The 72,089-nt window shown below is 46.0% G+C and overlaps 3 protein-coding genes across 5 annotated transcripts; all 3 read right to left on the bottom strand.

Moving 5' to 3' along the window:
• Nucleotides 1-10,086: 10,086 nt before the first annotated feature.
• LOC125551147 lies at nt 10,087-12,488 on the bottom strand. Of its 2 annotated transcripts, none has more exons than XM_048714381.1 (3): nt 12,327-12,488; nt 10,557-12,239; nt 10,087-10,444 (listed from the first exon to the last, which is right to left on the bottom strand). In XM_048714381.1, exon 2 carries the CDS (start codon nt 12,227-12,229, stop codon nt 10,595-10,597), a length of 1,635 nt encoding a protein of 544 aa, XP_048570338.1. In that variant the 5' UTR covers nt 12,230-12,239; nt 12,327-12,488; the 3' UTR covers nt 10,087-10,444; nt 10,557-10,594. The 2 variants fall into 2 exon arrangements, with proteins under 2 accessions (XP_048570338.1, XP_048570291.1); XM_048714334.1 differs by having other exon boundaries at nt 10,576-12,239.
• Nucleotides 12,489-34,590: 22,102 nt separating this feature from the next.
• LOC125545623 (keratin, type I cytoskeletal 9-like) lies at nt 34,591-38,593 on the bottom strand. 2 transcript variants are annotated; one of them, XM_048709644.1, is made up of 5 exons: nt 38,292-38,593; nt 37,968-38,075; nt 37,774-37,913; nt 37,623-37,679; nt 34,591-35,237 (listed from the first exon to the last, which is right to left on the bottom strand). In XM_048709644.1, exons 1-5 carry the CDS (start codon nt 38,473-38,475, stop codon nt 34,932-34,934), a joined length of 795 nt encoding a protein of 264 aa, XP_048565601.1. In that variant the 5' UTR covers nt 38,476-38,593; the 3' UTR covers nt 34,591-34,931. The 2 variants fall into 2 exon arrangements, with proteins under 2 accessions (XP_048565601.1, XP_048565595.1); XM_048709638.1 differs by having other exon boundaries at nt 37,774-38,075.
• An 18,051-nt stretch (nt 38,594-56,644) lies between these two features.
• Nucleotides 56,645-58,054, bottom strand: LOC125551060. Its single transcript, XM_048714240.1, has 3 exons — nt 57,794-58,054; nt 57,132-57,343; nt 56,645-57,040 (listed from the first exon to the last, which is right to left on the bottom strand). Exons 1-3 carry the CDS (start codon nt 57,938-57,940, stop codon nt 56,908-56,910), a joined length of 492 nt encoding a protein of 163 aa, XP_048570197.1. The 5' UTR covers nt 57,941-58,054; the 3' UTR covers nt 56,645-56,907.
• Nucleotides 58,055-72,089: the final 14,035 nt, after the last annotated feature.

Here is a 72,089-nt window from a genome sequence, read left to right as displayed (position 1 = left end):
CTTTGTGCCATCATGAAACTCTATAGAGGGCTTGGTTTGTTTGGAACCATTCTCTCTTTTTGGAGTTTGACATCTTTCTTTTTGAGTGTATCAATGGATATCTCATTCCTTGATGTATCTTTTATGGATATCCTCCAAGTGATGATTTATTCATTTGGTAACTTTTCTTCGCTTGGTATTTCTTTGTCTTTTGGTCTCGGTTCTTGAAAGTATTGAGCATGCATATTTACTTCTTGTAGTTTCTTTGGCTTGTTTTCTTTCTTTGACCCAATATATAGGGGGAACTCCACCAAGTCTCAAATTGGATGAGATGTGCATGAAATTCATTTTCATATCTATATGCACATATTTATGTGGAGTTTGTCCTATGTGTTGTTGGTTCTCTAACTCTTTGGTCCCAATGAGTTTGGGTACCATTTTGTTTGTGTTGTTGTTCTAGGAACAAGTGGAGATGCATTGGATGCTCGGCTCACTCACAAGGAAGGTGGTGTCACCATGTGCTTATTGGAGTCAAGCTAGGATGATTAATGAACTACTATCTACCTTTAATTGGCATCTACTACATCCATCCAATGGTATCTCGGTAACAAGTATCATCATCTACTTCATGCACACATTTCTTGCATCAACCTTTCGTAGGTTGTATCATGGCATGTTATCCATTCTCTCTTGTTATACTTGTTTCCTTTCTCAAAGCATCCCAACAATGATGTCTTGTTGCTAGTTGTGATGTCTTTGATGTTCGTGTGGTTGGAATTCATTTATATGCAATAAGACCATATCTAGCCTTGCGCTATGCTCTCAAGCAAATATCTTATTGGTATATGTATGACTTCCGTTTGGATATCTTGTTCCTTCATGTTGTAACTATTTCGGGTGTACATCCTTCTTTGTAGATATATATCATCATGATTTCGTCTACCTAGAACCTTATACACTTGAGAGAAATTACATCTTTAGATGATATCCTTTCTTTCACGCCCACCTTGCCTTTCTTATGTTATTTCTTTGGTGGCTCCGTGAAAGCTTTTTCCTTGAGTGCGTATTGTATCTCGTTGCATCTTGATGCACTCTTGTGTGGTGAAGATTATTTTCCTCATACTTATCTCTACAAGGCTTTTTCCATCTTAATTGGTATCCCTCGTCTTGATGAGGCTTTCATCTTCTATCTTCGCCACGGGTTGTCACAAGCATAGGTTCTCTATATGCTTATTAGTAAGCTTGTGAACCCATTTGCTTGTTGTGTGTGGGAATGATAGGCCTTGCACTGTGTTGCATCATTCTTTCAAGACTCTATTGATGCTTAATGCTCATCCATACATTAGTCTTCTCAAGTGCATTGCCTTGACTCACACACATCATTTTGGTTGATCCCATGCTTAAGTTGCCTCTTTCACCTATTGCTCTACCATGTGTTTGTTACATGTACTAGGCTTAGTTTCCTATATGCTCACTTGCACTTGTTGTAAGTTTCTATTGATTTTGGGGGAGCTATGATCCTATTTTGTGCACTTTGTTTCCAAATTCAAATATTCTTATGTGTGCACAATGTTGGAAATATGCCCTAGAAGCAATAATAAATTGGTTATTATTATATTTCCTTGTTCATGATAATCGTTTATTATCCATGCTAGAATTGTATTGATAGGAAACTCAGATACATGTGTGGATACATAGACAACACCATGTCCCTAGTAAGCCTCTAGTTGACTAGCTCGTTGATCAATAGATGGTTACGGTTTCCTGACCATGGACATTGGATGTCGTTGATAACGGGATCACATCATTGGGAGAATGATGTGATGGACAAGACCCAATCCTAAGCCTAGCACAAAGATCGTGTAGTTCGTATGCTAAAGCTTTTCTAATGTCAAGTATCATTTCCTTAGACCATGAGATTGTGCAACTCCCAGATACCGTAGGAATACTTTGGGTGTGCCAAACGTCACAACGTAACTGGGTGGCTATAAAGGTACACTACAGGTATCTCCGAAAGTGTCTGTTGGGTTGGCACGAATCGAGACTGGGATTTGTCACTCCGTGTAAACGGAGAGGTATCTCTGGGCCCACTCGGTAGGACATCATCATAATGTGCACAATGTGATCAAGGAGTTGATCATGGGATGATGTGTTACGGAACGAGTAAAAGAGACTTGCCGGTAACGAGATTGAACAAGGTATCGGGATACCGACGATCGAATCTCGGGCAAGTATCGTACCGCTAGACAAAGGGAATTGTATACGGGATTGATTAAGTCCTTGACATCGTGGTTCATCCGATGAGATCATCGTGGAACATGTGGGAGCCAACATGGGTATCCAGATCCCGCTGTTGGTTATTGACCGGAGAGTCATCTCGGTCATGTCTGCATGGTTCCCGAACCCGTAGGGTCTACACACTTAAGGTTCGATGACGCTAGGGTTATAGAGATATTAGTATGCGGTAACACGAAAGTTGTTCGGAGTCCCGGATGAGATCCCGGACGTCACGAGGAGTTGCGGAATGGTCCGGAGGTCAAGATTTATATATGGGAAGTCTTGTTTTGGTCACCGGAAAAGTTTCGCGCATTATCGGTATTGTACCGGGAGTGCCGAAAGGGGTCCGGGGGTCCACCAAGCCACCTCGGGGGGCCACATGGGCTGTAGGGGTGTGCGCCTTGACCTATATGGGCCAAGGGCACCAGCCCCAAGAGGCCCATGCGCCAAGAGATAAGGGAAAGGAAGAGTCCTAAAGGGGGAAGGCACCTCCTAGGTGCCTTGGGGAGGATGGACTCCTCCCTAGCCGCACCCTTCCTTGGAGGAAGGGCCAAGGCTGCGCCCCCCCCTCTCCCTTGGCCCTATATATAGTGGGGGGAAGGGAGGGCAGCCATACCTAAGCCCTGGCGCCTCCCTCTCCCTCCCGTGACACATCTCCCTCCTCCCGCAGCGCTTGGCGAAGCCCTGTTGGAATCCCGCTACTTCCACCACCACGCCGCCGTGCTGCTGGATCTCCATCAATCTCTCCTCCCCCTTGCTGGATCAAGAAGGAGGAGACGTCGCTGCTCCGTACGTGTGTTGAACGCGGAGGTGCCGTCCGTTCGGCGCTAGGATCATCGGTGATTTGGATCACGACGAGTACGACTCCATCAACCCCGTTCTCTTGAACGCTTCCGCGCGCGATCTACAAGGGTATGTAGATCCACTCCTCCCTCGTTGCTAGATGACTCCATAGATTGATCTTGGTGACACGTAGGAAAATTTTGAATTATTGCTACGTTCCCCAACACACAAATCATGGGGAGCCTCTCTAGTTTCTTTAGAACACTCCTTTGCTCATATCATAATATCTTTTATTCATGTAGCTCGTAGGATCTTTGGCCTAGTTGGTTCAATTGGTATCTTTTGAGCTTGCTTCAATTGGTATCTTTTGATTGCTTGATTGCTTGTTTCTCTCTTTGTTATGTCCTTGTGGCATATCATTCCTTTAGCAATCTTGGTGCCTCAATATAGTTGGTCTTCCTCCAAGTATTACCGTTGGATATGTGTATTGCATTCCACTCTCTTGTTGAGAAATACACAATTTATGGAGGAACACAATTTATATTGGCCTTCTATGCTTTTCGCCCATTTTGGCAATCGATGCCAATGGGGGAGAAGTTTCAGAGAGTTTTGTGGAGAAGTCTTCAGAGTTTTCTCCTTGCTTTGGTTCTGTTCCTAAGCATTTGCATCTCATACACATGCATTATTGGTTGTTGCATTGCTTGGTGATGCATAATTCCTTGTATAAACTCTCGTGAAAGTGATTGTCATCAATTACCAAAATGGGGGAGATTGAAAGAACATGCGGTGCCCCCATGTTTGGTTTTGGTAATTGATGACAATCTCTATGGACTAATGGTTTCCTTGAGTTATATTTGAAGGTTTTGTCCATAGGCTTTTCTTGGAGTACATGTGTTGGTTTCATTGAGAGTTTGTGTCGACCAAGGTGCTATTCAAGGAATTATCCAAAGATTGGTCATTTGAGAGTTGAGCTTATTGCAAGCATGTCTTGAAGAAGAAGATTGTGTGATCATTCATGTTTACCTTCAAGACATCATCCAAACGAAAAGAGTTGGAAAGATTCAAGGTTGATCAAGACTAAGTCAAGATTGAATCAAGTTGATCAACTCACAAAGAGTAGAAGATGTACCGAGAGGGATCAAGTGATCCCATGGTATGATAAGCATTGTCCATTGCACTTTGTGTACTAACCCATGGTCTATGTGAGAGTCTATGTGGGGTTAGGTACGTGTCCATGGGCTTACGTTAAGAGGATGATATCATACAACCCATGGGAAGGATGACATCAAGTGGTGATCGTCATCAAGATTGCCGTGTGCAATTTCAAGTGGAGAATCACGAAGAGATCAAGTGCTTGAAGCTTGCCATCCATTGTGGTGTCAATGGACTCGTGAAGATGTGCCGAAGAGTGGCTCACCCATAGTGGAGTATGGGGGAGCAATCATCTAGTCTTCATCGACCCAACGCAATAAAGAAAGGTGGTCCATCTTGAGGAGGACAAGATCGTCATAATCTAACTCAAGTGGATCATGTGCAAGGCAAAGGTTTGCCCTTGATAGGTTTTCTATTTTACCGGTCTCATGGTGGTAGTTGGGAGACCGGGTTATAGGATCGATAGCCGTACTATCAAGGGGGGCTCTCAAGTGAGTAGCTTGATCGTATCGTTCATCGAGAGCTCAAACCATTGCATCCTTGCATCATGTTTCTTGGTTCTTGTTTGATTCTCTTTGTGAGTCTTAGAGCTTATGGTCATATTGATGACAAGCTTGAGTTCATCGAAAACGGAGTTCGCATGCGTCTTCTATGATGTTTTCGGTGCTGCAGCGGTACTACCGCGAATTGGAGCGGATGTAATTTTTTACTACCGCTCCAGAGCAGTACTACCGCGGCTCCTACAGCGGTAGTACCGCTCCGGACCAAAAACTCGTCCCAAGTCTTGCGGTGGTAGGCCCGGATGTATTTTTTTAGTACCGCTCGCAAGCAGTAGTACCGCTACCATTTGCGGTAGTACCGTGAGGTCGAGCGGTAGTACCGTGAGGACGAGCGGTAGTACCGCTCCGGCGGTTCTTGTGGCCTTTTGCCTCCTCGTTGTTGTTTTTCAAAGGGGTACTTCCGCCCTAGCGGTAGTACCGCTCCTTGGAGCGGTAGTACCGCTCTGTGCGGGCTGTGAGCATAACGGTTGGATTTTTCCCCACCTATAAAAGGGGGTCTTCTTCCCCAATGAACTTTATCCTTTGAGCTCGTGTTCTTCCCCCATTGTTGACCTTCTTAGAGATTTCTAACTCTCAATCCCTCCAATGATTCTTGCTAGTTCTTAAGGGAAAAGAGAGAAGAGATCTAGATCCACGTTTCCACCAATCACTTTCTCCTCTTTGTGAGGGGAACCCCTTGGATCTAGATCTTGGAGTTCTTGGTGTTCTCCTTCTTGTTCTTCCTCTCATTTTCCTCCCTAGCATTAGTTGCTTCGGTGGGATTTGAGAGAGAAGGACTTGGGCATTCTGTGTGCCCTTGCCATTGCATTTGGTGCATCGGTTTGAGTTCTCCACGGTGATACGTGGAAGTGAAGTTTGAGAAGCTTATTACTCTTGGGTGTTTGGGCACCCTAGAGCTTGTTCCTCTTGGGTGCCTTGGCGCCCTAAACGGTTGGTGTTTTTCGGAGCTCAATCATTGTGGTGTAAAGCTCCGGGCAAGCGTCGGGGTCTCCAATTAGGTTGTGGAGATCGCCCCGAGCAATTTGACGGGTACCGGTGACCGCCCCCAAGGGTTGCCAAAGTGTACGGGTTCGGTGACCGCCCCCAAGGGTTGCCATTTGTACGGGTTCGGTGACCGCCCTCAATGGTCCCTTAGTGGAATCACGGCATCTTACATTGTGCGAGGGCGTGAGGAGATTACGGTGGCCCTAGTGGCTTCTTGGGGAGCATTGTGCCTCCACACCGCTCCAAACGGAGATTAGCATCCGCAAGGGTGTGAACTTCGGGATACATCGTCGTCTCCGCGTGCCTCGGTTATCTCTTACCCGAACTCTTTACTTATGCACTTTACTTTGTGATAGCCATATTGTTTCTTATCATATATCTTGCTATCACCTAGTAGTTTATCTTGCTTAGCATAAGTTATTGGTGCACATAGGTGAGCCTAGTTGTTGTAGGTTTTGTGCTTGACAAATTAACCGCTAGGTTTATTCCGCATTTGTTCTAGCCTAAACCGTAATTAGTTTAAAGCGCCTATTCACCCCCCCCCTCTAGGCGACATCCACGATCTTTCAGTATGGGCTTCCTTATCCTTTCATGTAGCTTTCTTCTTCCTCTTTGTTCCTGGGGGACGCTGAGCAGTCTCAGTTGGTATTGGTGCTGACCTCATTGTTCCATCCCCTTCTGTGTATACATGAATCTTCCACTTTTGGATGTCTTTCACAGCTTCGCACCAATGCACATACATGAACTGGTGTGTCCATTGCGGCTGTGGTGCAGGTCTACAACTTGTTGCATAAATTGTTTATCACAGTGGCCACTCGCATAGGTGTTTCCCGTCTTGTTATAGCAGCCATTGAAAGAGGTTACCTTCTTTGTTGTTTTGTATCAATGGTTCTTGAGGTGCTTCACGTCCCTATGTCGATCACTCTCGGTTGTGTTGTTGTATGTATCAGCAACCTCCTTCAAGTAGTATTCTCCCTTCTTTGCATTCCCATCGACTGGATTCACAGAGTTGCACAACCAAGCACTCACCTGCACAAAAGGAAGTAAGCATAATGTTAAATTTGACTAAACAAAAGACAAGATGCATGTCCAAGAGTATAAAACTAGGAGAACTAGCCAAGATAAATTCTTAGGTAGCAAAACATGAGTTATGTTTGATGTCTACTTGACAAGAATAAGAGGATTTGGGGGGCTTACCAATCTGATATCCTCATGTTTTGTATAGTACAACCTCAGCCTATTTTCATCATATGCTTCCACATCGACTGTGACTCGTTTTCGCTTGTTCGATGGAGTTGAGGTCCTGGGATCAGACATTGATGGAAGAGGGTGGTACCTGGATGATGGCGGCGGCTGCTATGTGCAGAACATCAGATATTGAAAACCAAGTTGTTGAGGGGCTGGAAGGTGATGTTGGGATGATTTTGGACCTGAAGGAAGCTCATGAAACCATTAGGAGGACGGTATTCCATTGCAACTGAAGAAAAAAAGAATGTTTGATGAAGATAGAGCATGACAAGATTATATGATTTTGTAGGGATAACTTTCTTCAGCCATGATATTTTGAGAATACATGATTGCTTTATTAGTACGCTTGAAGTATTATTGTTTTATGTCAATATTAAATTATTTTTTTGAATCTTATGGATATGAATTTTCATGCCATAATAAGAAAAATTACATTGAATTATATGTTAGGTAGCATTCCAAATATAAAATTCTGTTTTTGCCATTTACCTACCCGAGGACGAGCATGAATTAAGCTTGGGATGCTTCATACGTCTCCAACATATCTATAATTTTTTATTGTTCCATGCTATTATATTATCTATCTTGGATGTTGTATATGCATTAATATGATATTTTATATCATTTTCTGGGACTAACCTATTAACCTAGTGCCCAGTGCCCAGTGCCAGTTGCTGTTTTTTCCTTGTTTTTGTCTTCTACAGAAATCAATACCAAACGGAGTTCAAACAGAACGAAACTTTTTGAGGATTTTTCTTGGACCAGAAGACAACCATGAAGCTTCGGGAAGAGACCAGAAGACCCACGAGGGAGCCACAAGCCCTCAGGGCGTGCCCCGGGGGCGCCCTAGGCTTGTGGGGCCCTCGCACACCTCCTAACCCTAATCCCGGCTCTATAAATACCCAAATATTCCCCTTACATCAGAGGGCACACCAAAAATACTTTGTCGCCGCCGTAAGATTCTGTTCTCGTGAGATCCCATCTTGGGGCCTTTTCTGGCACTCTGCCAGAGGGGGATTCGATCACGGAGGGCCTCTACACCAACCTTGTTGCCCTTCCGATGATGTGTGAGTAGTTTACCACAGATCTACGGGTCCACAGCTAGTAGCTAGATGGCTTCTTCTCTCTCTCTCTTTGATCTTCAATACAATGTTCTCCTCGTTTTTGGAGATTTATTCGAGGTAATCTTCTTTTGCGGTGCGTTTGTTGAGATTCGATGAATTGTGGATTGATGGTCAGATTATTTATGAATATTATTTGAGTCTTCTCTGAACTCTTTTATACATGATTAAGATAGCTTTGCATCTCTCTCTGATCTATCGATTTGGTTTGGCCAACTAGATTGCTTTTTCTTGCAATGGGAGAGGTGCTTTGTGATGGGTTCAACCTTGCGGTGTCCTCACCCAGTGACAGTAGGGGTAGCGAGGCACGCATTTGTATTGTTGCCATTAAGGATAAAAAGATGTTTTTTACCATATTAATTGGATCTATCCCTCTAGTGAAAACTATGGCCCCCGGGGTCTATTTCTTATCATATATTTTCAGATCTATAAAACCAAAAACCCAAAACACCTTACTGCAATTTATCTATATTTACTTTATTTTGCCTTTTATCTCCATCAGATCTCACTCTTGCTAGTGACCGTGAAGGGATTGACAACCCCTTTTTCGCGTTGTGTGCAAGTGTTTGCTAGTTTGTGGAGGTGCATCTATCGGGGACTTGCTTGTACCTCCTACTGGATTGATACATTGGTTCTTAACTGAGGGAGATAGTTATCTCTACTTTGTTGCATCACCCTTTCCTCTTCAAGGGGAAAATGAACGCAAGCTCAAGAAGTGGCATCAGTGCCTACGATGCTTACTTCAAGCTAAAGAGGATGTCATCGGACACATTGAGTTCTCTGGTCTCCAGAAGTGCACGGCTGTTACTAGGATGCTTCTGTGCCCTAGACTAGTGGGATGAGTACCTTCAGGTATCTGTGAGCACATGCCTCAAGGCCATGGTTTGATTTGCTACTGCAACGGTCAAGGTGTTTGTAACGTGATACCTTGACAACCCCAACACTGGAAATATGTTAATGATGTTTGATAATCAAAGGTTATTGAAATGACAATGTGTGACTCCGAACATGTTGATGTTTTAGTAGTTCTTTTTTACGTAGGGTAATACATTAATATCAAGATGGTACCAATTGCCGTGGGCCCTCTTCCTTCGTGCCGGAGCCATCTCCCTAGATTCATGCGGTACAGGACGCAAGTCCGCCGGTTTTCTGCAATGGACCAACCGACCGTTCACTGGTCTGGCCCGGTTCGGTCCTCCTTTTTATGTTCTGGGAGTCTCTCGCAGCACGCATAACTTGTGATGAATTGAATTAAGTTGTGTAATTTGACATTTATTTATGCCAAAAGTAAAAGCATGGAGAACAATGATTCGAAGAAGAGTCTCATCTACACATGTCCATGAACAGTAAATTCAAAAATAATAGTAGAAAAAACAAAACAACTGAGGCCTAGTTTGGCAACAAAACTAAAATCGAAGTATTCAGATACTGAAGTATTTACATGCCCGGGCAACAAATACTTCAGTTTAAAAAAAAGAGGTCCGGACCTCTTTTTTACATACTTCAAAATTAGTGCAGTTTCTAGCAATACCGAAGTATATAAAACTGCATTTTTTGTTGGGGCCAAACAGCCTGAAGTATTTAATACTTTAGTATTTTTAGAAACTGAAGTATTCTCAAAGTACTTCGAAAAAACTGAGCTCCCAAACGGACCCTGAATTTTTTAATCAACCAAGACGCTCAGGTGCATGCAAATTTTCACGGTAAAATGACATCCGAGGAGCTCGTGGCAAAGAAAAAAGAACGGCCACGAACCCAAGCATCTTGGATGCCTAAATTTTTTTAATAAAAAATTGAATTCGTTTTTGAATTTGCTGTTCACCGAGAGCAGATAAGCCTGGGTTCTTCTCTGGATTACCGCTGATGCACCAATTACCAAGGTTTCTAATATGGATAACAAGTATCTAAACGCGTTGACTGGTATAATCATTCATTTCAGACAAAAATTGAACACAGCATGGAAACAAATTTTCATCGCCAAAAAAGAAACATGGAAACAAATTTCTGCTACAAATTTTAGATCGAAATGACCCAGCTTATAATGCAGGCAATACAGCAACAGTCCAAATTCCAAATGGATAGATAGGATATAAATCATCATCGACTTAGATGTCTTTGCACCACAGATAACTCACTAGCATGTAGTAGAAGACAGGCCAAAAAGATGTAACTGATGTGTGATGATTCTACTTCACCACTCCACATGGATGCAACACAACTGACTACTTCCTGAACTATTTTTCCTGCTAGAGGTTATCATCGCCTAAGATTCAAAAACTTTCTTGCTTGATTTGAACATGTAGACTCTTCCATTGTCTTCTCATATCCAAAATAACTAACCTGCAAGAGAAAAACAGCATCGACATTGAGTAACACAAGAACAGGAAATGCTACAATGTGTCATGATGCAGACAAGAAAGGGAGTACATTGTCAGGGATGAGCAGAAGAGACCAGAGTGATTCTGCAAAACCTGAGTCTGAGTGAGGCAGCTAGTGAAGAGCTTCGACTGCGAGGAGGTCGAGGAGATCCATGCCCTCCGCCTCATCAAGCAGGTGATCCATCTCATCGGCGTTCATGGGGCTCTGCGGAGAATCATCGGCCTGCGCGGCGGGAGCGGACAGCGAGTAGGCGAGGCGGAAGCTGATGAGGTTGGGGCTGAGGGCGCCGATCTTGGCCGTGCCCGCGAACGCCGCCGCGGCGTCCAGGCTGCTCTCGAAGATCACCACGGCGACGGAGAAGCCTTCCGGCCTGGCCTCCACCACGGGCCCGAACCGGCTGAAGATGTCGACGAGGTCGGTCGCCGGAGGGACGGCGGTCGGGCCGGTGAAGTTCAGCAGCAGCCCGGTCAGCCGAGGCTGCTCGTCCTTGTGCTGCGGCTTCGCCGGAGGAGGAGCAGCGGTGGTGACGGTGACGTCATGCAGCTGAGCGGCATGATCGGCAGCAGCGCTTGTGCACCGTGTCACCACAGCAGCGTTCGCCGGAGGAGTGGGCGTGGCGCGGTCGGCTCTGCGGGTCACCGGCGGCGACAGCGACATCCGGCGTGCGGCCCTGCGCATGAGCTTCCCCATCTTTGTGGTCGGCTCGTAGTTCTCCACCTCCTGGGCGTCTTCCACGCTCTCCCTTGCTCTGCCGCTGGTGATGCACCTTGAGTCCTTCCATATGCCATCGGCACTGTCGCCCCTCGGCCGTCCCCTCTTGGCGGTGCCACTGGCGCGGCCACGGCGTGCCGGCGTGGCCCCCATGGCGCCATCGGCAACGTCGCGGATGCCGTACCAAACCGTGTACACGGGGAGGCCTCCGGTGCCCCTCCACCGGGTGAAGGCCCTGAGCTGCGCGGTGGCGACGGTGAGCTCGAGCCGGTCAGCTCCGGCGAGCGGCGCGACGGCGAGCGCGGAGAGGTACTCGACGAACGCCTCGCCGCGGAACGCGTCCCGGGCGAAGGCGGTGTCCACCACGGCCCCGTGCGCGCCCTCCCGGACGCCGGCGTTGTCGACCACCTGCCGCTTGGCGACGCCGCGGCTGATGGCGCAGTCGCAGGACAGGCCCAAGTCGACGCGGCGCGCGACCTCGCCGAGCGCGGCGTCCACGGCGGAGGCGAACGGGGACATGGTCCTGCGGGCGCCCCAGCGCGGGACGTGGGCGCGGTCCACCGCGGCGAAGCGCGGGAACCCCTCGCGGAACGGGCGGAGCGCGGCCGGGTCGTCCTCCCACGCGAACGTCCGCTCCCAGAAGTTGGCGACCAGGGCGGCGCCGCGCCGCCGGCGCTCCCCGAGCGCGAGCGCCGACGCGTCCGCCGGGTCGAACACCTGCGCCGGCCACCAGTGGTAGCCCCGCACCTTGGCCCACACCAGCCGAGGCGGCGCCGGGAGCCCCACCTCGTCCTCGTCCTCGCGCTCGAACACGTAGTCGTACCGAGCGCGCCCCACCTCCCCGCCCTTGGCCACGCGCGCCGTCGGCGAGGCCTTCTTCCTGGTCCGCCGGTGACTGGATCGCTGGAGCAACTCCGCCACGTCCGGGTGCAAGGACCGTGCCCTCCGTGCCGGAGTTCCCGCGGTGCTCCCGTGGCCCCCGTCGACGTTCCTGGCGACGGCTCCTTCCTCCGGCGACAGAGTAGCAGGCGCCATGGTCACCACCCTGCAAACAAGCAGCGGCAACAAACGATCAGCGCGTCCTCGACTCTTCTGTTCTCGAAAGGGGGGAGGGGGAAGGGCTTGCCCTTACCGGAGAGCGAGCAGCAGGCGGCCGTGGACGGGGACGAAGGAGCTCTGTGGAGACGGACGGCGACGGAGAGGGAGGGGTTTGGTTGGGGTTTAGGGGTGAGGCGATGGGAAGAACAGAGAGGCCATATGCCAAAATGCAGTCTTGTGGGGTGAGACGGAGGGAAGGGCTACGTGAGCAAAAGGAAGGTGGTTGTTTTCTTTTCCCGAAAGAAAGAGGAAAAGGTTTCTGTCTTTTTTGCATTGGTAGTACAATGCCATGCAGATGCCTCTTTTACTGCCTCTGATTTTGTCAGTTGGGGCCTTGTACTATGATGAACAGTACTCCTACATGCCATTCACTTTGAGGTCGGAAACAGAGGATTGGTAGTACTTTGAGTTTGGAAACAGTACTCCTATTCATGTTTCCCCATCAGATCAAATTTTTTTTTTAGTTTGCACTTTTTTTAGCATCGTATTTGTCGCATGAAACTGATGCCAGTCGACTGAAATCCACTGTCAAAATGCACACCCATGTCATCACATTCCTACTGTTTTTCACCAAGAAAGATATCGTTGTTGCGTGGTGGTGTATGCGGCCGTACTTGCTGGGGATTGACATGAAGTAAAATTCCATCAGGGAACTGTTGCGGAACCGATCACAGCAGAGGCAGCCGGGCTACCCCATGAGCAAAAGACGGCAAGGGGCAATCCGTTTCATCAGAAAGCAAAAACGTGGTACAAACTGCCACAGCTCTCATCTGCTGTCTCTGCACCTGCTGCAGCAGCAGCCGGTCCGCTGGCTGGCTGGCTGGCTGGCTCGTGTGATCGACCTCCATCTCAAGCACCAGGCGGGCTCATGGCTCCTGCGCCAGCGGTGAAATACTGGTGGTGCTTCGGTTAGATTTTATTTAAACGGTGAAAAAATGGCAATCAACAGTAAATGGTGATGATTTAGGGAGATTTCAAACGTTTTTCCGACAACCTAACGGTGAAATAGTGTCATGTAAACAACGCCTGAAAAGAATCTTGTCTCTTTCAAGCAAACCCTTCAAAAGAATTGTGATCTTCTTCATTACAAAACCAATGTATATTTCTTTTTTTTTTTGAACTGAAAACCAACGTATCTTTGGTTCAATGAACTTCACTGTGTTTTTTTTAGAAAAGGAGGAGGACCCCAACCAGGACGCTGATAGTCTGGGCCTAATACCAAACAGACCTCGCATCCAAACCTAACATCTAAGACCTGGAATCCCAATCAGGACGCCTGCCGGGTATGGGGCACCCACTAGTCCGGCGCACTCCTCAACCAGGACGTCTGTCGGGTATGAGGCCGCTGCCGCCACCTGCCACCAATCCATCTTCAGTGTTGTACTGCTGCATCTACCTTGCCCGGTCACGCTGCCATCGACGCCACCATGGCGCCAGACAGCTCCACCGCCCTGCGCTCGTCCATCCAGCCGCATCCGTCGTCGATATGCAGTTGCACCATGCCGCCAAAACTCGTCGTCATCTATGTGGTGGATACAACGCCGCACCACCTGGCAACCTCCACACCGTCGCCACTGCTGGAGGTACTCGGAGCCCACCATCCACATCATCTGTCCCCCGAGCAGCAGGTCCTCCCAAGACAGCGCCTTCATTGAGGATACGACGCGCAGGACGCCGCCGCCGCCCAATCCAGACTGAATTTTGGACTTTCGTCCGGGAGGTGTTCGGAGGTGGATAGGAGAGACCTCGGCTTCGCCTCCACGGAGAGTAACAGCGTCGAGTAACGTCACCGATGCCGGGCCGGCCTAGCCGACCAAAGTTTCCTCCGGTCCCCATCCTATGCCACCAAACCTCCATCTGCTCCGGATCCGGCAACGGGCCACGATCCAAAACCTGCGAAGATGCAGGAGCCATGGGGCTCGACCCGCCAGAAAGGAGGATCGAGAAGAACCCATTGTAGATCTCCAGACGCCGAAACCAGCGGTCCGACGTGGCCAGTGACGACCATCACCACCCCGCGGCGGCCGACGGAGTCCGAAGACGGGATCCAGATGGATCCTCGCGACCACCGGGCATTCCCAACGCAGCCACCACCTCGCGACACGCAGGGCGCCACCACCGCGCCGCGCACGACGCCGCCTGTAGACCCGCCCAACGCGTCGGCGAACCCCACGTTCGCCCGGCGCTCCTCTCGACCCCGCTGTCCCGCACCAGCCAAAGACGAAAAGGATGGGGAGAAGCCCCGCCACCGCCCAGCCCGCCAGGCTTCGCCCGGCGGCACTGCGGACCGCGGCGAGGAGGGAGAGGGGCAGAAGAGGTGCGAGAAGCGGCGGCTAGGGTTTCCCCCCGGGTTGCCTGCAGGGGCGACACAAGGGGGCCTGAACTTCATTGTGTGTGTGGCGAGCCTGCTGTTATCTTACTTTACCCACTTGGCATTACCTGCGGTTGTAGCTATCCGTGGCCGTGCAACTACTGTCGCTCTCTCAAACCCATGCTGCTCCAAAGGAGAGTTTTTCTTTGTCCCTCTCAATCCAGTATGTGCTGTCAACTTTTCTGAAATTTCTACTTTTTTAGCATGATATATTAGTAGTCACATGAAATTGATACCTGTAGACTCAATCCACCATGAAAGAAAGAAAAGTAGCCCTACCCTGTAGACTCAATCTACTGTTTATTTCGCCTAAAATAAACGAAAAATGTGTTATTGTGGCATGGTGGTATGCAGCTGGGCTACCAATAAGCAAAAGATGGGAAGAAGCCAGAAGCAGGAAGCAAAAAGCATGGTAGATACTGCCGGTCCTCTGGTTGGTTGGTTCATGTACTCATGGATCATGGCACCATGCCAGCAACCAATCCACGGTGAAACAGTGGATGCTTGTGAAACGTCTTTCCAACAGTACACACCCCAGACCTTGGTTTTACTCACAACTTCACGTCAACAAAACTTGAAAAAAAAAGTGATCTTCTTCACAAAACCACCTGTCATTGCCGTGATGTGTCTTTGGTGCAATCTTGTGGGGGCGAGACGGAAGGAAGGCCGACGTGAGCAAATGGAAGGTGGTCGTTTTCTTTTTCAGAAAGAAAGAGGAAAAGTTTCTCGTCTTTTTTGGAGTTTCTTTTCTGCACTGGTAGTACAATGCAGATGCCTCTTTTACTGCCTCTGATTTTGTCAGTTGGGGCCTTGTACTATGAACAATGCATGCCATTCACTTTGAGCTTGGAAACACAAGATTGATTTCGTATGATCAACTACTCCTATTAATGTTAGAGCATCTGCAGTCTGACGCCCCAAACGTATCTCAAATCGTCCTGGCACAAAAAATCGACTCATCCAGACGCCTTAAACCGGCCTCAAACGTCCGAGCTGCTTGGGGCCCCTTGTGTATAGCTCAAATCTAGGGTGGATATGGGGCGGACAGGGCACACCTAGATGCGTCCGTCTGATAGGCCCGGCACACCACCAACCCCACAATTGTCCCAATAAATCCCTAATCCGGCTTCCAACTTCAAACCCTAGGTCATCCACTCGCCTCTCTCGCTCCGTCCTATCCTCTTCTCTCCTCCATTCCAATCCGATCGAGAGCAATGTCGAGTTCCAGCGGCCACTCCGGCTCTGACCTCGAGTACGATGAGGAGCTGGCCCTTCGCTTTGCCTTGGGGCTGTCCAAGGTGGACACCGGGGGGCAGCTCCGGATCTGCAGCGTTGCCGACGCTAGTGTGAAAGTGGTGGTCCCGCACCTCTGTGACTAACATCATGCTAAAACAGTGTAAATAAAATAAAATTGACTGGACATTCTTGGTTATAATCTAACGGGGTAAAAGCATCTACAACCGCGAAGAGTTAATAACTCGGACCCTTAAACGTCTACGGACGCGTCGGGCACGCCTCATATTTTGCTTTTCACATTCATGTATCTTATATCTGGCACCTTATGTCCATATTATACATACAATGTGAGCTATTCTACGTGATCAAACAATTGCAACAAGATCGGCTGCAAACGGACATTAAACAAGCTTCACATCATCCAAAAGATCATCTGTGTTTGTCACCAAACAAGTTCTTAAACATCAACAACTAAGGCCCTGTTTGGTTCATAAGTCCTAGGACTTTTTCTAGTCCCAACTAAAAAGTCCCTAGTCCCTAAAAAGTCCCTCCCTGTTTGTTTCTAGGGACTAAAAAGTCCCTAGTCCCTCCCTAGAGGTTATTAAATGACCATATTACCCCTTGTATACAAAAAAAATAACAACCGAACAACACCATGGGACGGCGGGGCAATGGGTGCAGTGAGGGGCATTGTTGGAAAAGTCCCAAAAAAACTCTCCTTGAGAGTCTTTTTCATTTAATCCCAAAAAACAACTTTTAATCCTGTTTGGTTAAAAAGTCTCTAAGAGGAACTTTTTCTAGTCCCTACATCAAAAAATCCCTGAAAACAAACACCCCTAAAAACGATATAAACATAAGAGGAACTGATACCAATCGACTCCTTTTTTCACCATAAAAGAAAGTAGTCCCATGTCATTGCATTCTATTACTACTACTGTTTTTCACCGTCAAAGAAAGATTTAGTTGTTGTGTGGTGGTATGCGGCCGTACTTGCTGGGGATTGACATGAAGTAAAATTCCATGAGGGCACTGTTGCGGATCAGATCACAGCAGAGGCAACTGGGCTTCTTTCTGCCATCAGCAAAAAAAAGATGGGAAGGGGGTTTGCCACAAAGAAAGAAAGAAGCAATCCGTTTCATCACAAAGCAAAAGCAAAGCTTGGCAGAAACTGCCACAGCTCTCATCATCTCCTGTCTGCACCTGTTGCCGCAGCAGCCGGTCCGCTGGCTGGCTGGCTGGCTCGTGTGACCTGGACCAGGTGGGTTCATTGCCAGCGGTGAAATAGTGGGGCCGAATTTCGTGTTTTCACCCTTTTTGGTAAGAATTACAGGATCTGACCCTGGTTGCTAAAAATTTCGGGATTTGACCCTTTTGCTACCGCCAGGGCTACTGGCGGTAGGGTTAGATAGCCTACCGCCACGGCCCATGGCGGTAGGGGTGCGACGGAGGGGGACGGCGGCCGTTTGACTGCGCTGACATGGATAAAAACCTACAGCCAGGAGGCCTGGCGGTAGGCTGTCCAAACCTACCGCCAGAGCACCTGGCGGTAGGGTGTAGCAGGGTTTTGCCGTACAAACTTTCTGTAACGAAATGTGCAGTGGACCTGGCGGTAGGTTCACCCTACCGCCATTGGGCCTGGCGGTAGGCTGTGCGACCCTACCGCCAGAGCCCACGGCGGTAGGGTCCTGTGTTTTTCAGTGTAATGTTTCTGTAACAAGAATGGAAGGGCCCTGGTGGTAGGTTGTCTGACCCTACCGCCAGGGTCCTTGGCGGTAGGGTCCTGTGTTTTATTGTTTTCAAATTCAATATGACGGTAATATTATAGCAAGTTTTACAAATATGACAACAATATCACAGATCTCAAACAAATAAACTTGGGCATCACATACACATTAACAAATTTGAAGTGCATAGAACATTTCAAACGAACTTCAACTAATTAGTAAATGGAGTTCCACATAGTTTCACAAATAGCAAACACATAGATCCACAAATAGCAAACACATAGTTCCATGTAGTTTCATAACCACTAGACAAGTTCAACCAAACGAAGTTCAACCAAACTAAAAGAGCCAACTATCGAAGAGCATAATCAGTTGCTCCTTCCCCTCTTGGAGGTACAGTCCTCGTTACTCTTTAAACGAGTCTCTTCGGTCTTTTTCTTGGGCGGTCGAGGAACCGGTCTCTAGAAAGGGTCCGGACTCAGCAAATTCTTTTTCTTCGGATTCCTCTTCTTCGGTAGCTGAGATGCTTGAGATGTTTGAGTTGGTGGAGGTCCATAATCTTCATCGTACTCCTCCTCCCCGTTGCTCTCATCCTCCTCCTCCCCTTCTTCATATGTGGCCTCCTCCTCCTCATCATCATCATCATCCTCCTCCTCCCCAACCAACCTAGACGACGAGGGAACATGGCTCGATGAGCCGATGAGACCCTGTGTGGCTACAGGCTGATATGCTTCAACTGACCCAGCTCCAGCACACCCAAGCAGCCCTACCAGCTTGCGACAACGCTGCACGAACTTCTGCACTCACAATGAAGCAAGGTCATAATAAGTATCAGATCGACTGATTACAAGTGAACAAGATGCATCTGTTCCGAGGAGGCTGAAATTGTACCTTCATCGTCCCCCTAACTCTGGTCTCCGATTGTACGCTCCCGGGAAGATCACCTAGTGCATCTGAGGCATCGAAGATGCATCTGTTCAGCTCACCGGACTGCAACGGCATAAGTCAGTCACGATGACGAATAAAATATTTTAAAATCAACCATCGGTTCGAACTTACCACTCTGTTGATGCCGGTCCGGTATGCCTGTTCATCGGGGTCATCCCTCTCCAGCTCCGCGATGTCTTCCGCCGTCCATCGAGGCCTGAGACGAAGACGGTGCTTCTGGCCATCAGCGTACCACCTCATGTGTCGGCCCAGGTAATCATCCCAGTTAGTCACTCTCCTCTCCACGTCTTTATGGTACCTCCGTCGGTCCCACGCCTCCACATGAGTCTTATGCTCCTCTTCCCAGTCTGTGATCGACTGATTCTTCTGCCGGCTCTTCCTGCAAGGCATAAGCAACAAGAATCATCATAAGCGCAATGAGATCATCATAAGCAACAAGAAACATGATAATCTCACGGAGAACAAAGAGCTCACAGGTGGAGCGCGTGGCCGCCGGTATTGGTGGGCTGGCCTGGTGGGGTATGCTGATAAATCCCAAACTGCGTGGCCACGCGTTGTGGCAAATGCCACTCGACGGCGTACACACAGATCATGGGCACGATGCACCGCCAGAGACCACGGTCCGCATCACACATCACGTTCAGATCAAAGTCCCACTGTCGTTCTTGTCGATGCGGCCACCAGATTACCTATTACATATACCTTGGTAAGTTCGCACTCTCGGTCAATAGTGGAATCAAAGAGAAAGGTGTTGGGCGAGTTCATATACCTGCGTATGCGTCAAAGCGTCCAACTCGTTGGTGTATGTCTTGTACGAAGTCTTGTTTAGGCCCGTGTAGAGTTTGACAACATCCCACTCGTAAGCTACGGTGGGGTTTCAAGTCTCGTCGCCTTCTTCGCCATAGTCTTCCCATGGGCGTCTTCGCAACTTCTCCGGACGCCCCACCGGCAGCCGCTCCCACATCCAAATGGAGAAGGCCCAGACAAAGCCACCCATATTGGACTTGTCTCCCGTCCTCTGCGTTGCGTCGTCAAGCTGCAAAACATCAAATGAGGATCAGATATAAGAAAATGTCATGGATACACTTTCGTAGGTAGGTACGCAATTAGACACTCTCTTACCGAACGGTATAGGTAGGCGAGAGATGCCGTCCCCCAACTGTACCCTGCATCCCAGTCCGCTAGGAAGAACAGATACGCCCAGTTGGCAGAGTTCCCGGAGCTGTCTGGAAACACGACCTCTGAGAGAATATACCACAGATAGGCCCTCGCGTACAACTCCACAGTCGCCTCATCTGCGCCTTGGGGGCATGTCTTCCGGTGCTCCGAGAGCCAGATCAACGGCACACCGGATGTACGGTTACTCTTGGCACCGGGGCAGTCACCGATGAGGGTGGTGACCCTCTCCTGCCAGTTGGCCCTCTCCACTCGACCGGTGAGTGCATGAACCTCGATCGGCATTGCAGGAATCATCCCCCAGACCTCTAGGGTCACCGTCATCTCCCCGCATGGCAGATGGAAAGAATGGGTCTCCGGTCTCCAACGATCAATCAGAGCTGTGAGAGCCGCGTGGACAAGCGTCGTCGGCGGCCACAGGGGAAACCCTAGATGGGTTTGGGCACCCCCACCCCCTAGGAAACTTGCCCCCCAAGCCGGGAGGGGCGGCTGCCCTAGGGGTGGCGCCCCCACCTCTCCTGGTTACGTGAGATGGGGTGGGAGGGGCGCTCAGCCCCTTAGTGGGCTGATGTGCCCTCTCCCCTTGGCCCATAAGGCCCCCCAACGCTTGTCGGGGCCTCCGAAACGCATTTTGGACACGCTGGTCATCACCTGGTACCCCCGGAACAATTCCGGACTCCAATACCCTTCGTCCAATATACTGATCTTCACCTCCGGACCATTCCGGAGCTCCTCGTCATGTCCGGGATCTCATCCGGGACTCCGAACAACCTTCGGTAACCACATACTATTTCCCATAACAACTCTAGCGTCACCGAACCTTAAGTGTGTAGACCCTACGGGTTCGGGAACCATGCAGACATGACCGAGACAACTGTCCGGCCAATAACCAACAGCGGGATCTGGATACCCATGTTGGCTCCCACATGTTCCACGATGATCTCATCGGATGAACCACGATGTCGAGGATTCAATCAATCCCGTATACAATTCCCTTTGTCCAGCGGTATTGTACTTGCCCGAGATTCGATCGTTGGTATCCCGATACCTTGTTCAATCTCGTTACCGGCAAGTCTCTTTACTCGTTCCGTAACACATCATCCCGTGATCAACTCCTTGGTCACATTGTGCACATTATGATGATGTCCTACCGAGTGGGCCCAGAGATACCTCTCCGTTTACACGGAGTGACAAATCCCAGTCTCGATTCGTGCCAACCCAACAGACACTTTTGGAAATACCTGTAGTGTACCTTTATAGCCACCCAGTTAGTTTGTGACGTTTGGCACACCCAAAGCACTCCTACGGTATCCGGGAGTTGCACAATCTCATGGTCTAAGGAAATGATACTTGACATTAGAAAAGTCTTAGCAAACGAACTACACGATCTTGTGCTAGGCTTAGGATTGGGTCTTGTCCATCACATCATTCTCCTAATGATGTGAACCCGTTATCAACGACATCCAATGTCCATGGTCAGGAAACCGTAACCATCTATTGATCAACGAGCTAGTCAACTAGAGGCTTACTAGGGACATGGTGTTATCTATGTATCCACACATGTATTTGAGTTTCCTATCAATACAATTCTAGCATGGATAATAAACGATTATCATGAACAATGAAATATAATATAATAATAACTAATTTATTATTGCCTCTAGGACATATTTCCAAGATTATTCTGTTTGGATTCCGTTTGATATTCCGCTTCTTCGAAACACTGAAATAGGCAAAAAAAACAGCAATTCTGGGCTGGGCCTCCGGTTAATAGGTTAGTCCCAAAAATAATATAAAAGTGGAAAATAAAACCCAATATAGTCCAAAACAGTAGATAATGTAGCATGGAGCAATCAAAAATTATACATACGTTGGAGACGTATCAGGCATCCCCAAGCTTAATTCCTGCTCGTCCTCGAGTAGGTAAATGATAAAAAGAGAATTTTTGATGCGGAGTGCTACTTGGCATAATTTCAATGCAAATATCCTTAATTGTGGTATGAATATTCAGATTAGGAAGATTCAAGACAAAAGTTCATATTGACATAAAGAATAATAATACTTCAAGCAAACCAACAAAGCAATTATGTTTTCTCAAAGTAACATGGCCAAAGAAAGTTCATCCCTACAAAATCATATAGTTTAGTCATGCTCCATTTTCGTCACACAAAAATGCTCTCATCATGCACAACCCCGATGACAAGCCAAGCAATTGTTTCATACCTTAATAATTTCAAACTCATAAACTTTCACGCAATACATGAGCGTGAGCCATGGATTTAGCACTATGGGTGGAATAGAATATAATGATGGGGGTTATGTGGAGAAGACAAAAAAAGAGAAAGTCTCACATCAACAAGGCTAATCAATGGGCTATGGAGATGCCCATCGATTGATGTTAATGCAAGGAGTAGGGATTGCCATGCAACGGATGCACTAGATCTATAAATGTATGAAAGCTCAACAAAAGAAACTAAGTGGGTGTGCATCCAATTTGCTTGCTCGCGAAGACCTAGGGCACTTGAGGAGGCCCATCGTTGGAATATACAAGCCAAGTTCTATAATGAAAAATTCCCACTAGTATATGAAAGTGACAACATATGAGACTCTCTATATGAAGAACATGGTGCTACTTTGAAGCACAATATATGAGACTTGCTATATCATGGTGCTACTTTGAAGCACAAGTGTGGAAAAAAAGGATAGTAGCATTGCCCCTTTTTTGGGCCTTTTTTTTCTTTGGCCTTTTTTTTGGGACAATGCTCTATTGAATGATGATCATCACACTTCTATTTATTTACAACTCAATGATTACAACTCGATACTAGAACAAAGTGTGACTCTATATGAATGCCTCCGGCGGTGTACTGGGATATGCAATGAATCAAGAGTGACAAGTATCAAAGAATTATGAACGGTGGCTTTGCCACAAATACTATGTCAACTACATGATCATGCTAAGCAATATGACAATGATGAATGTGTCATGATAAACTGGATGGTGGAAAGTTGCATGGCAATATATCTCGGAATGGCTATGGAAATGCCATAATAGGTAGGTATGGTGGCTGTTTTGAGGAAGATATAAGGAGGTTTATGTGTGAAAGAGCATATCATATCACGGGGTTTGGATGCACCGGCAAAGTTTGCACCAACTCTCAATGTGAGAAAGGGCAATGCAAGGTATCGAAGAGGCTAGCAATGATGGAAGGGTGAGAGTGCGTATAATCCATGGACTCAACATTAGTCATAAAGAACTCATATACTTATTGCAAAAATCTACAAGCCATCAAAAACCAAAGTATTACGCGCATGCTCCTAGGGGGATAGATTGGTAGGAAAAGACCATCGCTCGTCCCCGACCGCCACTCATAATGAGGACAATCAAATAACACCTCATGTTTCAAATTTGTTGCATAACGTTTACCATACGTTCATGCTACGGGACTTGCAAACTTTAACTCAAGCACTTCTCAAATTCACAATTACTCTACTAGCATGACTTTGATATTACTACCTCCATATCTCAAAAAAATTATCAAGCATCCAACTTTTCTTAGTATTCAACGCACTCAAAAGAAAGTTTCACAAATCTTGAATACCAAGCATGTTATTATTAAGCAAATTACCATGCTATTAAGACTCTCAAAATAATTTAAGTGAAGCATGAGAGATAAATAGTTTCTTTAAAACAAACCACCACCGTGCTCTAAAAGATCTAAGTGAAGCACATAGAGCAAAATTATAACGCTCAAAAGATATAAGTGAAGCACATAGAGCAAAACTACATAGCTGCACATAGAGCAAAACTACATAGCTCAAAAGATATAAGTGAAGCACATAGAGTATTCTATCAAATTACAATTCATGTATGGCTCTCTCAAAAGGTGTGTATAGCAAGGATGATTGTGGCACACTAACAAACAAAGACACAAATAATACAAGACGCTTCAAGCAAAACACATATCATGTTGGTGAATAAAAATATAGCTCCAAGTAAATTACTGATGGAAGTGGACGAAAGAGGGGATGCCTTCCGGGGCATCCCCAAGCTTTGACTTTTGGGTGTCCTTGGATTATCTTGGGGGTGCCATGGGCATCCCCAAGCTTAGGCTTTTGCCACTCCTTGTTCCATAATCCATCAAAAGAATTCACGCAAAACTTGAAAACTTCACAACACAAAACTCAACAGAAATCTCGTGAGCTCCGTTAGAGAAAGAAAACAAAAGACCACTTCAAAGTACTGTAATGAACTCATTCTTTATTTATATTGGTGTTAAAACTACTGTATTCCAACTTCTCTATGGATTATAAACTATTTTACTAACCATAGATTCATCAAAATAAGCAAACAACACACGAAAAACAGAATCTGTCAAAAACAGAACAGTCTGTAGGAATCTGTAACTAACGCAAACTTCTGGAACCTAAAAAATTCTACCAAAATTGGACGACCTAGACAATTTGTTTATTGATCAACAGCAATTGGAATCAGTATTTTATCACATTCTGATGATTTTTAATAATTCAGGCACTGAACGCAAAGTTTCTGGAAATTACAGCAAGATCAAATAACTATCATCCAAGAAGATCCAATAGGTCTAACTTGGCACAAACACTAATTAAAACACAAAACCACATCCAAACAGAAGGTAGATGTGTTATTTATTCCCTAACAGAAGGAAAACACAAAAAACTAAAAATAAAATTGGGTTGCCTCCCAACAAGCGCTATCGTTTAACGCCCCTATCTAGGCATAAAAACGAGGATAGATCTAGGTATTACCATCTTTGGAGGGCAATCCATAAGTGGCTCTCATGATAGTTTCATATGGAAATTTTATTTTATTTCTTGGAAAGTGTTCCATGCCCTTTTTTAATGGAAATTGGAATCTAATATTCCCTTCCTTCATATCAATAATCACACCAACCGTTCTAAGGAAAGGTCTACCGAGAATAATAGGGCAAGAAGGATTGCAATCTATATCAAGAACAATGAAATCTACAGGCACATAATTCCTATTTGCAACAATAATAACATCAATAATCCTTCCCATAGGTTTCTTAATAGTAGAATCCGTGAGATGTAAGTTTAAAGAGCAATCATCAAGATCGCGGAAATCTAGCAAATCACACAAAGTTTTGGGGATAGTGGAGACACTAGCACCCAAATCACACAAAGCATAAAACTCATGATCTTTAATTTTAATTTTAATAGTTGGTTCCCACTCATCATAGAGTTTTCTAGGGATAGAAACTTTCAACTCAAGTTTTTCTTCATAAGATTGCATCAAGGCATCAACAATATGTTCGGTGAAGGCTTTCTTTTGACTATAAGCATGTGGAGAATTTAGCACGGATTATAACAAGGAAATATAATCAATCAAAGAGCAACTTTCATAATTAAATTCCTTGAAATCCAATATAGTGGGTTTAGCAACATCTAGATTTTTATTTTTTTCAATCCCACTTTCATCAATTTCATCGTAAAGATCTAAATACTCCGAATTTTTAGAACGCCTTCTAGGTAAAGGAAGATCATATTCAGTTTCATCAAGATTCATATTGAAAAACAAAGATTTGATAGGAGACACATCAATAACTTTTAGATCTTCATCTTGATTTTCATAGGAATTGGAAGAACACGCTTTAATAAAGGCATCTTTGGAAGCACGCATCCTAGCGGTTCTTTCCTTGCACTCATCAATGGAAATTCTCATGGCTTTGATAGACTCATTGATATCATGCTTAGGAGGAATAGATCTAAGCTTTAAAGAATCAACTTCAAGAGAAATTCTATCAACGTTCCTAGCCAAATCATCAACTTTAAGCAATTTCTCTTCAAGCAAAGCATTAAAATTCTTTTGTGAATTCATAAACTCTTTAACACTATTCTCAAATTCAGAGGGCATCTTATTATAATTTCCATAAGAGTTGTTGTAAGAATTCCCATAATTGTTAGAAGGATTACTAGGATATGGCCTAGGATTAACATTCCCTCTATAAGCGTTGTTACCAAAATTATTCCTACCAACAAAATTCACGTCCATAGATTCATTGTTATTCTCAATCAAAGTAGAAAAAGGCATATCATTAGGATCAGAAGAAACACTCTTAGTAGCAAATAATTTCATAAGTTCATCCATCTTTCCACTCAAAACATTGATTTCCTCTATCGCATGCACTTTTTTATTAGAAGATCTTTCAGTATGCCATTGAGAATAATTAACCATAATATTATCTAGGAGTTTAGTAGCATCTCCTAAAGTGATTTCCATAAAAGTGCCTCCCGCGGCCGAATCTAAAAGATTTCTAGAAGCAAAATTCAATACGGCATAAAATTTTTGTATAATCATCCACAAATTCAAACCATGAGTAGGGCAATTATGTATCATTAATTTCATTCTCTTCCAAGCTTGCGCAACATGTTCATGATCAAGTTGCTTAAAATTCATAATATCGTTTCTAAGAGAGATGATCTTAGCGGGAGGAAAATACTTAGAGATAAAAGCATCTTTGCACTTGTTCCAAGAATCAATACTATTTTTAGGCAAAGACGAAAACCAAGCTTTAGCATGATCTCTAAGCGAAAAAGGAAATAGCTTCAATTTAACGACATCATTATCGACATCTTTTTTCTTTTGCATATCACATAAATCAACAAAGCTATTTAGATGAGTAGCGGCATCTTCACTAGGAAGGTCAGCGAATTGATCTTTCATAACAAGATTCAACAAAGTAGTATTGATTTCACAAGATTCAGTATTGGCAAGAGGAGCAATCGGAGTGCTAAGGAAATCATTATTGTTGGTATTGGTGAAGTCACACAATTTGGTAGTATCTTGAGCCATCGCGACAAACAAGCAATCCAACACACGAGCAAACAAAAGGCAAGCGAGAAAAAAGGCAAACGGAGAAGGAGAAGGAGAAGGAGAAGGAGAAGGAGAAAGAGAGGGCGAATAAAACGGCAAGGGTGAAGTGGGGGAGAGGAAAACGAGAGGCAAATGGCAACTAATGTAATGCGGGAGATAGGGATTGTGATGGGTACTTGGTATGTTGACTTTTTGTGTAGACTCCCCGGCAACGGCGCCAGAAATTCTTCTTGCTACCTCTTGAGCTTGCGTTGGTTTTCCCCGAAGAGGAGAGGATGATGCAGCAGAGTAGCGTAAGTATTTCCCTCAGTTTTTGAGAACCAAGGTATCAATCCAGTAGGAGGCCATGCTCAAGTCCCTCGTACCTGCACAAAATGATAGCTACTCGCAACCAACGCGATTAGGGGTTGTCAATCCCTTCACGGTCACTTACGAGAGTGAGATCTGATAGAGATAATATTTTTGGTATTTTTGGTATAGAGATGCAAAGTAAAAAGTAAAAGGCAAAGTAAAAAAGCAGAGCAAAATTAAAGTAATGGAGATTGATATGATGAGAATAGACCCGGGGGCCATAGGTTTCACTAGTGGCTTCTCTCAAGAGCATAAGTATTCTACGGTGGGTGAACAAATTACTGTTGAGCAATTGACAGAATTGAGCATAGTTATGAGAATATCTAGGCATGATCATGTATATAGGCATAACGTCCGTGACAAGTAGACCGAAACGATTCTGCATCTACTACTATTACTCCACTCATCGACCGCTATCCAGCATGCATCTAGAGTATTAAGTTAAAAACAGAGTAACGCTCTAAGCAAGATGACATGATGTAGAGAGATAAATTCATGCAATATGAAATAAACCCCATCTTGTTATCCTCGATGGCAACGATACAATACGTGCCTTGCTGCCCCTTCTGTCACTGGGAAAGGACACCGCAAGATCAAACCCAAAGCTAAGCACTTCTCCCATGGCAAGAACTACCAATCTAGTTGGCCAAACCAAACGGATAATTCGAAGAGACTTGTAAAGATAACCAATCATACATAAAAGAATTCAGAGAAGATTCAAATATTTTTCATAGATAGACTTGATCATAAACCCACAATTCATCGGTCTCAACAAACACACCGCAAAAAGAAGAAGATTACATCGAATAGATCTCCACAAGAGAGGGGGAGAACATTGTATTGAGATCCAAAAAGAGAGAAGAAGCCATCTAGCTAATAACTATGGACCCGAAGGTCTGAGATAAACTACTCACACTTCATCGGAGAGGCTATGATGATGTAGAAGCCCTCCGTGATGACGGCCCTCTCCGGCGGAGCTCCGGAACAGGCCCCAAGATGGGATCTCTTGGATACAGAAAGTTGCAGTGGTGGAATTAGGTTTTTGGCTCCTGTTCTGATTGTTTGGGGGGTACGTGGGTATATATAGGAGGAATAAGTACGTTGGTGGAGCTTCGGTGGGCCCACAAGGGTGGGGGGCGCGCCTGGGGGTGTAGGGTGTGCCCCCCTACCTCGTGCCCACCTCGAAGCTTCCTTGGCGTAGGGTCCAAGTCTCCTGGGTCATATTCGGGAAGAAAATCACGTTCCAGAAAGGATTATTCTGTTTGCATTCCGTTTGATATTCCGTTTTTTCGAAACACTTAAGTAGGCAAAAACAACAATTCTGGGCTGGGCCTCCGGTTAATAGGTTAGTCCCAAAAATAATATAAAAGTGGAAAATAAAGCCCAATATAGTCCAAAATAGTAGATAATGTAGCATGGGGCAATCAAAAATTATAGATACGTTGGAGACGTATCAATGATCTGAATGAAACAGATGACGGCTCCCAATATCTGAACAATACCGGGGAGGGTGATGATAACGTATTCGATCTCGACGACCGAGCTGATGAAGTCATGAACTATGATTATGATTATGATGACGCAGACAATGTTTATGATGACACAGACAATGTTGATCTTGAAATAACAAAGACTACCGGCGAGGTATATTTATATAAGCAGGCATCTGGTTATCATCACATGTTTTTTTTATTTGAAGATATATATATATATATATATATATATATATATTAACGAATCGATCTTTCTTCTTTCAGCCCTCCGGATCGAGCAAATCTGCTTCTATAGACAACAGGACAAAGTGAGGCCCGGGCAAAAAGTTGACGGAGGGTGTAAAGTACAACATCGACTCCATCAAAACTAATGGCGAACACCTCACGCCTAAGAACATTGCGAACAAGTGGACTCGTCAGTGCGGAGTTCTTGTGAGGGACCAACTCCCGATCTCCATTCAAGAATGGAAAGAGCCAAAAACTAAACGTCCAGATGTTACTTGGGTCGACGACAGAGCAAAACAAAAGCTTTGGGAATCTTTGATGGAACATTTCACCCTACCAGATCATTTCACTGATGCAGATGTGCAGAAAGTCAAGGACGCTGCTCTTAAGAAGATGGAAAATGCATTCAACACCCACAAGAAAACTGTATGGGCCAACTACCTCGCTGCAGAAAGGAAGACTCCAGAATTAAAGGGAACACTCGAGAAGCAAAGAGAACACTGGCCCGCTTTCTTGAAATTCAAGGAATCAGAATTATCTAAGGAACGGTCGGCAAAAAACAAGGCCAATGCCACAAAAAAAGACGCAGTTCCATAGGCTGGGTCCAGGTGGCTACGCGGTGGCAATGCCTAAGTGGGATAAGTCTGAGCAAGAGATGGAGGATGCAGGGGTCACTCCGGTTACTAGGAGCTGGCCCCCCAGGTGCAGAAGTTGGTTCTATGCGCATGGGGGGTGTTGGACCCGAAGACAGGCCTGGTTTCAAAGAAGGCAAGTCTAAAAGGAGCAAGTCAAAATTTACTTGATGCAATAGAAGATGTTAAAAAGGGGGTGTTCACGCCCAACAGAGAGAACGACGAGCTTACGCGCGCCCTGGGAAATCCTGAACACCCGGGAAGAACACGAGGCAAGGGCGTTATTCCCTGGTATGAGGGCTTTTCGGAATGGAACATTGACTACAGGACCCGTGCAAGAAAGAAGATGGAGGAGGATAAGAAGAGGAAGCTGGAGGAGGAGCAAAGGAAGCAGGACGCGGAACGCCTTCAAGGCCTAGAAGCAAGGAACGCGGACTTGTTACTCAAATTCCAGCAGCAGCAGCAGCAGATCGACTCACTTAGCCAGGAAAGGGGGTCTCAGCAGCGGCAGCAGCAAGCGGATGATCATCCAGCATTGGATAGCACCGTCCCATCCATGCCGAGAAGCAGCATTGGTTCCGCCCCGGGCGACGCACTGCTCGATACATACCCTGTGGATGACATCATAGAGAACACTAACTGTGAGCTACACTTCAAAATGAAGAACATATCCATGAAGGTGGCGGATGCAGTTGCTTTTACAATTACCCCCGAAGCAACCTTCCATTGCGCCCCGATTCCAGCGGGCTATGCTCGTGTCTTGGTTGATGAGGTGGTGGACCCATATTCGGGGCTACAGCTTGACATTCCTGGAGGTGACGACGAGCACACACTGGGAGAGGCCATACATCGTATCATCCTATGGAGAAAGGATTGCATCATCTTTCGAAGTCCACCGACACCGCGTCTGCCGACTCCTCCTCGAAGTCCGCCACCGAGTCAGCAGAGTCCCGCTCCTCCAAGTCCATGAACGTGTGAGCAGACTCCTGCTTCAAGTCCGGCACAGCCTCAGGCCACTCCTCCCGTTTCAAGTCCGACACCGTGTCAGGCCACACCTCCTGCTTCAAGTCCAACACAGCGTCAGGCCACTCCTCCTGCTCCAACTCAGCCACGTCAGCCGTCTCCGCCGTCTCAGCAATCGCAGAAGAGACACGCCGCAGCTATGGTGCATAGCGGTACGAGTCGAGGTAGTGCAAGAAGTACAGGCGGAGACACGAAGCGATATAAATATGGTCCAAGCCTCGCTCCTCTTCCTCAGAGGCCTTACGACATGACCGAGGAGCAAAACAATGCCATAGTGCGGGCAGAAGTGGACGCCCATTTTGGACCGAAACCGGCAACGCCGCCAAGGGAGAAAGTGCCTGAGGAAAAGATTGACCACTTCATTTGTATGGCTAGACCACCAGCTCCCAAGCTTGTTGACTCAGGCTATGAGTGCCAAATCAGGAAGGCACATCGAGCATGACTACAGAAAGAAGCGAGCTCGAGATCGAGCCAACAAGAAGCTGTCAAAAAATGTGGGAAAACCGTTCCCCAGCTGGGAGAATAGGCGGCGCAATCGACCCCCCCCCCCCACTTGTTGTGCCAACAACACGTGAGAGTACGCGCGCCCAATATTATTGTGGGCAAACAGTTTACGTTCCCGAGGTGGGCAATGTGGTAATAACCGAGGAGCATATAACACAGGCTGAAATTCTCAATATCACTGTTGGACAACTCCTCGAGATCGAGCCCATGTCTCCGCTTAGAGAGGAGGAAATAAAACAGAAATATGTCCGGGGCCAACCTTTGGTCGAGCCAGACGAGGTCAAGAACCTCCCAACGAGAATGTATGAATTGCATCAATGGTACATGAACATTACCAAGATTTCCAATCGAGAGTCCCTCATGGTGAAAGTCAAGGAAGATCATTACTTCCATAAGAAAGCTCTATCCGTTGAGTATTCAGAACTATTTCAGTTATTCAATCAAGATGCACTCGACAAATCTATCGTCAGTTGCTATTGTCTGTAAGTGATTTCTTTCTGTAATTTAAGTCTCAAGCTAGCTCTAGTGCTCATTGATTGATCATTAATTACCTGTAATTATATATCCTCACTATATATTCTTTTCTGTGGTATTATGCAGGATGAAGATGTATGAAATAAAAAAAGGTGGACGCTATGGCATTGGGTTCATTGACCCAAATACCGTTAATGAATACACATGGAAATTGGAATACTGTAAACAAGATGTAGAGAATAGCATGCTAGAGTTCTTGAAGCGCCTCAATAGCAATGAAGATATATTACTTCCTTACAACTTCGAGTGAGTCACATTATCTTGTACTATAAATTCTGTTTTTGCTTAGTAGCTAGATGTTAATAAGTGTATAGGGTTTAGGGTTATAGTTGATTAGTGTTATGCACATGCCCGCTTAATTTATACATGCAAACGTATGCGCATGCACGTTCCACTGGATCTTGTTAGACATTAAAGTTGACCATGCAAAAGTTGAAGTACTGGACTCACTACTTAAAAAAGATAGTGACTACAACATCGTGAAAGGGATAGTCAACAGGTAATTTCAATCATTATTAACTATATCTCGGCCTATTTAGTTCGTCATTTCCTGATATGAACTATTTTTAATAACCCCTTTATTAATTTTCTTTGTCGGCGGGCAGGGCTTGGGCAAAGTACATCAAGGTGACTCCAGGAAAATGGCCACAAAAGCTATTTTGGTATCGACCCAAGGTAAGTAATTAAGTAGCTAGTACTAGCTAGCTAGCTACCATCTCTTTAATTCTTGTTTCAGTACCATTAATTAATTATCATGCTTGATTAATCATTATCTGATTCAATTCCATTCTTGTAAAGGCCCTGAAGCAGTCACCGAGGAATGATCTGTGTGCATACTACATTTGCGAGAACATTCGCATGATGGCGTCCGAAAGGAGCAGATCTGATAGACAACAATGGGTACGTTTCACATAACACTATTCACAATTTTTACATGGTTATCAATATTGATCTCCTTCTTAACAGTTCCATGACGTGCGGGAGAAGCTCCTAACAACGGAGCGCATAAGAGCACTTCAAGAGGAAATAGCAGGATTTTTGCTCGACCAGGTCATAGATCCCAAAGGAGAATACTATTACCCGCTACCGCCCCCATGAACCACTTATCATCGTGCTCCGAAGGCACCAAGGCAACATGTAGGAGAAATTGTATATATATATACATACATGTGTATGTGTGAATAACTAATGGTGGTGGTTGTGAGACATTCCCTGATATATATTTATATATATGCGGTTCTACGAGAAACTCTATTTATATATATGCATAACGTGTACAATATGTAGTATCGTAAAATACCAGCAAACAAAAAAGAATTAAATGGAAAACACAAAATTAATAAAAAAAACAAAACCCCCCAAACATTTAGTACCGGTTGGTGTTACCAACCGGTACTAATGGTCTACCAGCACCCGGGCCTGGCTCCTGCCACGTGGTGGCCCTTTAGCGCCGGTTCGTGATGAACCGATACTAAAGGGGGAGGGGGCTTTAGTCCCCACTCTTTAGTGCCGGTTGCAGAACCGGCACTAAAGGCCCTTACGAACCGGCGCTAAAGCCCGGTTCTGCACTAGTGTAACCGGAGAAAAATACCATTCTTTCATTTGTCAAGTGATGCTATATGTTCATGAGTAGGCAAAGTACATACTCCATTTGACTACATCTTGTCCGTAGGCTGCAAGCCAACATAAATACAATTAAACTGATAGATAACTAGAATGTGCTATACTTCATCCTCTCAGCAAGGGCGAAGCTTTTAAGCTAGGGTTGTCATCCACACCTGAACAATCATGTAGTGATATTCTAACCAGAGAAAATTACCATTCTTTCATTTGTCAAGTGATGCTATATGTTCATGAGTAGGGCAAAGTACATACTCCATTTGACTACATCTTGTTCGTAGGCTGCAAGCCAACATAAATACAGTTAAACCGATAGATAACTAGAATGGGCTATAATTCATCCTCTTAGCAAGGATGAAGCTTAAGCTAGGGTTTTCATCCACACCTGAACAATCATGTAGTGATATTCTAACCAGAGAAAAATACCATTCTTTCATTTGTCAAGTGATGCTATATGTTCATGAGTAGGGCAAAGTACATACTCCATTTGACTACATCTTGTTCGTAGGCTGCAAGCCAACATAAATACAATTAAACCGATAGATAACTAGAATGTGCTATACTTCATCCTCTCAGCAAGGACAAAGCTTTTAAGCTAGGGTTGTCATCCACACCTGAACAATCATGTAGTGATATTCTAATCGGAGAAAAATACCATTCTTTCATTTGTCAAGTGATGCTATATGTTCATGAGTAGGCAAAGTACATACTCCATTTGACTACATCTTGTCCGTAGGCTGCAAGCCAACATAAATACAATTAAACTGATAGATAACCAGAATGGGCTATACTTCATCCTCTCAGCAAGGACGAAGCTTTTAAGCTAGGGTTGTCGTCCACACCTGAACAGTTACTGATATTCTAACTGGAGAAAATTATCAATGCTACATTTGTTAAGTGAAGTTATATGTTCATGAGTAGGGCAAAATACATACTCCATTTTACTACATCTTGTTAATAGGCTGCCAGCCAACATAAAACAATTAAACCGGTGGATAATTAGAATGGTCTATATACTTCATCCTCTCATCGAGGGCGGAGTTTTAAGCTAGGATTGTAATCAACACCTGGACAATCACATATACTGATATTGTATCATTGTCACATATACTGATATTGTTCATGAGTAATAGAGTAGGGCAAAATACATACTCCATTTTGCTATATCTTATTAGTAGATTGCCAGCCAACATAAAGCAATTAAATTGGGCATGGCCGGCAACGGCTTCTTCGCCCGCCGGCAGCGAGGGGTGGTGTTGCCCCGGAGCAGCTTCGCCACGTCAGATGGTAAACTCCCCGAAATCTGGACCGGACCGCGGATCATTGTGGCAACGTGTTGGATGGTAAACTTGTCCGGACAGTTTGAGGTGAAGATGCCCCGACTCTCGAAAGTGACCGTGTTTTTGGAGTTAGATGATTTTGGGGGGTTGTTAAGTGTTAACTCGCAAAGCCGACAACATGTTTGGGAATAAGGGTATTTTGCGATAGTCACCAGATATGCTTTACAATATTATTATTTTGACTATGTATGCTTTGTTTGGCCACAATCTTATCATAAATGAGCAGTGTTTTGATACAGAAGACATGAAGTTGCCTGAGAATTTAAGAAATTGTCCTTGCAACTGAAGAGTAAGTTTTCACATGCAGAGGGCAGCCCCTGATTCAGCGGGCGGACTTGGCAAACATACAAGGGCTGTTGCAGCTAATTTGCTACTGTTCTCGCCCTGACAGTAGCGCATACAAGAGATGCATCCATCTGCTCATGAACTGAGCCAGCACACATCAGGTAATTGTTGGCAAGATGGTTTTTGCCCGACTTGCCCAGAACAGAAGCTGATTCAGTGATCAGTATCTAACAAGCTACAGCAAGACACTGATGAAAAAAAGACAAGCGTTGTTGTGAGACTAATACAGCCGTCTTCAGTACCGGCTCATGGAGAGAAATCTGTTGCCAATGGTATGGCAATAGGTTCATCTTCCGGCTGATCGTCGTTCGGTCTGACCTTCTGCGGAGAGAGCCTTTCCTTCAGTTTATCCTTCACTCCTATCATCTTGGCCTTCACTGAAACGGCCTGGTCAATCATCTTGGCCTTCACTGAAACGGCCTGGTCCTGGACCTTTCCTGATACAGTTGCATACATTGTGCTGAAGGCAAGGCTGACCGTAACCCAATGATCATGAAACTTCTGCCCAATGGCTGCGATCCTCTCCGGTAAGTTCTGGATCCTTTCGATTCTCTGTGCAGAAATATAGAATGCATCAAAACTTATGTAAATGAAATTTAAATGGGCAGTGTTGTTCGTGAAATTAAACAGAGATACAACAAGACAGCTCATCCAATATCTACTATCAACACCATATCAAACAGAGATACAAGGTCCCAACTACCATATCACCTTTCTGCTAAGACAATACGAGGTCAAATACAAAGTAGACAGAACCCAGAGTAAGACGCAACACAGGAAATCCCCAGGAACATGAAAGAACATATGAAACAGATGGTCAAAGTACATCAGCGATGAAATAATTAATAAGAATACTTGGAATAAGCTAATCAAATGGTTAACAGACGATATGGTGCTAAATCTAGCAGAACTCCCAGCACAAATATATGAACAGATCTACCAGCACAAATATATCAATAGATCTACCAGCACAAATATATTAACAGATCTACCAACGCAATCTTTAACCTCGCGGGGACATCAAACAAACAGTATTAGTAGCACAGTTGAGGATCTAAACATATCATGCATATAGTTATTTCCAACATCCAAAAACATTGCTATTGGTTAATAACTAAACCAAAACAGAATAGTTACAATTATCAAGAACCTCAACTTGGTGGTCAAGCTCACGAAGACCCTCAAGCCAATCAGGACAATCAATCAATCTCCAGTAGTAGTAACATAGCAAACATCTAAGCATAAGATAAAATCACCTTTCTGCAGCATAATGGCCAGGAACAACGGAACTAACTATATGCCCATAGCGGTGTCCTTCCCGAAGCATAATGACCAGGAACAATGCCATTGAATTACATATATCCAGTAGGCAAGTTTCATTACTATTAGTACAGCCAGTTAAAAAAAAAGATTACTATTAGTACAAGAATGAACGGAACATATAGTTGCACATAGCTTCTAACAAGCTCACGAAGACCGTCAAACCAATCAGGGCAATCAATCAATCTCCAGTATTAGTAACATAGCAAACAGCTAAGCATAAGATAAAATCACCTTCCCGCAGCATAATGGCCAGGAACAACGGAACTAACTATATGCCTATAGCAGTGTCCTTCCCGAAGCATAATGACCAGGTTGAATTACATATATCCAGTAGGCAAGTTAGATTACTATTGGTACAAGAATGAATGGAACATATAGTTGCATATAGCACCAATATCGTTATGCTGCTCAAGACAAGTTAGGAAAACAGAAATACCGCAAGCAATCTCCAGTAGTTAATCAAGAACCTCAACTTGGCACAGGTGCAATATGAGTGCTACGAAATCAGAAATCCCAAATTTCAAGGCCATTGAATTAACATATTATCCGGTAGGCAAGCTTCATTATTATCAGTATCAGAATGAACAGTTTAGCATCTGAACATATAATTACGCACAATTACCAAGCAAAACACGGCTATACACAACTAGTTATTTGATCCAACATCCAACAATATCCAGCATAAACGTTACTATTAGTTCGCGACCAAAACAGTGACAGGAAAATCTGGTCATACAGTAGGCAAGTTTCAGCATCTAAGCTTAGATGACCAAGACAATCAAGCAAACTCCATGGTTCATGACGAACCTCAACTTTGTATTCAAGCTCCCGAAGACCCTCAACCCAAAATCAATCTCCAGTCTCATACTAATAAAACATAAGAAACAACTAAGCATCTAAGATAAAATCACCTTCCCGAAGCATAATGACCAGTTACAAGTATAGCAGTTTACATCATTTCATAACATACACTCCAGCGTCAGTGCCATTATGCTCCAGGAGACAAATCAGGGAAAGAAAAATACCACCAATGACCCAATATAATAGCAATCAAGCAATTCTTGTGGTTAATCATGAACCTCAACTTGGTACTCCAGCTCCTAAAGATCATCAACCCAATTAATCAAGGAATCTCCAGTTTCATAAACATAACAAAGAGCTAAGCATCTAATATAAATCAGACAGGTAACAACACAGGTACTACTGCCTATGGCAGTTTCCAGCAACCAGCATTTGACAAACAGTAAACATGCAGAACGTTATTCGAGCCACACATCATGAAAACAAAAGCAGCATAGACAAGCCAGGGAAACAAAAAATGCATCGATGACTCTAGCAATTCCAGTCGTTAATCATGAACCTCAATTTGGTACTCCAGCTCCCAAAGATCATCAACCCAATATAGACAGTCAAGCAATCTCCAGTTTCATGAACATAACAGCTAAGCATCATCTAAGATAAATCAGACAAGTAAACAACACAGCAAGTTGCCTGTAGCAGTTTCAAGCAACCAGCATTTGACACACAGCAACGTTACTCCAGCCACGTCAGGAAAACGGGAAATAGCAGAAACAAGCAGCGCAATGAAGCAGTCTTCAGTGGTCAATCACGAACCTCCACTTGGTAATGCAGCTCCTCGAGGTTCTCCAGCAGGTCACGCTCATCAAGCGTCTGTTCAAAACCAACCGAGAATATGAGAACGCAAGCAGCGACAGGTACTTCGACAGCACAGAAGGGTACAGGGAACATGGGAGACGAGACGCACCTTCTTCAGGCGGCGCCGAAGGCCTCCCCAGAAACCGTTGGCCTGCTCATGGTCCGATCCGCGCGCGCCGTGCCCACCCCGTGCGCTCCCTCCGTGTCCATGCCCGGCGCCGTCTCCGCCGGACCTCCCGCCGTATGAGCCTCCCGCCTGGTACGAGCCCTGCCCGCCCTCGCCGGTCCTCCCGCCGTATGAGCCTCCCGCCTGGTACGAGCCCTGCCCGCCCTCGCCGGTCCTCCCGCCGTATGAGCCTCCCGCCTGGTACGAGCCCTGCCCGCCCTCGCTGGTCCTCCCGCCGTACGAGCCTCCCCCCTGGTACGAGCCCTGCCCGCCCTCGCCGGTCCTCCCGCCGTATGAGCCTCCCGCCTGGTACGAGCCCTGCCCGCCCTCGCCGGTCCTCCCGCCGTATGAGCCTCCCGCCTGGTACGAGCCCTGCCCGCCCTCGCCGGTCCTCCCGCCGTATGAGCCTCCCGCCTGGTACGAGCCCTGCCCGCCCTCGCTGGTCCTCCCGCCGTACGAGCCTCCCCCCTTGTACGAGCCCCGCCCGCTCTCGCCGGTGGATACATCGGTCCTCACCACGTGACCTCCCCTCGCAGCCGGGCCGCCACCTCCGCCGTGGGCCCGGCCACCGCCGTAGCGGATGCGGCCGACGAGGGCCGCGCGCAACCTGCCCGCCAGGGCCCGGAGCAGCCCGCCGCCGCGCATGGCGGCGATGGGCTAGGGCGCGCAGGGGAGGGTTTGTCGTCGGAGTTCGAGGGCGTGGGCGTGGGCGTGGGGGCGCTGCGGCGGTGCGGGAGCTGTGGCTGTTGCGGTGTTTGCCCACTTGCCGTTATGCCACGGGCTTGGGCTTGTATAAAGGGGCGGAGTGGTCGGTGGAGTCCGGAGGGGTAAAATGGTCATACCGTTTCCGGTTTGTGGTCTAGGATAAGATTACTTGCACTTCGTTAAAATGAAATGCCAAGGTTATTTTCGTACTTCGGTTTGAATTCCAGCCTATTTCACAAACAATCTGCCTGGTGGGTGTTTTGGGTTACGGCCTAATTTTCACTTCTTTTATGGTAATACGTGCGTCATTTATATCATAAAGATTAAAGTATAATTAAACGACATGACAAAACTAAAAAGATAGCAGGACATTTCTATGCTTGATACCAACGTCCGTCATCTGCCTCTGACACCACCACAGCAGATATCGAAGAAAAGATTGACAGATCACCTCCTCACCCGAACTCGACCCGGCTCCGTCGCTGATATGCAGCTTTGCGGATCTCCAAGATGGCTCGCCAGAAGTGAAGCCATTGTCGTTGAACGAATCAGACCGGGGCAACACTCCAGATACGTCATCGAACTTCAGATCCGGCACCCCACGACGACTAAGACGCCGATGGAGGAAACCAAACCCGCCATCCATCAACCACGGACCCAGCACTGCGCCGACGTTGGAGCAGACGCTGGCGGAACGACAGAGTCCGAGGACACATGTCCACCACGAGGATGCTGCCGCCACCACACCATCCTTACTTGAACAGACTGGTTTCCAAAACCATCCTCATCGTAGGACCGGTCGCCTTGTCGGAGAAGGATCTGAAAAATCTTTATTCAACGCCGACATCACCGCCGTCGAAGCTAAGACAATGAACAACATAAAAACGAAGCTACTTTAGTCTAAAGCTATTCACACATGTGGATCTGACGACCGCACATAACTTCCATCTTTATGAGGTGTGTTAATCAAAAAGATTGCTTAGTTTTGTAACACCCTCGATGCGACTATAGCTTCCGACTTAGAGACATAATCGCATTGAAGGCATATGTCGCAAGTTAGGCAATCTTCACAACATCCCATGTAATATGAATAATAAAGGGGAGAACATAGTTGGCTTACACTCGCCACGTCACATCAGAGTACACAAATAACATTACATCATCCAAAACACTCATGGCCCGACTACGGTGCCAAAATAGAAGAGAACCCAACATGCGACACGGTCCCAATCACCCCCAACTGGGCACCACTACTGATCGTCAGGAAAAGACACGTAGTAACGCTGAGAGTCCTCGTCGAACTCCCACTTGAGTTCGTACTCATCACCTGGAGCGGAATCACCTGGACCTGCATCTGGAGTTATAGTATCTGTGAGCCACGGGGACTCAGCAATCTCGCACCCTCGCGATCAAGACTATTTAATCTTATAGGAAGGAAAAGGCAAATATATGTGGAGCTGCAGCAAGCGACTAGCATATATGATGGCTAACTTATACGCAAAAGAGAGCGAGAAGAGGAGGCAAAGCGCGAGCGAGAAACTAGGGAGCAACCTGCGCAAACATTACTCCAACACCGTGTCCACTTCCCGGACTCCGCCGAGAAGAGGCCATCACGGCAACACACTCAGTTGATTCATTTTAATTAATTAAGGTTTAAGTTATCTACAACCGGATATTAACAAATTCCCATCTGCCCATAACCGCGGGCACGGCTTTCGAAAGTTCAATCCCTGCAGGGGAGTCCCAACTTAGCCGATGACAAGCTCTCACGGTCAACGAAGGAATAGACCTCCTCCCAAGACGTTCCGATCAGACTCGGGATCTCGGTAACTCAAGACACTTCGACAGGTTAAAACAAGACCAGCAACACCACCCGAATGTGCCGACAAATCCCGATAGGAGTTGCACATATCTCTTTCTCAGGGCACACTCAGATAAGCAATCCGTACAACTAAAACCAGCCCTCGAGTTTCCCCGAGGTGGCGCTGCAAGGGGCTCTAGTTTGGACCAACACTCAGAGGAGCACTGGCCCGGGGGGTAAAATAAGATGACCCTTGAGTCTGCAGAACCCAAGGGAAAGAAAAGGCTAGGTGGCAAATGGTAAGACCAATGTTGGGCATTCCTGGACAAGCTTTAATCAAGGCGAAACATCAAGGGGTTCCCATTATAACCCAACCGCGTAAGGAACGCAAAATCTGGGAACATAACACCGATATGACGGAAACTAGGGCGGCAAGAGTGGAACAAAACACTAGGCGAGAGGCCGAGCCTTCCACCCTTTACCAAGTATATAGATGCATTAAGATAACATAGCAATATAATCATATCCCAACAAGGAAATAAATGTTCCAACAAGGAACGACCTCCAATCTTCACCTGCAACTAGCAACGCTATAAGAGGGGCTGAGCAAAGCGGTAACATAGCCAATCAACGGTTTGCTAGGACATGGTGGGTTAGAGGTTTGACATGGCAATTGGGAGGCTGACAAGCAAATGGTAGGCATCGTAGCATTGGCATAGCAAGAGCGAGCAAACTAGCATAGCAAAGATAGTAGTGATTTCGAGGGTATGATCATCTTGCCTGCACAGTTGTCAGAGTTGACTGGATCCTCACAAGCAAACTCAACGGGCTCCTCGGTAGCGAACTCGTCTCCCGGCTCTACCCAAACAAGACAAACAAGCAACAAGGATACAATCAACCACGTGCAAGACCAAGCAATATGATGAAATGATGATATGCTATGCGGGATGCGATGCGGGATGCAAAATGCAAGATATGACAGGAAATGCATGCACCTGGCCTCAACTTGGAATTCCAAGGGTGCCACTGAAAAGATGAGATGAAATCGCTTGAAAACGATATAAAGAACGCCGGAATCGGAGTTACGGTTTGGAAAAGGCAAGCGTTTTAAGAATGACACCGGTCTGCAATTTACAGCAAGTAGGCATCTAAACGCAACGAAACGAACATGCTACAGCCACCAAACATGACAACAAAATACATGGCAGGGATGCACACAAGATGCTTAACAAAAGTCTAGCACTGAGCTACGGCCAATTCACCCATTACGAGGTTCAAACAAGCATGGCAAAAACGCAAATGCAAAACAGATTCCAGACTTAGTGAAATTAACAATTGTCTGAAATTTCAGATCACGAAGCCCTCTTCGGAGCAGCAAAACAACATGATACATGACCTGATTAAGACAAGTAAGAACATGGCATGGAGCTACTCAACAATTTTAACAAAAGTCCTTAAGTGACCTTGAGCCAAAAGGGGTCACAGAATATACTAACAAGCACACGAACATAGCAAAAACATAATCAGTTTTCAGACTTAGTGAAAACTGAGACATGCTGAAATATAACTCACGAAGGCATGTAAACGAGCTCGATGCACTCACTACGTTGCAAGTCATGGCAAGGCAAGCACACATCCATTAATAAGGCACAAAATGCTAGCTATACATGGCAAGAACAATGGCATATCATGCACGGATCAACTATAACAACGCCGGCAAAATCGCAAACGAGTTAACGATCTGCCCAGATTCACAACGAAACAAAAGTAGAGCTCGATTGACTCAAGCTAGGGTGCTCCAAAATTGCAAGTAAAGACATGGATGGATATACCATAACATGATTAACAAAACTCCTTTACTGATCATCCTCAAAAGAGGCACGGATCACTAGGAAACAAGCTGAACATATGGCATCATGAACTAAATAATCCCAGACTTAGTGAAAACAACTAAGTCTCTGAAAACAGATTTTCCGGGTGCCTCTCTTTGCAAGCTTGACAGGCGGTCTACCGGTAGTAACCAAGGCCGCTTGGCAAGTCTCGGTCCAATCCGGAAATGTTTAAACCCCACACACGAAAGAAAGTTAGAATTGACCACTGGAGGAGAACGAAGCGCCGGAATGCAAAACGGACAACGGGGAAAATGCTCGAATGTATGAGATGAACATACGGAGGCAAAGACTCGAATCCGAGAAATAAATATAACTTAACGCCGGAAACGGTAAGAGTTGGATTACAAATTGGAAAAGTTATATCCGGGGTGTTACAAGTTTCCAGTAGTACAATTGTTTTTTTAGTAGTAAAATACTCCAGTATACCTACATCAATCAAACTAGCTATAAACAGGTACATCCATTCAATGGATTAATTACTCCAGGAGCATAATGATATTAGCTGGTTGCTGATTAATCATAATAAGGCCGTTGCTAATTTAGTGAATTATTAATCGGTCTATTTATATTTATATCCTCCTCAAATCCGAATAAAAATCAGTTAAATCATGGGATGAATTGTGTGGATATTTGTTGCGAACAAGACAGTGTAACGTAACATACCATACGTGCCCCCGTTGCTGTCAATTTGGTGGTGGGTGCGTGCGTGCGTGCGTACCGTATGTAGCTAGACGTCGACGCCGCAGACCAGCCATCTAGGAACATATGCAAGGCCAAGGCCATGAACGAAGACTTAATGCATGCATTTATCTCATGCTCACATGCCAAGCAGTTTTGGATTACAGCGAAGGACCAATTCGATCTTCATCTACCGAGGTTGCATCCTTTAACATGGGTACGGGATATAGTCCTCGATGAGATGTTCTCTGATGAGACTCGTTGTCAGATCATCACAATCATGCATGCCGTATGGACCTCCAGGAACAAATGGACTCACGGTCAAGAGAGATTCTCCCCTGTGCAAGCGCTGAAGTGGATCCATGAAACCCTGGCCATACTTGAACTACCTACTCGTCAGCCCAGTGTGAAGACGGGGCAGGGTTGGAACCCCCCGATGTGGGGTGGATTGCCATCAATATTGGTGGCTCGGTGCTCCCAGATGCGCTGTCAAGAGGAGCAGGAGGTGTTGCCCGGTCTCACATCTCATTCATTGGAACCTGGTGCAATCCGCCAGAGGGGGTCTCAGATCCTTTCATCGCTGAACTCCTAGCATTCTAGGAGGCTGTGATCTTTGCTCAGCTTTGCGGGATGTCACATGTGATAATGCAGGTCGACTGCATGGAGCTGGTCACCCAATGGAACTCGCGCGACAACTCACGATCCGTTGTAGCGCCTATCTTTCGAGAACTAGAAGCTTTAGTCCTTAATTTTGTGTCCTTTTCGGTGCAGCATGTTAGTAGGGTTTTTAACTTTCCGGCCCACTTGTGTGCGCAGCGTGCGAGTGCAACAGAGGGTATGGACTGCTGGCTCGATGAGAGCCCAGACTTTCTTGTCAATGGCCTACGGGCGGACTCTAACCGTATGATTCTCCGTTGAATAAAGTCTTAGTTCAATGTAAAAAAAATATCTAGGAACCCACCTAGGTTGTCGATAGTCAGTGATGTTGCACACCCCTTTTCGTCGACGGCGACCGGCGCATGCCATCCGATCCATGGACCGCTCGGGCCACAGGTGACTGCGTAATCACGTATTGAGTAAAGGGTGGAGGTATTGGCTCAACCGTGTGCGATGCAAGTGCGCTGACATCACGACCGCGCAAGCGCGAGCAAAGGGTGGAGGTACTGGCTTAACCGTGTGCGATGCAAATGCGCTGTAAAACCACCACCTGTGGAAGCTAAAGGCGGGTAAGTTTTTGGAAATTAGGACGAACCGTGTGCGATAGACCAGCTAGCTAGAAATATAAAAAACAAACCACCCGCCTTGAGCGTTGCAAAAATCGGCGGATCCACGCCACTTTTCCTTATTATCATACACGCATATTGTTATTGGCCCGTGCGCGATCTTGAGCACTCCCGCCCAAAAGTAGAGATCGTTAGTAGTGGTACTACTATTATTCCTCCTAATAGTATTTCTTCTCCAAAACAAAAACAAAATGGAGGACCTTCTTATTTACTCGAACCAACCAGTGAAGGACCTATTTGATACACTAGAATCTGAAAACACATTAGTAGAAACAGATATACATGATGCCTTGTCAACTACTAGAGGGACCAAACAATGGATGCATCGTTAGGGCATCTACGTTTTAGCAGAACAAAACAAAATAGTTAGGGCATCTCCCACTCTCTCCCATATGTTCGAAATTAGACAGTTAAAACAAAATAGTTAGGGCATCTCCCACTCTCTCCCATATGTTCGAAATTAGACAGTTAAAACAAATAAGCCCATGCATCAAACGCCCCCCTCCCCCCCCGCCCCAAATTTTTTTTTTTGCCACAAATATGTAGATGGTCCAAAGTACCCCAAATCCATTGAAATGGGGGGAGGGGATAGTCTAGAATATCCGCCAGGTCAACCCATCCACGGACCCTACCCCCACCCCCCCCCCACCCCTGCCGCCTCCTCTCACTTGCTCATGTCGACCCAGCCACTACCACCACGCCTCCTCCCACTGCTCCACCTGATCGTCATGTCGCCCCTCTAGCACTCGTCCCCGAACATTGTTGCACCTCACCGGTGCTCCACACGATGTAACTGTTCCCCTCGACGCCATTGTCTACATGTTACTTGAAGTAAGGATGGTGATCTCGGTACTTGAAGCAATGAAGGAGGAAGGGGAGCATGTTCTCCACTTTGAGGGTTCTACGCTGGGGCTTCGAGTTGATCTTAATCAACATAGGGCATGGGGGCATGTTTTTCTCCACTACAACTTCTTTGCAGCTACTCCGACCTTTCATGATGACCTTTTTAGGTGCAACTACCTAATATTGAGGAACCTTTTATTATGCATCGTGGAAGGTGTGAAGTCTTGTGATGACTACTTCAGGCTGAAAGGAGTTGCACTTGGCTAGTTGGGTTCTCTTCTCTCCAAAAGTGCATTAAGGCTATCAGGATGCTTGTATATATGGCCCACCCATTGATGCCATTGATGAGTACCTCTAGATGTGTGAGATCATATACCATGAGGAAATGGTCAGGTTTTGCCAAGGCGTTGGAAAAATAGAACTTGTGAGAGCCAAATGTCAAGGACACAAACCAACCTTTTTGCGCTTGGGGAATCAAGAGGTCCGCTAGTATGGTTTGATGAGCTAATCACACGCACTAGAAATGGAAGAACTGTCAATCTGCTGTGCAAGGGGAACACCAAGGCCATGTTGGAGAACCCACCCTCATTCTTGGAGAAATGGCATCATATTATATGTGTATTTGGCACTGTTTATTTGGCATGCCAGATCATCTCACAACGACACCAATGTGCTTCAGCGGTCTTGTTAGAATTGTGTCGAATATTATTGTACAAGTTAGGTTACAATTGGACTTGGAGTCGTACGGTGTGTAGACAGGATATGGAGTCGTGTCCAAGCAGGACACTTGTATTCTAGGCCTCTCATATATAGCGGGGATAGACACACGATGTAACCTATGCCAACATAATAGCATAGGTACGCGGGGGAGCCGGCGGTGTGTGCCGGCGTCCGGGCGGCCAGGGTGCGGTATTGTAGCCCGTAATCAGGCCCCGGGGATGTAGCCATGATGGTGAACCTCGTTAACAAATCTCGGTGTCGTACTGGTGTGATTGCTTGGTCCTCGGTAGATCGGCGGTACGCCTCGGATTTATTTTAACAGGTCTTCATTGTTCTCAAGACTTTGTGAAGGCAATGCTCCGAAGTGCAACTACCAAGTTAATGGGAACAACTATACCATGTGGTATTACCTTGCTGATGTCTACAACCCAAAAGGTAACAAAAGCTCTCACCGCACCATCCTGCCAGGCACGTACCACCTCCACGCCTCCATGTGGTGACTGCGTTATAGAGCTTGTCAACCTCCCATTGCAACAAGAAGTCGGATTTCGGTATTTAAGTGCTATAGAATATGAGACAGTAGATTTTTGCAAAATGGGGCAGATAAATTGTTTAAGTGCTATAGAATATGAGACAGTAGATTCTTGCAAAATGGGGCAGATAAATTGGGGACACCATTAGGGGGTGTTTGTTTTTTAGCCACACTTTATCAAACTTCAAGTCAAGAAAGTATGACCAAATTAGTTGGGTGTTTGGTTCTATCCACACTTAAAACAAGATTTGGGAAATAAAGCCTACATGTTATACACACGAAAGTGTGCCAAGATTCCTTAGACAAGTCAAATTGTTGTTAGGATGATCTCCACCGTGTGGGCCCAACGGCCCACCGGGCCCTTAGATCCGCACCCTGATCGGAGGCGCTCAGCCCACTATGGATGACGGGCCCCTGTCACCTGCACTATATAAAGAGGTGATGGCCGGCGGCTCGCAACACTAGGTTCGTCGCAACGCTGTACACCCCACTTAATCCCCTACCGATCCAGGGTTAGTGCAGTGCTGACGGGAAGCACTGCCACCACTACTCTCTGCCATCACCAGCACCATGGCCGGCACCGGGAGCTCCTCCAGCCACAAGCAGAAGGTAGGACCACCGATTATCAGACTACTCGATCCGCAAGGTCTATCAATGGTATCAGACAGGTTTGGTTTAGGATCTTCGGTGCAAATCATAGAATTTTTTCCCTTCCCCAAAGAGCCCTAAAGTGACAAGGCAAAGATATCACCGGAGAGGGCCTAGTGCTCGCCGGCAAAGTGCGCCGCCGCAAGGCCGCGCCGGTTCCTCTCGATCCGAACGGGCATCGGCAAGCTGAGCCATTTGGACGAAGAACAACCCCGCGAGGGGCAAAGTACACGGGCAGTGGGGGTAACACGCCTTCCCCACTGCCAAAAAGAACAGACCCCATCGGGGAAAGAGCACCGTCACCGATCCATTCGACGGCGGCGCGCTCACTGCAAGGGGAACGCGCGACCGGCGAAGGGGTCGGCATCGGCGCCGCCACTCCATTCCTCGGGCGCAGATGGGAGCTTGGGGTGCGACCACTAGCGTCTCTCTCACTTGGCCTGGCGGTGATGGGTGAAATGGAGAAGGGGAAAGGAAAGGAGGACCCTCGCCGCGCCGGGGAGCCTCGCCGTCGGCCAGAGAGAACCACGGGCGAGAAGGGGAGCAGAGGACCGCTCTGCCGCGTCATTTCTCTCTGTCGTTGGAGGATAGGACAGAGGGGAAGGGGAAAGGGAAGAAGAGGTGGCGCGCGGCGCAGTGACGGCCGACGCCGTCGCCGGCTCGCCGGCGGCGCGGCTGGACCGCTGGAGCAGCTCCGCCGCCGCGGGAGCTAGAGAGAAAGGAGAGGCGCGCGGGGGAGGAGAGAATGGACTAGGATTCGTCCAGAGCGGCGCGGTGGGTCGTTTTGTTCGACCGATCGACGCGGATGGCCGCTGGATTGCAAAGAACGGCTAGGATTAAAACCCTAGATCTGCTACGGGCCATGGGCCGAAAGTGTAGCGAGGCCGGCTCGCTCGCGCTGGGCTGCTGGCGCTGGCCCGGGCCGTTTTTGGCCAGGGGCGTGCAAATGGCAGGCCCTGTGCGTTTCCTCCCACTGCGGGACTCGCGCGTTGGGCCCAGGCCGGGCCAGCTGCAGTCTTTTCCTCTTATTTTGACTTTCTGTCCAGATTTTGGGCAGATTTTATATATAGTTTTTCTATTCAAATAATCCAACGAAAATTTGTTTAGAAAATAGAAAAGTAAACAGAAAATTTTTCTAAAAATGAAAATTAAAAAAAATCAGAACAAGAAATTCATGAATTTTACAAAGAAAATAATAAAGTTCATGAATTTTGATTTTGTTAAAGACAAGTTTTTGAAAAGTAAAAAGTTCATGAATTTTACATTCATGTTTTCGTTGCAAAGTAAAAGTTTTATCCTCCAATTAAATTGGAACCAACGGAAAAATTTAATTGGAAGAATTGTTCTTAGCAATGTTTTCCCTTGTGGGTGAATTCAGATTCAGATAGTTTCCGTTATGACAAAAGAAAGATATTTGTTTAAAGTTAAAATATGGTATCGTTATTTTCTGACCAACGTTGATGATAACAGTACTATAATTCTATGAGTCTTATGTTCAAAGCTTAAATCTCTGATAAAGTCTGTATCAAAGTGATCAATTTTCAGAGAACAGATAAAGATCAAGAAATGCTCTTGAGCAAGAGAAATGTATATTCTTGTTCCCGCTGCAATAAAGTTGATCATGATGGTTATTTCTTAGCAAAGTTGTTTAACAGAAATACTATCTTCATATTGTTTGTGAGTTATATGCATTATTTCCTTTTCCGCCCAACGGTGATATGGAATTAATGTAGAAGGGTGATGTTTTATTCTAATTCTGCCCAACGGTGATTTAGAATATAAAAGAAATTTTCTAAAAAGTTTAATGTGCATATTTTTTAACCAGACCAACGGGGTTAATTTTATGCTCATTATTGTTGATTATTGGCTAATTTTCTCAGACTAAAAGTTTTCCATGCTTTCATTCGTGAAAGACAATGGCTAGGTACTTGTGACCCGAAAGATGACCAAGAAAGGTCATAATGTGAGGGAGTATGTTCTCTCTAAAGAATGGCTTCAAAAGAAAAGAGATAGATCATTGAGAGTCTTGGTTGACGAATGTCTTTCATGTACTCTCCATGAAGAAGATTTTTCCAGTCAACATGATTTGAAATGAAACAAGCAACATGCATGTTTAATTTGACCAACGTCGGATCAAGCATGTGTGTCAAGAGCATTTGGATTTATTTCTGAATTTGATGATTGAATATGCAGTCAAAAGAGCCAATTCTGACATTTATGTCCCTTACAGGAAATTACCCGCATAGCGGGAAAAGATGATTATGATAAAACCCGCATGGCAGGAAAAGTCTGGAAAAATACCTGCGTAACTGGGTAAAGTTGACATAGTATTATGTCAAAAAAAATCATGTATGGTAGGAGAAATGTAGGCAAAGGACTTATCATGTATGACAGGAGAAAGATATGATGGCTCATGTGTGTTTAATGTGTCCCACTCTAGGAGAAAAGTATGGAGTAGCTATTATGCTTTCCTAGTATCGACCGTACACCTTATGTGTAACGGTCATTAAGCACTCAATAAATCCAAAGAGAATAAAAGTTACAAAGGAACCTAAAGATAAGATTGATATGCAAGTGTGACTTGCAAAAGTACTAATAATAAAGAACTCTGTTGAGTTTCTGAAATGGAATGAGGAAAAAATACTCCCATATCAATTAACAGATAACTTCGTTTCGCATGAAGTAATCAGATGAATGAAATAGATAATTGAAGTTTCCTCAATTCACAAAAGTTATAATGGTTTTCGAAATTGTGGCAGAAAATTTCTTGCCACATTTCGAGGGGGAGAAAGAAATATTAGATAAATTAAGAATGATGAAACCCTCCCTATACTTTAGATAATGTGATGCACATTATGCATCTAAAGTGATCTACTAATGAAGAATGTGATCGTCTGGGGAAGTACGACGGTCATAATAATACCCCTAAGAATAGAAATAGTTGTATTCCTGGATCTTTTACAGTTCCGAAAGCAGACTAAGGAATACTAAGACGGTGCTTGAAGTGCCAGAAAAAAGAAAGTTTTAACAGAATAAACCCAAATAATAAAGTTTAAAGATATGCCATTTTTAGTGAAGATGGAGTAATCTGGGGGAGCATGTTGTATGACCTATACAACACCTGTTGTTAGCTCTATAAAGGATGAATGAGTAAACATGGATCTTGTGATACAAGTCCCTGTAAAATCTATTGTCTCTTGGAAATGAAAGACTATAGAATTAATTTGCCTCTTGGCAATGACAGAGCAACAATAGCCCCATATGAAAGAAGTGCTAGTACCTGAGGTACATATGGTCTCAAGGAATGAGAAAATCAGATACTTCTGATTACTATAAAGTTTATGTTAGGGAAATTCAAATGGAGGTTGATCCCACCTCATTTGAAGCGCTTAGTCAAGCTTTGAGAAGTGTCTGTTTGTCTAAATGATAAGAGACTATATGAGATGAAATAAAATTGGTGAATCCCAGTGATGTTTGGGACTCATAAGTAATTTCCAATGGAGCATAAAAAGTAGGATGTAAAGGGTCTACAAGGTCAATGTGTTACCAAAGGAAATATTTTGTGCAAAGAGAATGAATAAATTACAATGAGTGTTAGTGGCACATCATGACTGACATCATGATCTGAGTTACATCAGATGAAAGTAAAAAACACAAGGGATACTGCTTCAAGAAGTCTTTTGTTGACTAGAGCAAGTCTCTAGACAGTGACATTTAAAGTTAGAAGAATCAAATGATTTTTGGGTTAAAGAAAATGAGAAGACAATTGTATTCATGCAAAGTTATAGAACGGGAAATTCATTTCCTAATCCTGTGCATGTGCATGACGTCCTACTTGCTAGTGGTGATGTCAATCTACTGCAGCAGGAGAAAAGAAGTTCTTGTTCTCAAAGTTCAAAAGAATGTTTTCAGTAGAGTGACTCTCGTTATAATTATTGAGATTCACCAATAAAAGAATAAAATGGGGTATTTGGAATGTCGCATGGACATGCTAACAAAGGTCTCTAAAGTATGCATGCGAGAAAACCTACGCCTGTTCTTATAGTCAAGGGTAATGGAACTAGAAACTATGGTGTTCCAAAAGTTGATGAGAAAAGATTGAAAATGGATATGGTATCATATGCTTCAGCTGTTGAAAGCTCGATATATTACCCTGACACAATTCACATATCCGGGTTGTTTTGGCAATCTCCAGTCCATATATAGATCACTGGAATGGAGTCAAAGATATCGGCCTCATGCTGAAAGAAATAAGTGCTCTCAAAAGATTGTGAGTACAAAGACAGGACTTGTGAAATGTATAGCGAAATCCACAATTGTCGCTAACTTTCATACTTGGAGGTTTTTGTGTGGAAAAGCTCCAAAGAATGAAACAATTATCATCAATGTGATGCAAAGATATTTTATAGCTTGATATGAGGCTGAGGGACAGGCAAAATGGTTAAGGAGACCTGTACCCGGAGTTAATAATGTTTGACAACAGCGATAACCATTTTAAGTTTGTCGTTCCTATGACAACGAGTCAAGTGTTGATGCCAAACACATTGACACAGAGTTATGCGTTGTAAAGGAAAAAGTCTGGAATTATGTAGAAATGCTTGAAGCATAAAAGTAACAGACAAGTGTTTGCAGATCTGCTTATTAAAGGCTTACCGCCCAGTGTGTTCGGAGAACACACAGTCGACATGGGTTTTATGGTATAGTCTAACATTTCCGGACAATAAAAGGGCCCAAGGTTAAAGAATTTGTTTCAAAACAGAGAGGTACGTTGTGACTATCTGATTCTATCGGCAATTGAGCTGTGATGATGAAACATGTTCTATGTATTGATCTGTTATGAAACAAGTAAAGTAAAAGTTGAGATCAAGGGGGAGAATGTTAGGATGATCTCCACCGTGTGGGCCCAACGGCCCACCCCGCGCCCTGATCAGGGGCGCTCAGCCCACTATGGGTGACGGGCCCCTGTCACCTGCACTATATAAAGAGGTGGTGGCCGGCGGCTCGCAACATATCGTCGCAATGCCGTACACCCCACCTAATCCCCTACCGATCTAGGGTTAGTGCATTGCTGACGGGAAGCACCGCCACCACTACTCTCTGCCATCACCGGCACCATGGCCGGCACCGGGAGCTCCTCCAGCCACAAGCAGAAGGTAGGACCATCGATTATCTGACCTACTCGATCCGCAAGGTCTATCAATTGTGGCTAAGAATTTGACCACCTAAAGTAATGCAAGTTTGAAAAAATGGTGTGGGAAACTATTGGCAAAGTTAGCCACCAACCATACATGCCCGACATTTTTAGCGGACTAGTAGGAGTGTGTATGGGCGTGTCCACGAACACGTGCACGGACATTTGAATGGAGAATAGGTGTATATGCTTAATGATGTCTTTGGAAATTTTTTGTTTCGCCAAGGAAAATGCGAGCACAAGGATTTGAATCTTGGTGGGTTGGGGATACCACTTTCCTCCTAACCATTCAACCACAGATTGATTCATTGTTAACAAAGCATTTGCAAAAATGGTAAATGAGTATGAAGAAAATGTTTCCTCATGTATACGGAAAGTGTTTACAGAAAGAAAGCAATGTGTTAAAAGATGTTAATCTTATAAATGAAAAATATTAATTAAGCATTTGCAAATGTTGAAGTATGTATAGAGAAAATGTCGACCATGTATTCAACAAATGTTAATCTAGTAATTAAAAAGATGGTAACCAAGCATTTAAAACTACTAGAAATGTGCATAGAAAAATGTTGAACTTCGAATAAAAATGTTATATTTGTTTTTTTTGAAATGAGGGTTATCCCCGGCCTCTGCATCAGAACGATGCATGCGGCCATAATTATTAATGAGCAAAGTGTGCAACACAATTCTTCATGTCTCAAACAAACAACGAAAAAGGCTCACAAAGAGCCAAAAAAGTAAAAGAGAAGCCACAACCGGCTGGCAATAAGAGATAGGAAAACTAATTGCCTATCCTATTACATGACCGCCATCCAAACCGGTTGAAAATAGTCCGTGCTACCATCTCCCATCGGGTAGATCCAGTAACCATACGCTCCCTGGCCTCCGTCGAAGTGAGTAGCGACCACATACGGATCAACGCAGTGGCTCATAAAATAACCTGCAAAAAATGAATATTTGTTGTTCTTTTAAAGACCAAATCATTTCTGCAGTTCTAGACTGCCCATAATAAAGCACATACTCCTACACGAATATGTCTCGATGTCTCAGAGTCTATCCCATCTAACCACGTCCCAAATAACGTGTTGATAGTATTCGGAGGAGTAATATTAAATTCTATGTGAACCGTCCACCACAAATTTTTTGCCAAAGGGCAATCAAGAAAGAGGTGTTTGATGGATTCATCATGGTAGCAGAAACTACATCTTGTAGATCCTGTCCAGTTGCGTTTTGCCAAATTATCCTTAGTTAAAATGAGTTGTTTATGCACAAACCACATAAACACTTTGATTTCAAAGGAACTTTGACTTTTCAAACATGTTTTGAACGAGGAACAACGCTAGAGTTGATAATATCCAGATACATGGATTTAACCGAGAACTCTTCATTCTTAGTTAACTTCTAGCACAATTGATCGAACTGTTGAGACAACTAAACATCCATCAAACGTCTCACAAGATGGAGCCAGGCGTCCCACCTGTTACCCGCTAGCGTCCTCCTAAATTGAAAATGTTAAATTTTATTTAAAAATGCTAAACACGTACAAGAAAAATATTATTGATGTATACAAGAAATATTGAATGAAAAGCAAAAGAAGCAAAGAAAAATAAAAAAACTAACAAAAACCAAAAAAGAAACAATAGAAACCAAAGAAGAGGAAACAAAAAAGAACACCAAAGAAACAAATGCAAAAGGAATGAAATACAGTGAAAACCGATAAAGAAACAAAGAAAATAAACCCATTGGAAACCAAGAAAGAAACAAAAAAGGAAAAAATGAGAAAGAAAAGAAAAAGAGATGAAAACCATGAAAGAAACAAAAGAGAAACCAAGCAAAAGCGAAATAAAAAATAAAAACCAAAGTCCAAGGACAAAAAAAAAGGAAAGCAAAGAAGAATAAGAAAACCACAAAAAATGGAAAAAAAATCTGAACGCAGACATAAAAAAATTAGAAAAAGTAAAAGAAAAAAATTATAAATACTGACAAAGAAACATAAATAGGACAAAAAAGACAAATTAGAAAACCAAAGAAAACAGAAGTATAACGAGGAAAAATAAAAAAACATGGGTGAGAAATAAAAGAAAACCAACAAAAAAAATAAAACAAGAAATCCAAAAAAAATGAGGTGCCAAAAATAAAAGGAAGCAACAAACCCGAAGAAAACCTAGAAAGGAAACAAAAAGAGAAAAAAATTAAAACAGAGAAGAAACAAAGAAAATCTATTGAAAATATAGAACAACAAAAAAATGAAGAAACAAAAGAAAACAAAAGTAAAAAAGAAAGAAAATAATCGAAGAAATCAGAGTGAATACAGCCCCGTCTCAATCGAAACCTGATGGAACGAAAAAAATAGACCAAACTGGGCCGGCCGAATGGCTATGTGTGGGAAAAAACATATCCGGCGAGGGCAACATATATCTCGCTTTGAGCAAGATATAGTTGTCGCGTGCTTACTGTGAGCGTTAAGGGAGCGATCACGTTCCAGCGTTGGACATACGCCGGTCCATTAGGAAAGCAAGTGAGCGAATCATTACGAGTGGTTTTAGGAATCTTCTCCAAAGATTTGTGACTTGTTTTGGAGTACCTTGTATTGTTCTATTTGGTTTTCCTTTTTTTTCCCCAAATGATAAGGGCGACATGTGTGAAGCACCGGGTCTAACGTTTTTTACAACTAAAAATGTCATTCGGAAAGAAAAACCAAACAAAAAAAGACCAAAACTTGCCATCCGAAAAGGAAACTGTCACGCCTCACTAAACTTGATATAAAAAATGCTTCCATGTGTCCGTGCCACACGGCTCGCACTTATCAGGGTCCTTGTTTTTTTGTTTCTTTTCTCCTTTTTCTTTTTAAAAAATATCATATTTTTGAAAAATCTTCAAAAGTTGTTCATATTTTCGAAAATTTCAATTGTTTGGAAATAAAATAAATTTAAAAGATTGCTCACAACTTCATTTTTTAGAATTTCCAAAATCTTCATAATTCAACAAATATTCATAAATTTCAAATATATTCACATTTCATAACATTCTTTGGTATTTCAAAAATTGTCCACGTTTTTAATAATTGTTCGCAGACATTTCTTGAATTCTGGAACATGTTTTGAATTCTTGAGCATTTCTTGAATTGGTGAAGAGTATTTCTAAATCGTGAACATTTTTGATATACTTTTTTGTATTCAAGAACATTTTTTAAATTGGTGAAACTGTTTTCAAATACATACCTTTTATTAGTTGAAAAAATGAAACAAATCAGAAAAAGCTGACCTACGCTCGCTCGCTGAAGGAGACTCTTGCACATGGGTCGGGCCCATGCAGCAGTTGCCGACTTGAGGCACGCGAGTGACACAACGCTTCTTGCTCGCCATGAGCAATATACAGCCGGACACAAAAAGCGTTAAGCCTCCCATGGCTCACTAGCGTAGGTATTGGGATTTTGAAGTGATATTTCGTTGCCCAAATATTGTGATATGAACTCATGTTTGTTTCCACGAGGTTGGATATGTTATCTAGAAACACTGCTGTTGTTTTGCCATGTATTTGAGTGAAACTATCAAAATGATCCGTCTTTGATCAAAGTTTTTCTTCCTTCCAAACTTTCGGCGAACTCGTGGATTCGCCTTCCCTTTGTCTGCCGCTTTAGCGGTCAGTCGCATGGAGGAGAATCCCGGTGCCTTTTGTTCCGACTAGCAATTTATTAGGCTAGATTTTTTTTTAGTTCTCGCAGGTACGGCGTTCGGGCTTATGGTAGCGCTTCTTCTTAGAGTTTGTTTTTTGGACTTCGATTCTCCTTGAGTTTGTCCATCTGGACGTAGTTGACGGACCTCCGGCGTAGATTTTTGCCGTCTCCTTGGGGTGGCGAGGTCAGGGTTTCTCGTCATGCGTGTACGACGACGTTACAGGGTACTGGTCCTTAAGGGCACGTGTATGAAGACTTTCCAGCTGTCAACGACAAGGTCAAGTCAGCTTTGATAGGGCCACAATAGCGCGTCGGTGGCTCGTTCTAACTTCGGTAGTGGTCACTCGGAGGTCTAGAGACAATGATGAAAATTTTGTTATGTTTGAGGTGTTTTGTACTTCTGATGAACTTTTGTAATAGATTTGAATTTTTTTCACAAAAAAGTTGCAAAAATATATAATTGAACTTGCCCAAACGTATTATAGTACATTTGGAGTAGAACACAAAGCAATACAAATGACTGCATATCTGTAGCTGCCTTTCTTCAGTGGAGCAATACTTTTTCTTAAGATTTCAGCTTGACCCAACACCCGATGGAGCAGCACTTCAGACTCCGATGACCGATGCGGCGTCGAGCACACCCTACACCGTCCGGAGGCCCCGTCATGGCACCATCGGCGAGGGCTGTGGACCCACTGCCGGCAAGGTGCTGGCTCACGAAACCAGCAGAGCAGCACCGCGGCAGCCTGTTAGCAGTGGAAACTGATTCCATTGGGTAAACGCGGAGAGAGAGAGCGTTTTCATCCCTGTATAAAACACACGAGCTGGCATAGATAATACTACAAGCTTCCCCTAAATCATACTGGTGTGATTGGCATAAACAGTTTGCCATAAATAGTGATCGCACGTCAGGTCAAAGGAAACTGAAGCCAGAACCATATAAAAATGCATTACTAATTTTCACAGTTGCTGGTACAAAAGCTGAGGAATGCCCAAAAAGAGCACTAATAACTTCATCCTCGAGCATTTCTATACTAGTGACTACACTTCGATTCCCAGACAGCTAGTTAGATCTTCTGCCTCGTTCTCCAACTGAAGCCATTATTGCTGGTTAGGTCTTCTCCCCTTTTGGATCTGCCTCTTGGTCCAAGTGAAGCCACTTCCGCGTAAGCATATAGGATGATATAACAGCCCCGGCTAGCCCCAGAAAATCATTGAGTCTCTTCGAAAACCGTTTCGACCGCCTGCAAGTTCAGAGATGTAATAAAATTTGTTAACAGATTATCCCAAGGAAAAGGGAACATGAAAAGGACAGGATATGTTCTGAGTAGATACCACAAGGGGTCATTGGGTCTAGGCTCGATTTGCACCGCAAGCTGCTGGAGCATGCGTGTGTTTTGACAGCCTTCCTTGGTAAGCCGGGTGTCGTATCGCCTTTCTGTGTCAGCAATCAGATCAAACAACTCTTCTCTCTTCTTCTTGATTTCCCTCAAAGCAGAAGCCTTCCCATCTTGATAATGCCCTGAAGCAGGTTTCGCAGAAGGAAGCTGGCCATGCAAACAAAAATAGTTTATTTCACTAAGAAATTTATGGCACTGCTATTTCCTTTACAAATTACGTAGAAGTTAGATACAGTAACTAACAACATATTCATCGATGCAAGCCTACATAGCTACAGTTGATCTAGAATGTTATTGTAGGCATGCCTAAAAACCAAACAGTGTCATGTGTTAATATCTGCAAAAGATATTTCATTTTCGAATCATGCTTACTTATGGCGAAACTAAGTTTTACAAAATAATTTGGAACTAGCTAGCATAGATAATCCTAGGGTAAGCGATCCCCATCTTGCCGTTTGGGAAAAGGATTTGATTATGAGACCTACAGTATTGCGAGGCGTGGAATTGCTAGATCCCTAATCATGTTATTCGCAGAACACAGTAGCGAATCAATCAGCAGTCGATGAAATAATCGATAGAAGTCGTGATTTTCGGTACCTCAACACCGGAGGAAGTATGCCGGAGGGAAGAGGGGGCTGCTGCCGGCGGACCGCCGTGGATGAGCCTCCTTGGCACCTCCGTTTTCGTTCGCTGGAGAACAAAGCCAGCCAACCTCCTCGCCGCCTGCCGAATCGCCGCTGCCATCGCCGATCTCAAGCTCTCTTAGATCCTCGCCTCGAATCGCCTGAGTCTGCGTGTGTGCTTGTAATTTTATTAGTGGATTGGGAAAGATTTCTCTTGCATTTATATATGCGGCGACTGAGTTCCGTCTCCGTCTCCGTCAAGACCACGAAACCCCACCGCGTGGCTGGCATCGGACTTCCGACTCCGCCTCCACTAGGAAAAGTGAAGATTTTGAAGAATTTGTTGAGCATACGTACCTCCGCCAGGTGGGTTCCTCGCTCGCCTTCCGCCGCCGCTTCTTATGCCGACCGCCGCGTTTGATATTTCTGTAACCGAGCTTTTTCCTTTTGAGGGCAGTGTTCTTTTTTCTAAACACCCGTAATTTTATTCATATTCATAAAATTTACAATTAAAAGTATACTGATTTAGACCTAAGATTCAAGAAAATACAAAGCAACTCATATAACTAAGAATTACAATGAAATTTGTTGGAAACACTCTCTACTCGAAGAAATACTCTAAAGATTTCGATAAAGAGGCTGCAATTGAACCGGAGCGCTCTTTTACCCGCACGAACATTATCAATAATGGTTTTTGAAAGTGCCTTGAGTTGCCCATCTAAAAAGATGGAAAGTCTTGATTGATGAACATACTTAGGCGATGATCTCCTAGAAGTGCAGACCGTCGAATCACTATATCTTCAGCATAGTGTCGATGAAAATTTTCACCTTATAATGAATCAAACTAACAAAAAAGCTTGGCACAACAACATAAACTCATCAGATCCAAATAATCAGATCAGCGAGGACGGAAAACTCTCTAACCTCATGGCACTGCCAAGAGAGAGAAAACTCTCTAACCTCTATCTTTTTGGTGAACGGAGTGAAGATGGAGGAGTTTAAACCCACCAAACACTACCGGAATTGAGCCCTATGCCGACGGCACAGGCCGTCGGCATAGCCTTGATTCCCGTCGGGACAGGCCTATGTCGACGGCCGCCGTCGGCATAGGGCCGTCGGCCACATATGCGTCGGCGTAACCCCGTAGGCCGTCCGCATAGGTGCTATCCCGACAGCGTCCGTACATCTATATCGACGGCCTCGACCGTCGGCAACGTTCCTAGCCTAACGGTGGGTGTCGGCGCCGCCGTCAAGTGCCGCCGAACCCGGAGGCGCCACATGGCATAGCTATGCCGACGACCAAGCCGTCGGCATAGCCATGCCACATGGCGCCTCCGTGTCGACCGTTTCCGCCCTCCATGACACGGCGGCAGCGCCGTGAGGGGGGCAATCGATATATCATCGGGGTATGTTTTTTGTTTAGATAAGCACATTTATGTTGTGAAAAAAAATACAAAATACAAAATAATATAAATTAAAAATAAAAAAAATAAAAATAGAGGTATGTCGACGGCTGCGCACACGGAGCTACGATCCCACGGATCGATGACGTGGCATTGCACGCGGATCGATGCCGTGGCGGAGGGCATGTATGCCGTCGGCATATCTCTGCCACACCACGGGCCCTCACTCCCTGGGATCGATGATGTGGCGACGGCGCGGATCGGTAATGTCAGCAAATCTATGCCGACGGCTGCCGTTAGCCCTCGTCGGCGTAGTTTCGACGCCGTCAAGCGGTCGCCGCTGTGGGCCCGTTCTATGCCGACGGCCTCGTCTATGCCGTCGGCCCCCGTAGGCGTACCGCGAGCTGTCCCCACGGTCGTATTATGCCGACCGCCCCCGTCGGCATAGATATACATATGCCGTCGGGCGCCGTCGGCATAGATGAGGCTGTCGGCAACTAGGTAAATTCTGGTAGTGAAAGAGATTGGACTGTTGGACCAACACTTCACTGGCCAGGTGGCTAACCATGCAGACAGCTTCTCCGGGGCCTCAATGTCTTTGTGCATCCATCTATACATTTCAGGGATAGCTAGCTCATGCCGTTGTAACTACACACGATCTCTTTGCTCTCTCCCTCTCCCTCTCTCTCTCTCATTCTCATGTAACACTATGTACAGCCGGATACATAGAATACATCATTGTCTGTGTTTGCATAGCCTAACTTGGTATCAGAGGCAAGCATCTCCGGTCCTTCTCTCCTAGGCTTCTGCTATCTACTACCTCTCCATCTCTCCCGCTCGATGGACTTTGACTCCCCAGCTCCCGCTCAGCAGACTTCGACCCCCTTCGCCAAATGTTCCTCTCCCTCCTCGTCCTCGCTCCTATCGTTGGAGAAGGCGAAAATCTCGAGGACTAGAGCATCCATAGCTGCATCCTGCTCTGCATCGTTGTCGTTGCCGTCCAAGCTTCCATCAGCGACTGTCTCCTTGTCATTGTCCAATGCCGCGATGGCCAGATCCTGCGGGCCTCCATCCATAACAGACTCCTTTGCCGACGCGGCTGCTACCGGAGGTGTCTTGGTTCTAAGTCTGACAGTAGAATAGGGGGGTAGGAATGTAGAGGCAAGATCCTAGCTATGGAGGAGTTGTACACACAACTTTTACGAGTTCAGGCCCTTCTCGGAGGAAGTAATAGCCCTACGTCTCGGAGCCCGGAGGCGGTTGACTGGATTATAAGCATGTGAGTTACAGGGGGTGTGAACCCTTGTCCCAGGCTTATATAGAGTGCGCCAGGACCCCACCCCCCTCCGTTACATAGGATTCAATGTACATAAAGAGGTGGCGTTACAGGTAACGCCTGTATTGAAGTGCTACAAATGATCATTTAATACATGAGTAAATGCCCGACCATTGCCGCGCAGAGCGGCTTTAGGTCTTCTTATTGTCGAGTGGTTTGATGGTCGAGTGAGCTGGATAAAGTGGGGTCTCCGAGTGGATGGTAGGTCGACTGAACTTCACTCGACACCTTTGCTGGATCCCTTCTTCTGATTCTTGAACTTCTTTGTTCTTAGGACAAGGACCTTAGGTAGGACGTATAGGTCAGGCCTATGACCCTACCCCAGGTTTATGTCCTCATCATTAGCCCCCGAATGGATCGAGGTTTTAGTGAAAAAGAAGGATGAAGTTGACCTTGCTTTTACTCTTGCTTTGACTTGTCTTTATCTCCAAGTGGATGCCAGTTGTTAGAACTTCAGCTTCGCTTCAGTCGCCTTGATCGATTCAATAATTGCCGACTGGTTTAAACGATATCATCCATTGAGTGATATCTCTGACATGAGATCTTTGGCGTGATCGGTTGTGTAGGATCCCGGATTTCACGGGATTCGAAATTTTGGTGGAAGCACGCCAGGCGGAGCGCCCCGCGGTAAGTGGAGTAGATAAATAGGACTTTCCGATTTCCACGCCACCTTTTTCGCCACGTATCCCGTGTGCGACTGTTGGGGGGATTTGACAGGAGCGCTCGGGCCCACGCGTCAGCCACTCGGAAGCAGGCCTTTCAAAGCGGCGAGGCCGAGGCGTTTGTACTATGCGCGTCCATTTCCCTTCTTCTTCCCCTCACATCTCCACTTCGTCCAGCCTATCCACTCTCGACGCCGCTGCTCCGCCGCCATGGGGAAGGACAAAACGGCGGCGCTAGAGCCTGCGAAGAAGGCTACGGGGGCGGCGAAGAACAAGAAGATGAATCGGGGGTCTTCATCGCGCTCGGGGCTGCCGTCGGGTTGGATCCAAGGAGACTGGATCCGATCTTCGCTTCGGCAGGAGGACTTGGATGATATGGCCGAGCTAGGGCCGATCTTCCATAAGTCTGCGCGTCTGCCGAGGGGGGAAACGAAGCCATAGCCGTGACCGGGTGAGTGTGTTCTGCTCGCCACCCATGTCGACCGCGGCTTCTCGCTTCCACCACATCCTTTCTTTCAAGGTTTCCTGAATTTCTTTGGTGCCCAACTCCACCATTTCACCCCCAATACCATCACATATCTTGCCGCATTCATCTCCATGTGTGAGAATTTCCTGGGGTGCCGACCGCACTGGGGTCTTTTCAAGCACATCTTTACCATCCCATCCCAAAATGTGAAGAAAGCGAACTCGAACGACGAGAAGGCCCACGTTATTCAGATGTGTGGGGGTCTGGGCATTCAGAAGAGGAAGAGGAGTTCTTTCCCCCCGATGACTCTTCCGGAGTCGGTCAAGGGCTGGCAGTCGACCTGGTTCTACTTCCAAGACATCGCGACCCCAGGCCAGTCGACTGGGATCCCCCCTTTCTCTTTCGACCGTGTTCAAACTCCATCTTCATTGAAAGTGACTGCTAGTCGAGAAAGTAGTCCAACTGATTAACCAAGGTGTCACCGGTATGGATCTGCTCAAGGTGTTCCTCAGTCGGCGGATCCAACCTCTCCAAGCTCGAGACCACTCCATGTGGATGTACTCCGGGGCTGGTGACACCGCTCGGGTTCATCCGGAGGAGGTGGAGGCCAAGACAGTGGCCGAGTGGTTGATGGGGATCACCGGGAACAAGGACAACCCCAGGGGCGCTAGGAGAGTCGACCCTTTCAGCGACAGCAACCTGCCAGACAAGGTCTGGTCATCATAATTGAATTTTTGAACGGATTTTCCGACTGATTGTTGGTCCGATTGACTAATGATCGATCCCTTGTTCTGCAGATCTACACGGAGATGTATTCGATGCCCAATGGTGAACAAGCTATGGAGCAAGACCAAGAGGGCGAGGACAACACCGAGGAGAGCGGCGAGTGGGAGTTCCCAGCTGACGATGATGACGATGAGAGCAATGAATCGGACGATGAGGAAGTGGCCGACTCACCGCCTCGTTCTGAATGTCGATCCAAGCTGCGCCATGACCCCGCGAGCAAGCGCAGCAAAGCTGTGGCGTCGAGTGTTCCATCTCACAAGCGCGCTCGGTCCTTGACTCCAGAATTGACTGAGAAGGTCACCAAGCAGCCCAAAATTAATCCTTCGAAGGCTCAGAAGACCTTGCCTAGAATCAAGATGGACGTCCCTGTTGCTTCTGGGTAAACGTTTTTCTCGTATTTACTTGTTCCAACCGAATTTCCTGTTCCGACCGGTTTTCTTGTTCTGATCGAGTGGGTGATGAACCTGTATAGCCCGACCTCAGCTGCGACTAATATGGATATTGACAAGACTCCAGCCGACGAGGAAGCTGACGACGCCGTCACCTCCAAAGCCAGTAAGTCTACCCGATTCGAATTCATTTGGTCGACTGGATGGTTCATCGGTTATCCTTATGGCTTTCTCTGTTTGTTGCAGTTCCACGAGACATTGTTGTGCTCCCGGACGATGAAGAAGAAGTACCGCTGATAGGGAGGAGGAGGAAGGACAAGGAACTAGGCGGGAAGGCGCCTGAAGTCCAGGTTCCTCGGTCGACTGTGACGCCTGGGACGGCGGTTGAGCGATCGACATATCCGGCTCGAACCAACGTCACCTTCACTGTTCCGCTGTCGACTGACTGCCCCTCAGGATCAGCTGCTCAGACTTCTGCTGCGCCGATACAACTCCCTGCGTCGGATCTGGTGGCTGCTTCGATTGCTCTGCCTTCATCACTTTTTACTGCATATCAAACTCCGGACGATCCACCGGCTGCTGCCAAGGAAGCTCTTTGTCAGTTGAATCTTGTGATGGGGCAAATGAATGTGGTGCATGAGGCTAGTCAGGTAGCCTTCAACGCTGGAGCTGCTCTGCAAGCCAATGTCCAGGTTAGTTGACTTCTGATCGACCGTATTTCTTGTCTGATCACCCACTGGGGAGTGGCTGTTTGGAAATTGTATGTCTCTTTGTGTCGATTCGAGCTGAATCTTTGCACTAGTGGGGGCACGCTGAGTGCACCCACCGGGTATAGTCCCCAAGACCATAGTTGACTACGGGAAGTCGACTGTGGTCTGAGATTAGGAACTTTTTTTTGGTTCCACTCGAGCTGGGCAGACCACGCCGAGTGGAACCAAAACCAGTGGGGGCACGCTGAGTGCACCCACTGGGTGTATTCCCCGAGACCATAGGTGACTGCGAGCAGTCGACTGTGGTCTGAGAATCTGAACCTCTCTCTCTTACAAAATCAGTGGGGGCACGCTAAGTGCACCCACTGGGTGTAGTCCCCGAGACTGCCGTTGAATGTTTGATTCGGTGGTAGTCTTAGAGTAGCTATCATTGTGATGTATTTTATCTCTGTCGACTGATATGGCTTTAACTGCAGAAATCTTGTGATCTTGGGGCTCAGCTTTCTGCAATGAACAAACAGCAAATCAGCCACAACCTTGATCTGGAATTGGCCAAGAAGAATCTCAAGACCGCCCATGACGAAGTAGCTGCCATGGGAGGTAACCAATTGCCAACTGTATATACCACTGCTGGCATTTTCCTTTCCATTTTTTGAACCGAGTGACTCCACTCGAACAGATGTATGTAGTGAAAACCGCCAACTCCAAGCCCGTCTGAAGAATGTTATTTCTTTAAAGAAAATGAAGCAGGCTTTGGAGAAGAAGGATCAGGATCTTGCTGCAACACAGAAGGAGGCGCGCGAGAAAACAACGCTTGCTGACAAGAAGCTTGCTTCAATCAGCAAGTTAGAAGAAGAAAACTCCAAGCTAAAGACTGCTGTTTCTGATGCCAATCGGGAGGTCGAGCAACTGAAGAAGGACAAGGAGAAACTGACCGACGAACTTGGGAGTATCAAGGCCAAGAATGGCGAGCTGGAGTCTTATCTGGGCCAGCTTGCTGCAAAACTGCACTACAAAAAAAATACACTTCCGTGATGATACGTGTTTGTCACAGTAGGTTGCTTTTTTGTCATGCATGTACATCCATGACAAATTTATGACAGAATCAAGATAGTCATACATGTGCTGTTGTAGAAGTGTTCCATGACATTACCAAAATTATCATCACGGAAGTGTCCACTTCCATGACAATAAATCGCGCGTCACAGAAGTGCTTTCGTCAAGGGTGACCGACACGTGGCATCCACCGTAACGGAACGCCGTTAAGCTATCGGGTCGGGTTTTGGATCCGATAACCCGTTAACAACCCCAACCAATGGGGATTTTCCATGTGTAAAATCATCATTGGCTAGAGGAAACACGTGTCGGCTCATCGTTGGGACAGATGTCATCCACTCACTGGACAGAAGGCGCCTATGATACGTCGACACGTGGCACGGCCCAACAGTTGCCCATTCCTGTGAAAAGGCCGGCCCGTTTGACTTGGTCAAAAGCTGGCGGGCCGGCCCATGGAAAGCCTGTTAACGACCTGTTCTCATATAGCCCATTTGCAGCCTGCTAACCCAAGGCCCGTTACGCCCAATCCGAATTAGGCCCAGTAGCGTCATCTGGGCCATCCAATATGATACCAGCCCGTTTTCACTTCTGGCCCATGTATAGCCCATGACGTCTTTCGGCCCATATGAGGCCCTTTGTAACTCTTGGCCCATTAGCGGCCCGTGCTGAAACTGGCCCGTAATGAACAGTGTATTACTTTACACCCATTAACGGCCCGTGGTGAAACTGACCCGTAATGAACAATGTATCACTTTATACCCATTAACGGCCCGTTATTCCGTTGGGCCGTTTCCAGCCCAAGTTAACTTTCGGCCTTCTGAGGGCCCATTTATACTTGGGCTCATTTGCAGCATTCGGTTACTTACGGCCCGTTACTGTCATTTTCTGCTTGTGGGCCAAATTCAGCCTGTCGTTACAGTCGGCCCGTTTGTGGACCGTTAGTCTGTTGGGACAATTTCATAGCATCACCAAATACAGCCTATTAACGGCCCGTTATGGTCAGCCCATAAAACGTACGATTTCCCTTAAACGCCCGTCTACGGCCCATTAAAGGCCCGTACAAGACCCATAAATGAGCCGGCGGCCCATGGATCCTACGAGACGTACAAGGCCCATGGATCCTACGAGATGTAGAAGGCCCATGGATCCTATGAGACGTAGAAGGCCCATGGATCCTACGACACGTAGAAGGCCCATGGATCCGACGGCCCGTGAAGGGCCATGGTCGGGCGAATTGGCCCCCGTTTGAACGATATAGCATATTCAAAGAATTATCCTACTCAATACTATCACCTCTAAAAAGCCTACACTATTACAACAAAGAGATCAAGGCATAGAAAGGTAGAATAATCCTACACTATACAATAAAGAAATTACAGCCGATTCTACCCACTGGGCATTATGGTTCGGCACAGGTGATAATAAAGCATACACAAACAACAAATTACATACACTGGGCAAATACAGCTCATACATCATGGACGCGCATCAACTTAACTCCATTTGAACTATAATCTCTTCAGAAAATAGGATTGGCCGGATTCAGATAGCACAAATTTCAGTCTGCAAAATCTCCAATTCCTTCATGGTTACCTCAGTGTCTTGTTTCATTTTTTGACTCCTGCATCTAATACCTGCATGTCCAGTATCAACTTGTTGATTATATGTTGACAATCATGTACATGTTGTCTTGCCACCTCTAGTTGATGCTCGAGAACATCAGCACATTCCAATTCCAATCCATAATCATTCGGTAACGGCCATGCCGCACTGCTCGCATATCTTTGTGTTGATGTCACTTCATCCTGAAATGTTTCTATAAGTACACATGACTAGGGCAAAAATATAGTTACAACAGTGAAGCGAACAAGACACTATTTTGTACTACATGGCAAAATAGGACTAACAATAATGTCACACGTCACTTAAAAAAAATTGTTACACGTCATGAAGCATAAGCAGGTGATATTTTAAAAATTATAAAAAAGATAGTCTGTGCAGCCTGCATACAGAAATCCCTCTTAGCTCACCAGAGGAGCATGGTGTTGGGGCCCAATCAAAAACACAGACAAGTTACAAATTTAGACAGCACGTTGCATATAAGTAAGCAAGCAGTTGGCCATTCTGTGCCTCAATTGAAGTCTTAGGGAGCATAATGAACAGCAGAGGGTTTCATACAAACATACTACAGCAGGCAAAACTATGCAATCATTAGCGTAGTATAAACTAGATTGTGAGCCTCATGCAATAGTAGTTGGTTAATAGACTTCAAAGCTTCAGGCACACTTCGGTAGAGTAATTAAATGGTAAGGCCTTTAATTATGTCAACTAATAGTGATACAAGTACCGAACGCCAGGCATGATTATTTGGGCATCTCATTAACTGAGGACAAATAAAGCAGTTGAAAATAGAAAATTAACTATGCCTGAAACAAACAAGGAATTGAACTGTTGAGTTGCATACAGTGACTTACCTTAGCAGGTTGAAGAGGCTCAGCGCAGCTCCTACTTATCTTGCAAGGCTCCTTCCTAACATCTTGTACTTGGAAATCCTCAATCTTATCTTCATTGCATCCCCTCTGCAAGGTGACACAAACTAGTTACTCATCTCCTTGGAAGATAAATATGCATACTTTCCAGTCCGTGAACACAAAAGGATGAGACTATAACAAAACAACACCACATAATGAAACATGTCACATCTCTTGCACTTGCACACAATGAAATGAGCATTTACTATGTCTGCACTATGTAAAAACTAGGCATACCTTCGAACTAGATCTCCAGGTACTCTTGGAGAGCCTAGTGTAGTGTACAGCCAAACCTTCATGTCACCTATGAGTTAGACAAGGCCCCACTACAACAGCCCTTAGTGTTTAAATCGTTGATAAGCTCTGTTAGAGTGTTAGGTCAAGAACAACAAGTAATCAAAGAAAACAGTCCTAGTATGGCTGGCTGATGCAAATAAGCAATTGAACAGAAGTGTGAGCAAATCTTACATATGAAGAAAAGAAGCAAAGAAGGAGGCTTAAAGACCATCACTTGACTGACCAGATTTAATGGGCATTTAAACATCATGTGCAACGTATGAACTAACATAAACATTGCATATTCCAGATTCTACAATGGAATGCACATGTATTAGGTTATGCCATGTATGATGATGCCTAAATGTACAGATAGCAGGCAGGAGTGATTCATCATTGCACGCACAATTGAATTGTAGGTTAAGGGCCAGTTCGATTCCGCCTTTTCAGGGCATATTGTCAAAATAAGCCATAAAAGATGTAAAGAAGTCATTTTTGACTTATGGGCTTGGGCTTAACTAATTTTGCTTTGGAGGGGGGGGGGGTGTTTCGGGTAGAACCTCACTAAAAATTGAAGGGAAGGGGAATAGTGAAATGACTCTGTTGTCTGCCTATATTACACTCAAAATGCAACTGCTAACGCCCGTGTCACACCTGACCCTCAAGTAAAAACAAACACGCAAGCATTCATTGCCCTGCCCGCTTGCATCTCCTCTCCCCTTTCCCTCTACCTCGATCCCCTGCCTGCAGCACTAGGGTTCCTCCAGCGAGCCGTCGCCACTGGTCCCATCTGGCCTTGTCCTCGACGATGCTATGTCCAGCTAGGCTACATGGCCGGTGGGTAGGGGCAAATCTCCCTGGCTTCTCCTCCCTCTGGCACCGCCCCTCATTCTCATGGTCTCCAGCAGCTGCTCCACTGTGGTTCGTCCAACGCACTACTCCAGCGGGCGTTGCACAACTACAGCTGATGCCACACTGCGGCAGAAGGCACCTTATTCCCCCTCCCCTCCTCCCAGGCCATGGCCTTGAGGTGCTGTTGAAGGATGAGCTCATCCAACAAGGTGAGGATCTCCTCTGATTTTTTGCCAAATTTTCATTCTGATCCACTATACGATGAATTGCTATGAGCTGCTTCTGCTGCTGCTATATGATGCATTTCTATGAGCTGCTCCTACTGCTGCTATATGATGAATTGCTATGAGCTGCTGCTGTATGATGAGTTGCTATGAGTTGCTGCTACTGCTATATGATGAATTGCTATGAGCCGCCGCTGTTGCTATATGATGAGTTGCTACAAGCTGCTCCTGCTGCTGCTATATGATGAGTTGCTACAAGCTACTCCTGCTGCTGCTATATGATGAATTGCTATGAGCTGCTCCTGCTGCTGCTATATGATGAATTGCTATGAGCTGCTCCTGCTGCTTCTATATGATGAATTTCTATGAGCTGCTGCTGGTATATGATGAATTGCAGACTGCTGCTGCTGTATGATGAGTTGCTATGAGCTGCTGCTGCTATATGATGCTTTCAGGTGGTGCTGCTATACAATAATAACCAGCCAGTTGGACCATCGAATTTCAATAAATAATTGTTCTTCATTTAAATGTGGGTCATGCATTCTTCGTTTAAATTAGGAATGGGATCTCTATGGAAAACATTGACCAAAGTAGATTGTGCCAAGTAGATGGTATCTTTGTATTTGCATTTTGAGCAAATAGTGATGGCCTGTTTTCCTATCATATTAATTACTGCACTGGGTTCAATTTGTGATGTTTGCAAGTCAAATTAATTTCCATATGGGCAGCAAAATGAAAAAAAATATAATGCAATCTAGACTTTCCACTGATCATACCAAAGATAAGCTAAAAACACAATGAAAAGAACTGGTTGGCTTATTACATGGAGCTTATATTCACAGGTGCTTATTTTCTTAGGATAACTCGTGATAACTGTCCCTAAGAAACTTGGCTAATAGAACTGACATACAAGTAACATGTCACAATGATTGCAATGGAGGAGTGACATACCATAGCACACTGTATAGGCTCACCGCTGCCTCTCCTTTTTTTTGCGATGTTCCATGAAATTGCCACATACATCTTGTACTTTTTCATTGTGTAACCCTATCTGCAAGTTGACACGGCTAATTTCAGATATCTCTACATGATACTACATTGCATATCCCTTGCGCATATTTAAACCACCAATTAACGATTGTGTGCATACCATAAACTAGCCATGACTCTGTATGCTGGACTAGCAGGCACTCTAAGTGTCGGTATACAAAAAGAGGGGTATACTTTTTGTACCCCTATGACTGTGCACGGGCAGTCAGAGCCACGCCGGCGACCACACCAAGCAGGGCAAGGGAGGTGAGCCAGGGTAAGACCGAAGTCCAAGGTAGCTGGAACAACGCCAAGGCCAAGACCACGAAGAGCAAAGGGACGAAGCGGCTCCCCCCGAAAAGATCCTTGCCGGGGTCAGCCTTAGCAGCCCCGGCAAGACCCTTGCCGCGGCAGGTCGCCCCACGCCTACGGAGCGAGTCGCCCTTGAGTCCACAGCCCCCACCATGGTCCACTATGTTGGGGCAAGGGCTCAGGAGACACCTCTGTGGTGGCATGCAGATCTTTGTGAAGAAACATTCAAGATCAGATGAGCACTAGAAGACGACGATCCTTGGCGGGATCCCAACCAAGGAAAACCACGAGAGCCCCGGCAAGCGCCTTGCCGGGGACGACAGCGGGCGCCACGGCAAGACCCTTGCCGGGGGCCCGGCAAGGCCCTTGTCGAGGACATCTACAGGGCCACCGCCAGGCCCGCATCGACCAAGTCACCACCGCCGTTCACATGCAGCTGTTGACCCAACCAACTAGGCAGGCACCTGCGTGGCGGCATGCAGATGTTCGTGAAGACCCCACCACCGCGCCACCACAGCTGCCTGCCTGCCTGCCTACATGGCATCGCATGCACCGCTGGCCAGGGCGCGTGTCAACACGAGGAGGAGCGACGACGGACGGGACGGACTTCGCCCCCGTCCCCGATAAAGCAACAGGACACCTAAGCAGATGCATTAAATGCGCCTTGTCTTGCAATGCGAGGGATAACCTCGCAACACTGTGCCCTTTCCACCTCCTGTGTGCCACTGTGGCAACCCCTTTTCCCTATAAAAGGAGGCCCGAGGCGACCAGGAGAGGGATTCGGCTTTTTGGAGCTCGTCACGCCCCATAGCTAGTTCGAGAACACAAATATACATCCACCAAAGCAGGAGTAGGGTTTTACGCATCCTCGTGGCCCGAACCTGGATAAACGAACCGCGTGCTATCTGTTTGATCCGCTCTTCTCTAAACCCCGCGCCCCGCTAACCGTAGTAGGGATTCTTGTGGTCCCATAGGTGTCGTTTCCACCGACATCTTTGGCGCGCCAGGCAGGGGGTTGCAGTTGTTAGAATCAGCTTTAGCAGTTAGTTCAGCGCTTATTCATCACCATGGCGCCCAAGAAGAAGACAACGGTGATGGTCGGCCCGTCCCGACGCGGGCGAGCAGCGGACCGGTCACGGAGAGGACCCAGGGCATAGCTCGCGAGCACCAACACCACCCCGGCAGCCGGAGCTTGGGAGATGGCGACGTTCGCGTGCTTGGCGATGAGCCGCACATCGCCAAATCTAAAAATGGAGCCAGGCCCTCCGCAGGCGGCGCGGGGCACCCCAGAGGCGCCATCGCACCGCCCGAAGGCGGCGCGGTGGCCTCGAAGACTCCCACGCCGGCGCCCACGGCGCACTCCTCTCAAGCTGCGCGCGACGAACGGCGTCGTCAAGCCGAAGATCCCAGACGCCGCCACGGGAAGAGCCCCGAGCACCACTCCCGGGACGCAGAAGACCTACGCGCTCGCCGAAGCACTTGCGAAAATGGCGCGCGACCATGGGACCATGATCGAGCTCCTTCTGACATGGTTAGAAGTCGAAGTGCGTCGCGGTCCGTGCAGGTTTCACTGCCCCTGACGCCAGCAGAGGCCCTGGTGCGCGCGCAGTTGCTCCTCAACTTTCCTCCCTCTACGGGGAAACTTGACGAATGGAGAGCTACCATCCGAAGCCTTGTTGCCGTCGCCAACAAGGACGAACCAAGTCCAGCGGGGCCCCCGGGACGACGCTCCGATGGAGTTCCATGCACCAGCGGTGGGAGGACCGGCGGCGCCGCGGACACGGTGCATTCCCCCCCTCCTCGCCTGGTACCGCGGATGTCGACTCGTCGTGACATTACGGGTGACGACATCTCCATAGCATCGTCCGACCCACGGACCCATTGTGACCAGCGTCAAGTTCTTCGGGAGCGAGCCCATTAAGACGCTCGAACCACCATCGAGCGCCGGCGCGGAGCGCGCCACCAGTCAGATAGGCGAGCAGAGCCTGCTGTGAACCATCCAGCACCGGAGAGCCCTGGAGGTGTACCTTACGAGGTAGGCTGTCCGGCTTTTACCCGTGAGCTGCGGCAGTTCCAGTGGCCCACTCACCGCACTTTCAAACCTGACGTGGGCGAGAAGTACAACGGCAAGACCCACCCGTCGGAGTCCTCATCATCTACACCATCGCGATGAAAGCTGCCGGAGCCCGCGACGATAAGGTGCTTGCAAATTACTTTCCATTGGCTCTTAAACCCAAC

Source organism: Triticum urartu, chromosome 1 (genome assembly GCF_003073215.2).
Source record: "Triticum urartu cultivar G1812 chromosome 1, Tu2.1, whole genome shotgun sequence".
In the NCBI taxonomy this organism is placed as follows: domain Eukaryota; kingdom Viridiplantae; phylum Streptophyta; class Magnoliopsida; order Poales; family Poaceae; genus Triticum; species Triticum urartu.
The sequence above is the reverse complement of the archived record's forward strand: the minus strand, read 5'-3'. Positions and strand labels throughout refer to the sequence as shown.

Excerpts from the sequence above, each read along its gene's own strand:
- LOC125551147 (XM_048714381.1), bottom strand. The coding sequence starts at position 12,229 with ATGGCGCCTGCTACTCTGTCGCCGGAGGAAGGAGCCGTCGCCAGGAAC.
- LOC125545623 (XM_048709638.1), bottom strand. The coding sequence starts at position 38,475 with ATGCGCGGCGGCGGGCTGCTCCGGGCCCTGGCGGGCAGGTTGCGCGCG. Across the intron at positions 37,680-37,773 it reads TTCGGCGCCGCCTGAAGAAG|ACGCTTGATGAGCGTGACCT; the intron begins GTGCGTCTCGTC and ends GGTTTTGAACAG. Across the intron at positions 35,238-37,622 it reads AGCTGCATTACCAAGTGGAG|AGAATCGAAAGGATCCAGAA; the intron begins GTTCGTGATTGA and ends ATTTCTGCACAG.
- LOC125551060 (XM_048714240.1), bottom strand. The coding sequence starts at position 57,940 with ATGGCAGCGGCGATTCGGCAGGCGGCGAGGAGGTTGGCTGGCTTTGTT. Across the intron at positions 57,344-57,793 it reads ATACTTCCTCCGGTGTTGAG|CTTCCTTCTGCGAAACCTGC; the intron begins GTACCGAAAATC and ends TTGCATGGCCAG. Across the intron at positions 57,041-57,131 it reads AGACCCAATGACCCCTTGTG|GCGGTCGAAACGGTTTTCGA; the intron begins GTATCTACTCAG and ends CTGAACTTGCAG.